Genomic DNA, 72,089 nt, shown 5'->3' with positions numbered 1-72,089 from the left:
ACAGACATAAACATTCAAGATGATGAACTTGGGAGCACTGATATGTAAAAACAAAAAGTGATAGCAAAGGAAATATTAACCATATGCTTTCCCAAAACTGGTCAAAAATATAGAATTGTAAACAAAATAATGGAGAATGTATTGGAGATTATGTGACATTCATTTAAGGATATTTCTAAGAATTATTCAGAAATAGTTCATCCTTTCTTATCTGCTCTTGAGGCTGTTGCATCAGGTTTTGTGCTAGGTCTGCACCCACCCCATTCAAGCTTAGTTAAAACAGATGCATCTAAGTTGGCAGTCAAAGGTATTAAGGAATGGGATGAATATGTCATTTTATAGCATGTCAGAAGAAAAAGAAAAGGGAGAAGTAAATAAAAGTAATAGATTCACAAGTTAAGAAGTTAGAGGTTCACAGGGGGGAAAGGGAAGAAGAACAGGCTAGGGAGCAGGTAGAGGCAATAGGAGAGAACTGGGGAGAGCTATATAAGGCTCTCCATGGGTACACCAAAATCAGTGGATGAATGGCTAGGTCAGACCAGTGGGTCAACACCTTCAAGAGAATCCTAGTTAAACAGCAGGTAAAAGCAATGGATGGGGTGGGGGTTGTCCCTACAGACACCAGCAAAATCAAGATACCCGGTTAGGATGGCAACCTTACTGTAACAGCCAACCTCTGTCCCCACCACCTTTTCAAGCCAGAAGGAGTCATAAAACCCTTTACTTAGAAAGGCTGGGCTGTAAACTTAGAGAGAATCTAAATCACATTATGCAAGCAGATCAAAAAGGATGTTATATAAAACTCAGCTTAAAATAGAAACAATTCTTTTATAAGTTTACATGGGAAAATGGTATTAGTGTTAAGGGTTATATCTAGCACTGAAATTGTAGTATCAAAAGACTGAGTATAGTAGGACGTGACCAAGATGCCAGACTGTTAGCAGCACTGAACATTAGCTCTGCTTATAACATTTTTATTCTGACAGGAAATTTAATCTAATTTTTGGAAATACTAATCCAAAAGTATATCAGAGGATTTGTGAATATAGGTCCTTTATTATTTTTCAAAAATTTGTACTAAAACATAAGTTTTTATTATTTTTTCCTGTCAAAAAGTTTTTCCTCAAGAAATCCAAGTATGAGTAACTCAAAAAACTCTCATCAGGACAGGGTGGTAAAGAAGGAGATGCAAACATTAATAACTACTATTCAAGAACTATCTATAAAAATGGACAAACTAGAGAATAAAATAGATACTATTAAACAAGACGGTAGTAAGCAGCTGGACATTCTTAGTAAAATGGCTAAAAAGCATTCTGAACAAATTGCTTCTATCGAGGAATCTGTAACAGATATGGATGGCAGACTGATGGAATGTGAAAGTCAAAATGAGTTTCTTTTGAAATAGAATACAAAACTAACAGAAAAGCTGGAAGACCTAGAAAGTAGGTCACGGAGAAACAACATTAGAATCTATGGAGTACCAGAAAAGGAAGACGGAACTGATATGATACACTTTCTTAATAACTGGCTTCCAACAGCACTAAATCTTCCTGAAGCCCTTTCCTTCGGTATAGAGAGGGCTCAACGGTCTCTAGCAAAATCTACTTCAACATCAGTTTCTCCTAACCCCAGATCCATCATTGTTAGATTTTTGTCCTCCCAAGATAATGATTTGGTTCTGAAGCCTGCGTGGAATAATTCTCCCATCAAGATAAAGGACAAACTTGTTCGTTTTGACAATGACTATACTTCATCTGTCATATCTAGAAGGAAATAATGTGTTCCCTTGATAAAATCTCTTAAAAAAGTTAACATCAAAGCACAAATTCTCTTTCCCTCCAGGATACAAATATTTTTACCAGAAGGTGAGAAGATCTTTAGCTCTTTGTCAGAGGCTTTGGACTTTATTCACAAGAAAAAAAAAATACTAACTGATATAGAGGACATGGAATGGTCGACACAGAGTCTGAAAAGACATGCAACTAAGAACACTTGGACTGTCAAAGAAAGTGCAAATAAAAAAATAAAAAACAAATAAGATTGTTATCAAATAATTCTAAACACTTTCTTGCAGAACTCTTTACTTAATGTTTTATTGGAATATATACACAAAGCAAAGGTAAAGTGTCTTTATTTTACATAATATTTTATTGGAATACATATACAAAACAAAGGTCATCATTTTGCATAGGCATAGGCATATATCTATGTATGTATACATGCATGTATGTGTGCATGTGTATGTATATATATATATATATATATATATGTAGATAGATATATATGTGTGTGTGTGTGTATATATATATATATATATATATATATATATATATATATATATATGTGTGTGTGTGTGTGTGTGTGTGTGTGTGTGTGTGTATGTGTGTGGGTATGTACATATGTGTGTGTATATATATATATATATATATATATATATATATATATATATATTTTTTTTTTTTTTCTTTCTTTCATACCATATGTTTACTATAACCGGAGCACAGTTAACATCATTATATATTCATTTGGGATACAAAAGTCATGCTATCTTACTATTAATGCATGATTTCCAAAGTAAAGCATTCATGTGTGTTAGTGGGTGGGTAACACTTTAGAGTTTACTATTTAGTCTATTATGATTACACTGTATGGAATCCCCACAACAAAAGTGCGCTTAGGAGATGGTTTACTTAAGATAGTTTTGTTTCCTCTTGACATTTTTGAAAGATGTTTATATCATGATTAATATATATATGTCTTTACTTAAAATCTGCATTTCTTAGTGTAATATATCAACATTCAGTGCTTTACATTAACTAAATGTTCGAATTTTAATTCTTAACATAATTTAGTTTAAGGGATGTAAATTATTGATTTATGGGGAAAATATTACTTTCCCAACATTTTTAGAGAAGGGCTGTTCATGTGTTTTTTTCACTGTGGAGGCAGCCCATGCACTTTTTATGCTTCTTTAGAATGGAGAAAACTTAGTTGTTTGAAATTCCCGCCAAAAATGCATTTTCTAAGCCTCTGTGACTGTTTCTTCACATGCACAAGCATCTACAGGGCACTAGCAGTAAGCTAGAGAAGCTGGAAGCAAGAATACAGTGAGTGATGATATCACACGACCTTAGAACTCATGCATGACTCAGAAACCAGGAAGTAAAGCTGAAAATGAAACTAGAAGAAAAAGTAACAGTTTTTTTTTTTGGTTGTTTTTTTCATCTTTTATGCATCTAAAGGTATGGAATCACTTTAAATATGTATTTTTAACAAGCTAGAACTTTAATGGAGTGATTATTTTGTTAGTCTAATGAGGAAAATTGCATTTTAATGCTACTGTATGTCTGTTGCTTTGAAAGACCGAAGTCTGACAGGATACCGTTCTTTGCTTTGATAGCATGTCCTAAATGATAATATATTAATATTTGACTACTTAAACAACCAATTTCTTTAATATTCTGAATGCAAAGATATATCTATAGGATTGAGTCTCCTTTTCCTTCTGCTGCTTTCATGCTTAAGCAACTTTAATCTATATTAGGTATTCTCACTGATGCAGATTTAAACCAATGCAATCAGACTCAGTTGCAATGATAGTTATGATACTATGATTCAAATCTTTGTATGACCACATACACTGTAGGAATGGATTGTTAAAATGTTCTAGGTAACTCTATTCTGTTCAATTAGTATTAATAGACCAACATACACCCCCCTTTTTTTTCTGTATTGCTATAGTTATAAACACAAGAGACTGCAATACAGGTATAAAATATATAGGTATTAGAAGCTTATGCCGATAAAGCAACTAGGTTAATTGGTGAAACTGACTCCTTATTTTCTAATACCTAGTAGTGATTTAAACAATATTAAATATGAATCCACTGTGATTGCCTGATGGACGTTTTATGTTCATATTTGTTTGAGTTACCATAGAAATGCTTTACTGTTTGTATATACTACATTTAAAGCAGAAGCTATTTATGTATGTTTTTGGTGTGTGAGATGGTGCTAAAGCGTGGTTTAGTTAATTTATTAATTAAATCTGGAACTGTAGGTTCCATGTATGTATGTTTTCTTAGTTATTGGTTTCAGAATTTGTTTCTAAAGATTTCTGACTCATCCATGATACATAACTTCATGAATTACTTCAAGTCATTATACTTGGAAGGTATTTTTGATGCTCTAAATATAACTTTAACAAATGATATATAAATGCTTATCATTAAATATTAATGGCTTAAATAACAATGTCAAAAGAGCTGGTTTAATTAAATTCATTAAAATGCACAGAGCTCAGATAATCTTCTTGCAGGAAACCCACTTGCTGGAGAAGGAGTTGCAAAAATTATCATTTGATGCTTTTACAGTTCTCATGGATTCCTGCTTTAGAGCCAAAAGGAGAGGTATTCCTATACTATGGAATAATACTTATACACTACTTAAAATTTTAAACACCTTTTCAGATAAAGACAGAATGTTAAGCTTAGTAGTGCTAGAAGTTAATAAGAAATGCTTCACACTGGTAAACTCATATTGGATTCCTGGTCTAGGAACTAAATATGTGAAGAAATACTTGGATCTCATTACTTTACATACAAAGGGAGAAATTATTCTGACGGGAGATTTCAATTGCTTGTTATCAGATGAAGACACCTCTAAAAATAGTAAGGTTAAACTAACAACACAAAGCTAAAAAGGTAAACAGTTTTATAGTCTCAATGAATTTACATACATACATACATAATTTAAGAGTTCAAAATTCACTTCAATACACTCATTCTTTCTGATTTGGCACACAAACTAATATTGATAAGATTTTTGTGTCTAACACTCTTTACTCTAAAATAAGTGATGTTGCGATACAGTCATGTCCACTCTCTGACCACAATGCCTTTTTGTTCAGCTTGACTGTGAAAAAAGATGATATGATAATTTTTCAAAGAATCCCAGCCTATGTTACAAAGATAAAAGGTTTTAAGGAGTGGTTATTAAAAGAAATAAATGCATTTATGGAAAACAATAACAATGGTGAAGTAACAGATACCATACTCTGGGATGCATTAAAAGTTCACATCTTTATTGGAGTTAAAGCTTGGTATTTTCAAAGGAGAAATGAATGGGACAAGGAATTTTCTGATTTACAAGCCAAAATAGATAAGTTGAAACTACATTTAAAATCAAATGATAAAGCAGTACTTACTGAAATTTCTAAGCTAAACCAGGTTGCTATAAGCTTAGAAAAGATTAAACTACAGTCCTATTCAGTAAACCCCAAACATTTACATAATCTAGCTATCAGATCCAAACAAATTAAAAACTAAATCACATTAATGAAATTAAATACAAGAATAATAACACAGTAAAAAGAACAACTGATTTAGGAGGTATATTAGAAGCCTTTAGAAATCATTATCGGTCAATCAATGACATGCAATCACCACTAGATTCAGACAATGTAATAGATACATTTTTACAAGAAAATATCAAGACTAAACTATCAAAACAACAAAATAGTACCCTAAATAAACAAACAACCTTAGCAGAAGTGAAAGAACAAGTTAAAAATCTGAAGGATAATAAAGCCCCAGGGTTAGATGGGATAATCCCAGAAGTATATAAAATTCTTCCAGAGCACACAATAAAATTATTATTAAACACATTCTCCATGGTTAAACAAGACTTAATTCCCCTCCCTCATGGAAGTACTCAATAATTTCCCCCATTCTGAAACAAGGTAAGGACCCCCAACTATGTGCATCCTGTAGACCCATATCATTGTTAAATATTGATTATAAAATGGTCATGTATATCCTGGCCAAATGACTAAAGAATATATTACCCAATCTAATATACTTTGATCAAACTGGCTTCATCTTACATAGAAAAGTACACAACAATATTATTAAACTACTATCTCTAATAGACATTGCAAACAAAACCAAGAAACAACTATTATTAGTCTGGATATTGATAAGGCTTTTAATTCCCTTGGTCATACTTACAAAAAAATCTTTAAAGAATTTAACTTTACTTAAGATTTCACTAAACTGATATTAAATATTTATAGTGATTCTAAAGCATTTGTTAAGATTGGTTCATGTCTATCATCCCCAGTAAAAATTCATAGGGGAACTAGACAAGGTTGCCCTCTAACCCCATTATTTTTCACTTTATTAGTGAAACCTTTTGCTTCATTTATTAGAAATAACCCAAATATCAAAGGATTTCAAGTTAATGAGGGATACTATCCAAAAGTTCAGCTTTTTGCTGACGATATTCTACTAACATCCAATGACATAGAAGGCTCTTTACAACATATCATGAATGCCATAACTCTATTTGGAAAAATCTTAGGGCTCAATTTTAATCAAAATAAAGCCAAAACACTTTTAATCGAAAGAAAATAAATAGCAATTTGCAAAAATACAATACATTCAAATGGGAAAATGATAAAATAGATTATCTAGGAATAAGTATTAAGAATAAATGGAATGAAACTATTAAATTTAACTTCACTAAACTGGTAGCTATAATCAGTGACTTGACTAAAAAGTGGAACAAAATGTTTTTCACCATGGAAGACAGACTTACATTAATAAAAATGATTATTTTGCCCAAGATTTTATTTTACATACAATCATTGATTTTACCTCCTCCTAAGAAATTCTTTAAACAAATAGATTCCCAAAGAAAAGAAGAGCCTATAAATGGCATGTTAGAGCCTGGGGCAGTAATGGGATTGGCTTTCCCAACATAGAATTATATTCCAAATCTATTATTATTAACATACTACACTTGATTTCATCCATATACACCTCTAGCTGGAAACAACTGCATGAAATACATATAACTTCCCCTGAGAACTCAGAAACCCAGTTTAAGGAAACCTTTGGAATTAACAAAATATTTTTGATAGTCCGTGAATATTGCTTATATAATAAGACATGTTGCCACTTCTCACATGGTATAAACCAAATATTTTATATTTTCAAAAATATAATCGACAACAATTATAGTCTAAAGAACACCTTTTTCATTACATTTCCCATACCTTATACACCAGATTGCCTAGATACCTTCAATATCAATAAAATGTGGAATCTTAAAGAGAATAATCTGAAGTTTTAGCACCAGTTTATAGACAATAAGAACATCCAACCAATTAACTTTCTCTTAGCCATTTATAATGTCTGTCAAGATAATTAGCTCTGTATTCATTCTTTAAGACAGTTTGTTGAAAATAAAGTGAGAGTGTCAATAAATCTGGAAACTGACATTATACCAAGATTGATGCAACTATTCATATGGTGTTGTTCGAGGAACATTGAACATAAATTAAGCATATCACCTGTATATAAAATCCTATGAGAAGACGATTACTTTTGACCAAGCTTTTTGGAATTACTCCATAAAGATTAATGGTGAACCTTTATCTAATGATAATAAGAAACAGTTATTAAATTCAATAAAAAATACTTCATCATCTTTATATTGGAGACTATATACCTGGAGATTTATTCATAGAAACTTTTACACTCCACACAGAATTGACCTTAAAACAAAGAGTAATGAAAGCAAATGCTGGAGGTGTGGTGATATTCTTGAAGCCAACTGGGTTCATATGTTCATCAAATGGAGAACTCTCACACAATACTGGAGTGATTTTAGACATTTCGCAAAAGTCCTGTGGTCTGATAACTGTCAAATTACTAGCTACCTGTTCTTTGGTTAATTCTAGCTATTGCTCAAAAAATAATTACATTGAACTGGGAAAATAAGCAAGATCTTATGTTTACTGAGTTTATTTCAATAGCAAAATCTGTATGTAAAAATGAAATGCAAACTATTTATCAGAGATCATCAAATGTAACACACAAAAGACTAGCTTGCCAAAAACTGGAGAGATTGTTAGATAAAATTGATTACCTTTATTGGATAAAACAAATGTTTATCATGGATGTGTGTACATAGTGTAAATAGTTATTATGTTTTATATTTATTTTTAATACTTTATGTCCATGTTTATTAACAAAATTTAATAAAAATGTTTTTGGAAAAAAAAGATTGAGTACATGTTGTGGGAATGAGTGACACTAAAGATATATATCTGGTTTCAGAACCTATTCCTGTACCTATTTCACTAGGGCCCACAAAAAGGGAGATCCCTTTCTGTGAAGTACTGTTGCACTAGTAAATTTGATAGGAAGTGATATGCCATGCAGACTGCTGTGCACTGTTTACTGCACACCAGGTGGGTTTTACTTAGACATTCCAACAAATGTCAAAGGACAGGTTACGTCAAACTGAAGATGGAACATCAGAACACCTTCATTCAAATGAGGAGTTGTAGCAGAAGATAATGTCTGAAATATGTACTCACCATTCAACTCAAATAGGGTACTTATAATCAGTAAAAGCTATTATAATTAGGTTAGTTCCTTCTAAACCCTTTTACTTGGTATTGCAGTGTTCATTAAAACCTGAAGCATGCTATGGAATTTGGACCATCACTGAGTCTTTTAAGGATCAATGGATTATAATCTCAATTATTTCTGTCAGGAGTCCCAGGAAAGAGACATACAGATTTATGCAGGTTTCAACAGCTGTAAATCATGCTGCACTGCCTACCTTTTTGGTTGTTCCAAGCCCAGTTACTTTTCTTAGTTGTACATCTCCTCACACTACTTATTTATTAGTAAATGACTTATGTTCAGGTTTCCTTTCTATACCCATACGTCCCAGCAGTAAGTCCTTATTTTTTTCACCTATCAGGGCCAAAAGTACACTAGGAGCAGATTATTGCAGGGTATACTGAATCTCTTGTCTTTGTTTTCACAAATGAATTCAGGTAGGTAATCCTGCACAATAAACATCAGTCTGAGTGATTAGCAGAATCTGATGTTCTTTCCAATGAGGCCAAACTGGATTTCCAGTAAATGAATTGACATAAATATAGTCACCAGGCTTCAGATCATAGCACTAAACCACCTGCTTTTATTTTATTTTAAATATTCTGCTAACCATTCTACCTGCTTGTTGCAAAGGATTATCTATCTGGATTCATGCAGTGTGTTGGATGACCTGTCTAGTGCCACTAGCAGATGATGTGGAGTTATCTTTTGGTTTGGGAAAATAAGGCCTTATAATGATATTGATGCTGTTTGCAACCATCCTCATTCTGACATGGGCATCTGCTTGGCATGCATAGGTTAACACCTTCCTTGGCATCATGCAAATGTATGTAGAGGCAATGAATGTGAGTGACTGCTGCATCAGTACTTAGTTACCAACTGCTTACCATGGGCTTCCTATGATTTCAGTGCTTTTAATTAGATCTTAGCAGCTGTGATTGGATAACACAAAGCCTTGCATCTCATGAAATTGTGAGGAATCTTTGTCTAATTGTGGTACCTAATGATAACCCATTGACGCTATGCATTCAGAGATGGAAAAAAGGAAATTATGTTTAGGTAAAAGTTTAAAAATTTAATTACAATTTTCTTGTTGTTCAGAAAAATACTATAGAAAATTGCAGACCGATTTATAAGCAGTTTATGTGTGATCAGTTATATTCTGCAGATAGAGCATTAAGAATAAAAGTTACAACACCTTCAGTTAGAATGATGGAGGAAAGAGATGCACTGGAGCAGAATAGAGGGCCTGTTGTGAAAAATGTGCTTGTTTACATAGTAACAGTTGTAGCCGTTACAAGTATTTCTGTCTAGCCTTTATAGAGCTGCCCTGCATCTGTCAGTTCTGCCATATTTTAGTGGAGTTAGTATGTCTGTGCAATGTTAGAATTGTGCTTTAGAATGTCACTCGCTATACAGGCAGACAAGTAGCGCAGTATGTTAAGTGTAATCACACAGAGATTATTAGGATTCCCATGGGTTTAATCTCCCAACAACAAAAATATCTTTGTCATGACTGAGTAAATTCATTTTTCTTAACAGAAATATGAATGCACCACTGCAAGATCAATATACTTACTCTCCATTCTTATTATTTTGCTTGGCATTTCACAAAACACAATAGAAGTATCTATCCCTTGCCTATCCTCTGCACTTGACATGTTTAAAATGGTGTGTGTGTGTGTGTGTGTGTGTGCGTGTGTGTGTGTGTGTGTATATATATATATATATATATATATATATATATATATATATATATATATATATTAGTCAAACCTGCAATAGCACCACTGACCAGAACCACAGATGCTCTTTCCTCACAAATAATTCCTACAGTTAGTATCATCGTATGTCAGAGTGCATGTCAGTAAGACCTTTTGCATAGTCCCCCAATTGTAATGGTCAGGACGATGATGTATCTGTATATGTCCTAGTATTAAATGTTTATTTTATTTCACTGTACAATATCAACATAGTTAAGAATGAAATTACATTGTTTATGTATGCCCCTTTCTCCATTCACTTTCTCACTATTCTTTCTATTTTAAACATTTACTTAATTATTTTACTTTCTCAATTTAATTTGCTGCAATATGTAGCAGTACAATGATGTGTGCTCACACCCCTCAACCAGCAGACACTGAAAATAAGAACAATGACCCTTGAAACGTAGGAGCTAAACATCTGGAAACTTAATAAGCACTGCATGCAAATTCCAAATAGCACATAACTCTTCCTAGATTTACTAGGAATGCAGGATACTATTCAGAAAAATGTTTAAAAAACAGAAGGTAACAAAGAGATGTAAAATATCACATTATCAAAGTGACAGTGTACTAATTTCGTTAAATTATTGGTGTGGCTAATATGTTGGTCATGTAAAGTGGTTTTCTGTCTATGGGATAATTTCAAAATTCACAGGTGATGAGCGAGATTCAGAACATTATGAAAAGGGAAAATAGGGATACACCTCCAAAAATGGAGACATCCTATGCAGGGGTAAATCAGGCCTGAAAATACAATATACCTGCAAAAATAGGGACATCCTCAATCAGTCTAAAAATAGAAAAATTCCTGCATAACAGGGACAGTTGAGAGGTCTGCTTCCACTAATCACACTGACGTGGCCTGTCATCCTCCCACAGGTGGCACTGGTAGTATGAACATCACTAGAGACACCCAGCACATCTGAGTCCCAGCCTTCTGCAGTTGTCTCAACACCTCCTCCTGTAACTGCACCATCTGCATCAGGTAGCCCTACACAGAAGTGTGGTACATTGGTACCCACAGATAGCAATGCAAGTGAAGCTGACATATTTGTCACCTGTCATGAGCTGACAGAGCTTAAGGAAGGAATAATAAACAAGTGGTCGGATGCCCGCATTGGCTGTATAAAGACTATGCCGCAGCAGACTGTTGAGTAGCCCCCCCCCACCCAGCACTGCTTTCAGCTTGCAAGATAGGACCCAGTGATCATGGCTCACAGTGTGACAAGTAATGTTCCACTGGGTCTAAGTAGGCAGACAATGTATATCCGAACACCTAGTCTTACCCCCAAACCAAGTGTTCCCCTCCCCTTTGTGGCTATGCCCACCACTGTATATTGTACAATTCTCCCCTCACTGTTATATTTCCTGTTTTCTGATATCTGCTACACAATTGTGTTTCCCCCTCACTCATTACATTACTTAACATACTGTCAGTCATGTTTGTCTTTCCTTATAACCTACACCCCTACCCACCTAATACTTCCCTGACTAGCTTTCTTAACTTTCTCTTCTCAATAAAAAAGGACACCTGGTCCTCAGTCCTCAGAAAAATACTCCTAACCATAACTCTAAACTTTGCAGGTATTTCAGTAATGTAGACATGACTGGATACAATTATACATGTATTTGGTTGAGGAAACATTGATAATTATTGTCAGTAAAGAACTGTAAACAGTTGTAGATCAATAACAGTATTGAGCTAAGAAGTTGAGAGGTATACTCCCATTCCTCCACCCTGCTGCTCATTCCTCATTTGCTCACTTTATGTCCTGTCCTCTGCTTGCTTCTCTTTTTCATCTATGTTCTATACTCACAATTGCAAACCTTAATCTAGTCAAAAATAGATGAAGACACCACACATATGCCCCAAAAGGGCAGATGTGTGTGTGTGTGTGTGTGTGTGTGTGTGTGTGTGTGTGTGTGTGTGTGTGTGTGTGTATTAGTATAATTTTTGGGGTCATATCTTGTGCAATGGTTCTCACAGAGAAATGACACTTCTTGACCTATGACAAAACTGTAGAAAAATCCTTTATAAGTGCAAATGATTTTGCCATCAGTCACACAACTGAGCTGAGTGTAGCTGCACATCGCCAATCAATACTAAAAGACAATAAAGTTAATAATTTCCATGAAACAGCTTCTACGGCTCAATGTATTTATGATGTGATGAGATCAGGCTTCTAATGCCCCAAGGGTGGATTGTTGCTCATTCCTTATTAGCTCACTTTGTGATCTCTTTGCTTGTTCCCTTTTTCACCTCAGATCCACACCCCTATTTCCAACCTTTATCATAGTTAAAAATAAATAACCACAGCACACACTCAGCTAGAAGGGGCTTATAAAACAACTGTTGGCAGAGAGCAACACCCATGATCATATATAATCACAGAGAAATGACATTTCTTGCTATATGGTAAAAATTATGAAAAATCCTTGCAACATGCTATGATCTTGGCATTGGTCATGCAAAAGAGCTTGGCATGGCTGAACATCAGCAGACACCTGCACAATGCAATTAATCTAAGTGCTTCTAGCTGTTCTGATCACTCAGTGTACTCATGGAATGATTTCGATTATATCAATGTACTGGGATGGATGTTCAATATCCATTGGGTTGCTTGCTGTTTTACACTGTTCAGTGTCCACTCTGCAAATGTGTTACATATCCCTGAAACATATCTTCTTAATGACTCTTGCAGTCTGAAACTTACAGAATCTGTTCTTGTTAATAATGTATTGCAATGGAAAACATGACTATGAAATCCTTGATGTCAATCTTTCGAATTCTTTTTTGCTTCTTACTATATTCTGCCATTATGCTACATTTCCTGATGCATGTGTTTTATGATGCTTTATAGTCTACTTGCTTCAGTGATTCACCCTTGATAATGCACTATCTCTCATTTCAATTTGCTAGGAATGGGTTTAAGTACGGTGAGGTCTGTCTGTCTTCTTTACCGACCTCCATCTTTCTCATTCCTTATTTCCTCATCTTGTTTTACCCCCTCTGCCTGCTGCCTTTTTTCATCTCTGTCCTATACTCATTCCAACATTTAATATTACCAAAAATACATTATCACACCACATATATGTCCCAAACTGGCTTACAAAAGAAAAAAAATCATCTTTCTGGAGTCTTACATTACATTAAATTGGCAGAGAGCAACTTTGATGACCATGTATAACCACAGAGAAATGACACTTCTCTTCCTAGTCAAACACTCTGCTTGTACTGTGCTGATGGAGTCATAACAAGGCCAAAATATGCATATCCACAGCTAGTGGGGTTTGGCTTTATTGGCCTGAAATTGTCCGTAGAAATTACTTAAAAAGTAATAAGTCATGGGCATTCAGAATCACCATATAGCTAAAACACCTGATGTTCATAAGGGTCATTTCCATATATCCCATGTGCCTCTGATACCAGAGGTTTGAGAGGTCACTCAGTGGAAGTTTTAGCTTGGCTGGAGTTTTCATTTAGTTTTTACTATGGGAAAAATAGAGAAAAATCCTTTCAAAATGCTAATACCTGCGAACTTGGCATCCATTATGCAACTGAGTTGATCATCAATGTCTATCACCAAATACTGAAATAAGATGAAGACGATTGTTTCATTGTAACAGCTTCTAGTGCTCAACTGGAAGACATAGAAGAACAGAATAAAATCCACATGATGTTAGTGTAATAAAAACTTTTAATCCATGCTTTCGTAAAAAAACTTCTTCAGAACAAGTTTGGTTACGAAAGCATGGATTAAAGGTTTTTATTACGCTAGCATCGTGTGGATTTTACTCTGTTCTTCTGCATCTTCCAGTTTAGTTTTTTGGTTCTTGTGGTCATCCAGGAGTATTTCTACATTTTTGGTGTTGAGCTTCCAGTGCTCACTGTAGTCATTATGTGATCTGTACATTGTGAATATACAATGTGATGGGATTTGATCCTTGACAGTTGCATGCTGTTTGCCAATGGTCATTTTTCTGTTTTCAGTACTGTCCTAACATTCACTTGAAATATGTGTTTTCTGGCAGGTTTTCTGTAAGTTCTATGGCTTCTCTTGACAATGCACTGGTCTGGCGAATATTAATTAGACAGGCAAGGGACTAGCCAAATACATAAGAGTCTTTCTGTATCAGTCTGCAGAAAAATCTGTATCATGCCCTAATCACTTATGCTAATATGGAATAATGGTAAACATAGCACTAATGCAATAGTTTCACAGTGATGCGATATAGTCAATAAAGCAGAGAGAAAGGTTTTTGATCCCCTGATGCTTATATGCTGTTTAACAATGGTCATTTTACAATCTTCAACAATGTTCTAACATTTGCTTGAAATGTGTGTTTTCAGACAACTTTATAATACGTTTTTTTTCTCTGGTTTCACTTTCTGCTGCACAGGTCTACAGACTATTATTTATGCAGGCAGGGGTTCAAATCCACCAAGGTCTACCTGTATCACTTAAAAAATCTGTATCAAGCACTAGTCACCTAGGGTGTTAATACTATGGAAGAGTTTCACAATGAAGTGTACATTGTCACTGCAGTAAGGGAAGAGTTTTAATAACCTGATAGTTTTATCTTGTTTTATAATATGTAGTTTTTAGTCATCAACACTGTTTGGGCTGTTTCCTGAAATTTATTTTTAAGACGACTTTCCTCTCGGTGTTTCTGTGGTATGACATGCTAGTGCACTGCTATAAGGAACATCAGTCATAAGGTCATGTGATCATTTTCAGTTAGATGCATATCTCTTTTCTTGTTATTGTGGGTTGCATTCCCTGTATTTTTCAGAAGCCTCCCTCTGAAGACTTTATGGCATGCCATGCTAGCTTACTGGTCTAGGGAATATCATTCTTAACGGCATAGGTTCAGTTCTATTAAAGTGTATGTCTCATTTATTGTTACAATGACGGTCATTCCCCTGAAATGTGTTCCTCCAGAAACTCTCCCTCTGACTGTGTCCATAGCATGCCATGCTAGTGGACTGCTTTAGCGAATGTCAGTCAAAGGCAAGGACTCACTTCCATTCAAGAATATGTCTTTTTTATATCATGGGTTGCTTTCTCTTAAAACTAAACATTCCTATCATTAGGTTGTAAATTATGTCAGGATTAGAAACTTTGTAAACAAATTTATATATGTTTAGTATACCTTTGTTGAGCTGAGACACTGAAAAATATTGGCTAGACTTAAAATGCTCCTTCACGGCAGTTAGCCTAATATGAACCTCTATGTGCCCATATTCCATTTCCATCCCACTCAGTCATTGGCAGCTCACCTTGTGTGTACCCTCTTCATTCTTCCCCTTTTCTTTCCCATACCCCCATTTGCAAATTACCCTGTCACCTTTAGGCTTTCAAATACTGGCCAAGGCTCTTGCCACCCCCATAGTGCCTTTTTTAGGCAAGGCTCAAAAGACAAACCTACCGCAGTAAATACCACAAGTAACAAAAAACTGAAGGTAATGCTACTCAATGCCAGAAGTCTAAACCTCAAAATGCATGCACTCGAGGCACTCCTCAGTATGGAGAAAATCAATATATGTGCAGTAACAGAAACCTGGTTTAAGGCTCCAGAGAGAACCTCAGCACTACCAGGCTACAACTCATACCATACATTTTGGCCCCAAAACCTGGACTGAAATACAAAAGGTGGGGGAGTATCTATATTCATCAAGGATACCCACACTTCCAGGTTAGTGGCACAGCACGATGCTTCAGAGATCATCCACATGCAACTAACAATGGGCAAAACTGCTATTCAAGTTATAGCTTGCTACAGATCACCCACCATGTCCCAGGACCCCCACTCCAAATTCCTGGAAACACTGGGAAACATAAAGGTCCTAGCAAACACCCTGATATCGGGTGATTTCAATTACTCAAACATTAACTGGGAGAACTACTCAAGTACAAGCTCCCTTGCCCAACATTTCCTAGAATTTATAAACTCAAATGCCCTGGAACAACTGATCAACACCCCCACCAGAGGTGACAACATATTGGACCTGGTCATCACCAACATGGGCGACCAGTGTTCCAAACCGGAGGTCAACCCCTCGCTGGTTAGATCTGACCATAAACTAATCACTCTGGATATCCACATTTTGCCACCACCCCCAGTCAAAGAAACCACCATGAAAAACTTTTCAAAAGCAACCTTCACATTACTTAAGACCGAGGTGGGAAGTTTCAAAGCCCCCATGCTAAAGGATAACGCTGTCCAAGCTGCAAAATCCTTTGCTAATGCACTCTACATGCACCTACAAGAATGCATGGATCGTGCTATCCCAAACAAAACCAAGACTCACTCCTCCAAGAAAAGGAAACCAGTCTGGTGGACCCCTGCCATAAACAAGCTATACAACAGAAGGAGGAAACTAGTGCAGAAAAGAGTAAAATCCCAAGAAGGGAAGACATCTCTGTTCAGTATCAGCAAGAAACTACGTTCCCTCATAAAATCATCCAAGGCTAGCTTAGAAAGAAAAATTGTTTTGGACTCCAAGATAACCACAAGGCATTCTTTAGCTATGTCAAGAATCTAAGTGGCAATTCTCAGATCTGCTTGGAGTTAGTGCAGAATGGCACAAAATACACTGAACCGACTGATATAGTCAACACCCTGGCAGACAGGTTCAGTGCAAACTTCACCCCCCTCTCACCCCAAAAAAGGGCCCATAACTATACCAGAAGAATGTAGTGCCCCTGAAATCACAGACACTCAGTTTAAAACAGCCCTCTCCAAAGCCAAAAACACAGCATCAGTGGGACTGGACAGTGTCCCAGGCTGCATCCTACATGAGCTCAAAGATGAACTAACCCCTCACCTAAACACACTGTTTAACTCAGCCTCTCCACAGGCTACATGCCCACAGAGTGGCGCACAGCAACGGTTATTCTGCTCAACAAAGGTGGAGCCACAACGGACCCCAGGAACTATTGCCCTATAAGACTGACTAGCTTGGTCTGCAAAGCTATGGAGCACATCATCATGGATCTCATTAACAGAGACATTGGGAACCTCCAAACACTGGACCCTACCCAGTTTGGCTTTGTTAAGGGCAGATCATGCTTCCTAATCCTGGTGGACTTCTTTCTGACAGTTAAAAAGGCTATAGACGAGGGAAGGGTGGTCCACACAGCCTACCTAGACCTCACAAAGGCCTTTGACACCATTCCCCACTCAGGTATTATAGACAAGCTCACCAGCCTAAACATAAACCCCTACGTCATGAGATGCATTGCCAACTGGCTCATGGACAGAACCCACATGGTAAGAGCTGCAGGAGCTAGGTCTGACTCTAAACCAGTTACAAGTGGCATTCCCCAGGGCTCAGTCCTAGGACCCCTCCTGTTCGGCATATACTTCTCAGAGGTACAGGAAGCACAGGAGGACTATGGCTGACCAAGTTCGTAGACGACTGCAAACTAGGGGCTATAATTGACTCTCCAGCTGACACAGACATCCTCCAAAAGGGTCTCACTGAGACAGATACCTGGTGTCAAAACCATGGCCTCAAGCTAAATGCCAAAAGGTGCATAGTCATCCCCTTTGGAAAAAACAAAGTACCCACAAACTACCACATAGGTGGTAGCCCCCTAAATACGGAAGATGTAATAAGGGATCTGGGGATCCAAGTAGATAGTAACCTCTCCTTTGATAATCACATTGCCAAAGTGGTTAGAAAATCCTTCTATGTGGCCCACCTAATCACAAAAGGGTTTGCATCCAGATTGAAAGAGGTCATTGGGCCCCTCTACACATCACTCATCAGACCCATCATAGAGTACAATGCCCCATTTGGGATGTACCTTACAATAGACCTGCAACAGCTGGAAAGACCACAGAAGTACTTCACCAAGAGGATCACTGGCCTCAAGCAGATGTCCTATGCAGCTCGACTGAAGAAACTCCAGCTGTACTCGGTTGCATACTGCCTACTCAGAGGTGATCTCTGCCAGACATACAAGGCCATGTCCAACCCAGAATTGATGGACATGCTCCACCTAAAGAAAACCATATTCCCTTGAGCCACATACTCCAGGGATCTAAACCTCACCACAACAATAAATAGGACATGCTGGAGGGATAGATTCCTGTCCCAGAGACTTCCCATGCTCTGGAACAAGATTCCAATCTACATTAGGCAGAGCTTATCGCTAACCCTCTTCAAGAGAAACCTTGACGAGTGGATGGGAAACAGAAGGTTTACCCCAGGGATCACTTCAATGGCTCTGCTGGACAGAGGCACAGGGAGCTAATCTAAGGGGATGGCGAAAGCCAACACATTCTGGCTAGGCTTATAAATGCCTTCGGGCAGATAGCCTAGTATGTACCTATGAACCTATAAACCTATAATATAGACACAATATTGAAACAATGCACACATCCCCATAAAGTGCTTATAAAAACAAAAAGTCATCTTTCTGGGGTTATACATTGCACAACAGTTGGCAGAAACAATGTTGATAGCCATCTATAACTGCATCAGAATGGCATTCAGCATCTTTAGACAACATCAGTCTAACATAACACATAAAAAGTATAGTTTAATGATCAGTGTATTCATACACTTGTTATTGCTCTGTCAGTGCACCATCTGGGTGTTTTGAATTCCCGGGGGCTGTATGCTGTTGTCGTTTTACAGTGTTTCGTTTGCAGGCAACACATGCGGTGAATTTTCTTATATGTGTGTTTTATGAGTGCTTTCACTCTGACTGCTGCTAGGAAACTGGATATACTGGTATGTGGACTGCATTGCTGGGTGGACCCCACCAAAGGCGTCATATTTTACTTATTTAATGACAGGAGCATTACAGTGCAGGTCCACTGTTTACACTTTGATGGTACAGGTTGGTATATCGTATTAATTTATATTACTTTACTGTATTCAACCTTTCCTGTATAGATTTTGCATTATTCTGCATTCACATATTGTCATACCAACTTCGCCATTCTGCTTTTCTGCAGTGCTTTATTGTGCACCTTGCTTTGTTCTTTGTTTCTGTCCATCTCTGTGGAATTTGTTGGTATAGTACAACCTCAACTCCACCCACAGCAATGTAGCTATCTATCTACATAGCTATATATATTATCATCATCATCAACCCCCCTGTTCCCATTTTCTACATGGGGATAGAGTGTTGTGTGAAGATTTGCCATCTCCAGTGCCACTCCATCAGTAGTCATGCCTGATTGTCATGGGTCTTCTCTCACACAGTACGTCTGTCTTTTTACTGGATGTCATCATTTACTCTTGCTTTCCTCTTGTCTATCCCAAATATTCTTTACCAGATTGTCTTATGGTTTTCTGAACATATGCCCAACTCACCATAATCTGTTCTCTTTGACTTTCTCTGCAATTGGAGCTACTTTGGCTTCTGCTCTGATGTCTTCATTTCTTCACCTGTCTAATAGTTTGCTTCCTGACACCCATATCAGGCACTTCATCTCCATCACCTCTAGCTTTATCAACTGTTCTGCCTTTTCTACCCATGTTTCAGTACCATACAGTAGTATTGGTCACACCACTGTTTTGTACACCTTATCTTTCATATTTTTTTGGCATTCTTCAGCCATATAACATCCCTGGCACTCTGTGCCAGTTATCTGCCCCCCTCTGATTCTAGCTTTGACCTTCTAATACAGATTTACCTTCACCTCAACCACCGCTTCCAGATACTTGAAGCTTTTAACCTGTTCCACTATCTTCCCTTCTATCTCACTTCTCAGCTTCTTCTGATTTCTCCCATTTACTGCCATTACAGCTAGCTTATCTGTACTTAGTTTCATTCCATGCGCCTTCATGTTTGCATTCCATTCCCCTATCCTTTGCTGACATTCTTGTTCCTAGTCAGCCTGTAATGCCACATTGTCTGCATACAGCAACTCTGTTGATCTGTCCCCTCTGATCTGTTTGCTAATGTAGTCCATCTGCAGTGGTCTCAGAGCTGACCCTTGATGCCCACACAGTCCCATTAGGAACCCCTCTGTGAGTCTAAACACTCCTCATACTTGAGTGACTGGGTACATAGCCTGCACTACTTCTACTAATGTTTCCAGGGCTAATTCTGATGACATCTTTCACTATCTTCTGAAGACTCCCCCTCACCACAATCCCCACGCCATTTCTAATCTGTCCTCCTCCTGAGTAGTAGCCTCTGGATACCAAGCCAAGTGGCTTTGCCGCACTTCCCTTCCATCTTGGATATTGGATACATAGGATATCCAACCTCCTCTTTATCTTCATGACATCCACTTCCAAGCTGTGTCCTGTCAGTGAACCTATATTAAGTGTTATTAGCATCCTTGGAGTCATTAGTTCATATTTGGCAGGTTGCTTAATTTTACATGAAGTTTTTGCTCAATGAACACTGACTGGCCAGTAGATTATTGACCCAGGACTGCTGGATTTTATGATGGGTACACACTGACAAATAGAGGCATATCCATCTCTCCCAACATTAGCATGGATCCCAGTTATACGTTGAATCCTCAACCCACTTGTCATCAGCAAATACTCAATCCCATTTTTGGTGACATTAGTCAACATGACTGAATCACCTGAATCACCTAAACCAGACATGGCACACAGTATGTGATCCATGTTCTCATATTTAGAGGATACTGTGCATCACAATTGAAAATCAAATTTGTTGGTCTATACAACTCTTCTCCCATAGGGCACCATCTAGTGTCTGTGCTGTTACCCACAGCTCCATTCTTAGGTGAGTTTTGAGGTGAAACATTCAATTGTTTTTTAAGACCTGGGAGAAACACAGGGAGAACATGCAAACTCCATACAGCTATTGGACAGAGGTCAGGACCAAACTTTGTACCTTGTGAATGGGAAGCAAATACCTTAACCATTATGCCAACTGTGAGAATATATATTGGTGTATATTACATAAACATTGCAAACCTGAGCATGTGTATTCACAATGACTACTAAAGGTGCTCATACATCACCAACATTTAACTCTTCTGCTAGTACTTTACTCTGTCTGAGAGGTGAGCTAGCACAATGCAGCTGTGGGTCTCTTCTGTGGCCATGATGGAGATCTGCTCATTGTGCATGCTGGCCTTGCCATATGCATGTATGATTAGCATTGCTGTTCATCGTACACACACATTGTAAATAATGCTGTGTTGGCTACAATTGCTGACATGGCATTGATGAATCCTGGGGACTACTTTAAGCCAACATTTGAACGTCAGCAAGAGCAATGCATGATGTGTAAAAGATTACGATATTTGAATGATATCATACTCAGTAATGTACCAATAGCAGAAATGTATTTACTCAACAGCTAATTTAATTTTTAATTCAGATTTTAGAATCTATTTGCAATGTTATGCCTACCATAGGAGAAACTGACATACCAGAACCATTACTAGGGCATGGAAAATGTTAAAAAGTATAATAAACAAAAGGCCAAAAGAGCAAGAAAAACACACAGAAGAAGAGGAACACTAAGCAAAGTCAGAACAAAAAAGACAACCAAAAGTTAAGGAGTCAGCCAAACATATTATGTGTAATGTCAGTTTGGATGAAAACAGAATAACTCACGAAGAATCATTACAGTATCAAGGAGAGAATAATAGTGAAAATAGTTATGATTGGATTGGATTCTAGGAGTAGAATTGGGGAAACAGAATAGTTTAACATGTGATAAACCCAGAGCATATAAGGAGAAAGGAAAAATCTGCATGAGTGGTAAACGTAGCATATCGAAAAGGAAGTGAGGATCTATGCAAATCTGCAACATGCTTTACTATAATAATATAATGCAAGCAGTGGAACCTAACGTCAAGACAGATTTACGCTTTATAGATTTTACATCTATATTTGATAGGGTGAACTATATACTGTTAATCTGCAAATTAAATAAATTGGAAGCATTAACCTCAACCCACCCACAATCTCATGAAACTGGAGAGTAGGTCAGTAGTAGAACATGGAAAATATCATACAAAGGGACTCAAAGATATGGTCATGGAGGTTTTGTAAGATCCCACAACCTTAGTAGTTTAAATTTATATCTAGTTGATATGAATATACCATCAGATATATTCTATGACCTTTATGGATACAACATAATACAGGTAGCTATATTACAAGTGGTGACAATATAAGTACTCATCACTCATTAGACCTATGATTGAGTACAATGCCCCATTCGGAATGTATCTGACCAGACACCTGCTGCAGCTTGAAAGGCCCCAAAAGTTCCTCACCAAAAGGATAAAGGGTCTCAAAAATATGTCTTATGCTGCCCGACTGAAAGAACTCCAGCTCTATTCAGTCTCATACCGCTTGCTCAGAGGTGACCTGTGCCTGACATATAAGGCCATGTCAAACCCAAATTTGATGAATATGCTTCACCTCAAAAAATCTAGATCCCTCAGAACCACAAGGGTGGGAGACTTAAACCTTGACACGGTTATAAATAGAACGTGCTGGAGGGACAGATTCATCACCCAGAGACTCCCTATGCTGTGGAACAAAATCCCGGTACATGTGAGGCAGAGCACCTCTCTGGCCTTGTTCAAGAGGAATCTTGACCAATGGATGGGAGATTGCAGATATACCCCAGGGATAACTTCAGTGTCACTGCTTGACAGAGGCACAGCAAAATAATAGGCATAGTTTTTATTCAAACTAAAGGGGTGACGAAAGCCACATAACTATGGGCTAGGCTTATAAATGCCCTTGGGCAGATAGCCTAGTATGAACCTATGAACCTATAAGTAAAAGAGAAACCTGCCTACAGAATTTATACTAATAGAGAGCAGGAAATTATATATTATTATAATTAATGCAACAAAAGACAAAACACATGAGATTGGTTCAAGGGAAAATCTACATGACTGTGAACGTGAACAGGTTTATGATAGAAAATGTTAAAAGATAGAAGGACCTTGGCATTCTAGTAAATGAGAAATTAAGTTTTGCTAAGCATATAGATAAAGCATTAAACATTTTTACTTGCCTCTGCTAGTAAAGTCAGTCTGGATTTCTCTCACCTTTGTCTGTATGTACAGGTATTTATGCTACATGGATACTTGAATATCTGCCCAAACTCTCTTTTATTATGGGTGTAGCTTCACAGTTTATACACTGCCATCTCTCTCCCAACAGTCATTGGTCTGTGTGCTATTAACAGCATCTGCCTATCCAAGTCTGCTGCTGTCATCCATCTCCTGATAGTGCACCAATAATACTTTGCCTGGGGTGTTACTTAGAAAAGTTGATACTGGCAACACTGCTAAGTCTATTTAGCCTATTGACAGAATATTTTTAATCCTCCCTTTTAGATCATTGAGAAGTTTAGCATCTTTTGTGAAGTAATTTATTGCTCCAGGTATGAGTATGTCAAACCTGAACAAACCTGAACAACACACCCCTTCCAAACCTGTCAGTAGAATGCATTAATACGTTTGCTTATTTGTCTTATCATTTATTTATTATTTTATTGCAAATGGATGGATTGTAAACATGGCTGGCACAACTGTGCCTTTTTTGTCTTGTTTTTAATAGCTATGATTGTCAATGTTTATCAAGAAAGTATGTCTCTAGGTTTTGGAATTTTCCTGTTCTAGTTTATTTCAACTACCTGTGTATATATCTAGTTTGTGACTTTGGACCTGCCTGAAAATAGCCCATTTAAATCAGTGCTGTATGCAATTAGCAGATTTAAATAAATAAATTAAGTAAAAACTTGTTTTCTTACTTGGATTGTTATATTGTTGCCTCAGCCTTAGCATATGCTTATTTAGCAGAATATAAAAAAATATGCCATTTCTTCACAATACATTGTATTTGATATTGTCCATTGCAATTGATACTCTCTGATATAGGTTTGTTTTCTTGTTGTGGCTATTATGTTGTTTTTGTTTTATATATATATATATATATATATAGCATTCATTATGTAATCTATTTTATAAGATTCATACAGATGTAAAATACTGACGTCTGAGTTCAAAAGGTTACTGCATAGTAACCGTTCCGTAAACAGAGAAAGCCCTACCATGATGCTGCAATAAATAATTCATATTTTGCACTAAACAGATCAGCTGTGATACTGGACTCTTTGGAATGATATTTCACTAGGCTTACAGAAGTTATTGACATATAACAGAGCATTTGATTTTGTAATAATAACATAATGAATTATTTGATGCACACTCCATTATATTATATGTAGAAGTGGGTGCAGGATATCTCTGAGATCCATTCTAAACATAAAGTGAATTTATATCTCTGAAAGTCTTCCATAGACAACACTGTCGGATTATCAGTTTACCATAGCTATGTTATTCAACAGGTGACTGTATACATTTTGTAATGCTAAATATTTGTATATTATTAGGGTATAGCATCACTTTTACATGAGAAGACAATCATTTGATAAAGACATATTTCATTTGAGTTTTCATGTGCAAATGTTGCTGAGTGAAAAAATATTTAGATGTTGTAAAGCATTTTTTAGATTTCAGTGCTAAATGTGGAAATAGGAAAGAAGGTATAAGGCACCTCTTAAGTATATATATATATATATATATATATATATATATATATATATATATATATAATATGAGGAGTTTCACTTGATCTCTGTTGAAAATGAATATGATGTGACAGTGATTACAGATTGAAGTAACTGTAAGGTGTGAATTTGCTGGGGTATAAGTTAAGTGATTCTTTAGGAATAAGTAGAAAAGAAGGTGGTGGTGTGACAATATTTGTATCCAAGAAAATACCTGATAGAATCTGCTTGAGGTAGATCATATTTCTGATGCCATATCAATGGAATTCCTGAGTAATTGTCATATAAATACTTTACATATTTTCAATTTCTATAAAAGTCCAACTTTATCTATTCTAGATCAATATTCATTCATTGAAGATTTGGATAAGTTTATGTTTACCAATAATATTATTATATTGGTTGATTTCAACTTTCCCAATAACACCAGAGTAACAGAACACATGCAACTGCATTAGAAGAATTATATGATTTATTTTTGATTAATAATTTAGTGCAGATTATCAGTTTTTGAACAACAGGGAATAATAATTTATTAATTATTGGGAAAATCAGATCATACTGCTTCTGAATTTTCATTTCTGAATTAATTATACAGAGTCCTATCAAGACTATATTTGATAAGTTCAAAATTTTCATTACAGATATACAGAAACTGATTAATCTAAGATTGATTTAGCAGATATATCTCCTACTTAAAATAATCTTGAAAATATATGCTGTAAACATTCCATTATGTGTAGAAAATGGGTTACCTAGTGTAATAAAGAAGTTTTTCCTACCCTTGGTGTAAAATGTTGATAGCATCATTAAGGACAGTTGAACGCAAATGTGAAAATAACCTATTGCTTAAATTTTCAGTCAATAAATTTATTTTATCAAATTAGAGGAAGACAGATTTTTTTTATCCAGTTGTGGTAGATGGCACTGTGTTACATTCAGGGCAAAAATTAGCTAATGAGTTTAACAGGTACTTTATAATTTCTGATTTCAACAAGGAAAATATACACTATGAGGACATTCCTCCAATAACAGAAATTAATCAATGTCGTCTTTTCACTGAAGACCTGGTGTTTAATTCTTTAGCACAAATAAAAGACAATAGCTGTCCTGGCACTAATAACATACTAGGCTGTGTTTGGGCTTCATCTTATAAATTTATATCAGCAATTATGATATCTGTTTTAGTAACATTGTAATGGGTCTATATTAGATCAGTGAACGCTTAAACAAGCGAACGCTGATTGATCGATATTATTTTAGCGAAAGTGAAAAATATCGAAGCAGCAGAAACCCGATTTTTTTCCTAGGGAAAGAATTTGGTTGTCCGTTTCTGTTGCTTCGGTATTTTCAGTGCTGTGGTGGAAAGTTATGGGTCGGATTCAGGTAAGTGTGTGATTCTGTGGATGTGAGTGTTAGGGTGGTTTAGGTGAGTTAGGGTTAGGGCTCAGGTTAGGTATGTGTGCGATTGTGTGGACATGAGGGTTAGGGTGGATTTAGGTGAGTTAGGGTTAGGGAGTGGGTGAGGTGACTGTGTGATAGTGACGGACCTTAGGGTTAGGGTTTGGGTTAAGGTAAGTGGATAGTTAGTGGTGTGTGCATAGTTTAGTGTAGGGTTAGGTGTCAGATTTTAAGTGTATGTGTGTGGATTTCTGTTTGTTTGGTGTGCTTGTGTTGTGTGTATGTGTTTTGGATCAGTGATTTTTTTCCCTAGGAAAAAAATCGCTGATCTGACAGTTCGAGATTGTAAGCTTTCGCTTACATAAGGTCAATCAATCAGCGTTCGCTTTTTTAAGCGTTCGCTGATATAATATAGACCCCATTGTAATCTGGTTATGTTCCTCCAAGTTGGAAATATGTTGATGTTGTGACATTTCATAAAGAAGGTCCAAAGGATAATGTAACCAATTATAGACCAGTTAGTCTGGCTCCTTTGGCTGGCAAAAGTTTTGAAAGATGTCTTTTATCATTTCCAAAAAAATGATTTAATGAATACTTTATGTGACACCTCGGAACTTGGGTTTATAAAGAATAGATTGCCGCTTACTAATTTTGGTAATTTTTATGAACCTGTTAATTTGGCTTTGGATGTGGGTTTATGTGTAGTCTAGGTCTATTTAGATCTATCTAAGTCCTTTGATAGGATTCTACACAAAGTTATTATTAATGCAATGTGTCAATATTCAGTTAACCCATACAGTATATAATTTGCTGGGTGCCAAACTGGTTTCAGGACAGAAAACAGAGAATCAGAATTAATTCATGTCTCAAGTTGGGATGAGGTGTTTATGGGAGTTCTGCAGGGTTCAGTGTTAGGACCTATTTTTTTAATATTGTTTTTATTGTGGTGCCAACATCCACTTTTATGTGGTCAGCAATGTCTGATTATTACATTAAATTTGGACCTCTTGTAACTTCTCCTGACAACATTGCACAACTTAACATCTATATGAGTGCCATTGCTTCTTGGCATGAGCTTATTATTAATAAGAACAAATGTGGGGTCTTATATTTTGAAAAGCACAGTACTGGTCCTATTGTGAGACTAGGTCAGCTGATCTTACATTTAAGGCTGAGTAGAAATTCTTTGAGATTACTGTGTGCAATAATTTATAACACAGACTCAAATTTTAAAAGCTGAATTTTTGAAAGTGATATGGTTGATTTTATAGAATGTTATTCTGAATGGTGCTGACTTTATGAAGAAGTAATTTATAATATAAGTGCATCCCATTATTGAATACGATGTGTTGTTTTGTATATATAATAGGGATGGTTAACTTATTCTTGAGGATATTCAGTGAAAGTATACAAAACAATAAGGTTAAAAGCCTTAATTATGACCAGAGATGGCCTTTGGGCAACCAGTGCCCTAGGCAAAAATGGCTCCACAGCACCACCTCACACCACCTAGTGCCCCCATCCTGGTCTACCTACACCATCCATATTACTGGATAAGTGTCCCTGTTAGAGCGGCGCCCTAGGCGACCACTTAGTTGGCCTGTGCCTAAGGCCGGCTATGGTTATGACTCTAGATTAGAGCAGCTTGAATTATATTTTATCAGCTATATATATTTAAGAGCAAATTATGGCTGGCATTTAAGGCATTAACAAATTAGTAACTTTGTCACTTAATATAGATTTGCTAAATTCAACATATCCTACTAGAGGTGGGAGTTTTACATTTAAAATAAATAAATGCATGACTTCATTAAGATCCAAATTTTAATGCATTCCATGGTTTGTATGTGGAACAAAACACCTCTGCATATATGCCAAAGTGTGACTCTGCAAATATCTAAATAAAACACCTTGACATTTGACTGGGTTCTTACAGTAATTCACTTAATCCAGACTTTGGATTTGAATATGAACTTGGCTCTAATATAGTTATTTCATGAATTATGAGATATGAAAAATGATCTCTTTCTGTAAGCCTTAGTCCTTGTATTTTACCTACAGTTACCCTAGCCACTTAAAACATATTCAGCTTTCTTACAAACCTCAAAAGGTGAATCCTCCTTCCTTCCTTAGTCCCCTCCAAAAAGCTACTTCAAACTTCTGCATTCCTACCTAGGAAGTATAGACATCTCACATGAATTTCTCTCCGCATTATACTCTGTCCTTACTGGGATTTCTGTATTATACTCATGACTCAATAAACAATTTGTTCACATTGTTCCCTATACCTATCAATGTACTGTATGCATGCCTTTGTAAACTTTCTCCTATCCTCTTTGGGCTTCCAAAACATAACTACTGCCATCATTCTCCACCCATCTTTCCCACATGTCCACCACCCACCTGCCCTCACTTTCCTTGTCTAATTATTTTCTTTCCCCACTTACTTTCCCCATTACCCAAATACCCCACTCCTCTCTTCATACCCCCTTTACTACACTCTTACTTAACCAAACATATCCATTTTGTCTAGATTCTGTAATTCTGCCCTTGTTGATTTCAATTTCTGTAAAAGGGTAACTTCTTCTCCTTTCCTTGCTAATCTGCATTCAACTCACTTTTTCATTGGATTCTTTATATTTCCCACATGCTAGTTGCCAATGCAAATAACACTGACCCCCACCCTTCTGCGTCTTGCCACCACTCTTATAAAGCAAATCTCAAAGCCTTCACCTATTCCCCCTCCTGATCAAGAAGAATGCCTGTCCCTGCTGGCCATCTCTTGAGGTGAACTATCCTAAAAATCTTTTGGCTAGCATTACTCCAATCTTATCTACTCCCTTATCTTCCCCTACTCTTGTACATCTTTTTATATTTTAATTGTTTTGTATTCATATCTTTATATAATCTCATCTGTTATATATTTTATTTCTGTTTGTTTTACAGATTGGTTAATTCATCCAAATATCCTTTACAGGTATAGCCTACATCACTCAGACACTTAAACTACAAAATAACAGTTAACAATCAGATAATTAACAAGCAAATTATACATTTTGTGAATAAATGGGACAGTTATGACATAGTTAAGAAAACATAATATAGCACAGAAAGAATTGTGCTAAATTTAAACTGGCCATAATGAATATAGGCTTAGCATACAAAAACATTCCAAGTAACGTAAATCCACTATGTCTTAGTTTAACAGAGATTTCATAGGGCTCATTTGCTTATTAGAAATTTTAATTAAATATGTGCATATACATTCATAAAAATTACTATTTTTAGTTGACTATTTACATATGTACACAGTCATCCTTTAATATGGACAATTGTCTCTTCACTAGACAAGTTAGTTATGATAAGCAATGCCATCCTAATGTAGTTTCTGTAATTATATTCTGCTACTTATCTATGTTTTATAAATCAATCCCATGTTTTCTTCCAAAAAATGCTATTTTAGTAATTTCTTGAACTTATTGAGTAAATTTATACTTCTTTGTTGCGCTGGAAGTCCATTTCATGCTGCAGGAGCAATTTTAAAGAAGGACTTTTCCCAGCATGCTACTATATAAGGTGGGCTGTGTAAGGTTGTACTTGAAGGATTTCTAAGGGAATATATGCTATTAAACTACTATAAGACAGTTTCTGAATGGTAGATAGTAATTGCCATGTAAGAGTATGATAGTAAAGAGTTCAAATTGAATGAGGATCTAATAGTAACTGATAGCCACTTATTCTTATTAATGGCTCTAGAATGATATTCATTATTTGAGCTGAAATAAATGAACCTTAGAATTTTGTTTTCAAAGTTCACCACAAGAAGAAAAAGCCAATGATTACCTTTTCAAATTTTTAATAAAAGACAAATATCCGAAGCAGTCACAGTCTCCACATCATAAACAGCTGTACCAATTTGGCTGGAACAAACAGCTGAATGTTCTTTCAAAATTTTCAAAACAAACAGCATCACACAGTAAAATTCGAATATACACTCTCCAAGCAACACAAATAAATATCTCCTCTAGCTCCTCGGTTTTTCATCCTTTACAGAGTATACTTGTTCTCTCTACTCTCTCCCCCATATATACTGCAATTTAAAAGTAATTATTCAATTAAATATATGAATTATATATTTTTATATATTTTGTTTTCAGTTTTTTCAGAGAATCATGGTGTTATGCACAGAGAAAAATGTGGTTATTGGTAGTGCATGTCTCATGATCTGAGGTATTGCCATCTGTGCCAGGCAGAATAGGGCAGTGCATGTGTAACATATGCCAGCATAGCTGGCTGGAGTTTTGTAGAGAATTTTGTGTCATTTAACTATCACACAGATGCTTGTGTTAAAAAAATGTATCAACTGTGTTATTATAACTTATTCAATGTTATATGTTTAAGAATTCTGGAAGGGAAGAGTAGAAGTTTTTGAAATTGTTCTATAACTTTCAGATACCGCAACAGATCTTAGCAAAGCTCTGAATGTGTATTGTACCAGAGTCAGGTGATCAAATGTGATGTCATTTTAGAACAAGCAATGAGAGGATGGAACTCACATAGCAGTTTGTTTTCTTTTCTTTGAAACCTGATATACAGATCTATGACAGTTATCACAGTCAGTTTGTTGAGTTACCACAGTTCAGTTCAGTTTAGTTTTGAAGCTCATCACCTTGCCTCGCAGAAGTAAGCATCTCAGCATCTAATCTTGCCTTGCTGTATTAATTAACTTAGCTAGGGAACATTTATTCTTTAGACAGTCAAGAAATACAATAAGATTAGTTAAGTATTGTTTTCTGCATCTGTATGAATCTGTTCAACTGTGTTTATTATATTAAAATATTTAGTATTTTCATATTTTCTATTTTTATTATTTATTACTAAATATTTTTATACCTTTCATTGTGGCTGGCCTTTCACAAAATACTTTTAACATCTTGAGAGTACTTGTGCTTACTTTAGTGATGCCATGGCCATTCCAAAAATCCTTGCTGCTTTGATTACACTGTACCATTTATTTATATTAGTATTGATTTTACTCAGCATAATTGGATTCCCTTGTAAGAGCCTGAGAGTGGATGACTGGTGGCAGCATGGTTATCTTATAGTCTGGGCAGAATGGGTACAGCTAGTAAATCTGTACCAGCCTTTCCCAGGAGTATGTGTGTGAAAACAAATACCCAGTGGTGGGGACTGAGGCTCCTTGATTACTGGCCCAGGGTAGAGAGACCATTACGGAATCTTGCAGCCTAGTTTGAAGGTCAATATTCACTAAAGCTTGTTTGGTTTTAATAGTTAGCAAACAAGAGACCATGTATGCTACTTTTAGTTGACTCAGCACCTATGTGTGATTGAGATTCCTCGTGTTTGGAATGAAAGATTCTAATCAATAATGGAAGCTAGATAATTCTTTTTCTCTAACACAGATAAATATTGACCTCTAGGGCAGTACTTAAGACTGGGAAGCTTTTGCTAGCCTATGGGGTGTACCTGAAAGCATTATTGAGGATGCACGTAGATTTAAGCATAGCTTATTTGTACTTAACCATTTCCATAATAATACAAGTTTGTTTTGTAGAGAGGTGTTATTCCCCTTCGAATAGTTTTCTGCTGTAGTAATTATGATATTATCAATGTACAGAAGACAGCTTAAAGTAAGCTTTTTCAAGATGATATCACAGAAGAGATCCTAGCATTGTGCCTTGAAGTATGCCTGTATTTAATCAGTTAGTGTATGTGTTTTATTTAAGCCTGCAACAAAAGACATAGTAGGCAGGTAATATTTGAATCAAATACATACTTTAGCAGATAAATTGCATTGTTCTAATTAATGTAGTAGCCTAGAATGTTTTAAAGATCCATTTCAAATCAGCAAGTGTAGAACCAGAGAGAAGGTCTTTCTCTATCCTGTTGAAGAAATCATTAGTGAGACAGGAAATCACTCTTATAGCAGTTATATTGCTATATTTTGGTTGCTAGCCATGTTGATTGTGCAAAAAAAAATCACATTTCTGATTGTATTCTAGGACTTGTTCGTAAATTACCTTTCTGAGAGCTTTTGCTAGTTGGTCATTCTTTGTTATTAGTCTATAGTCAGAAGCATTCAAGAATGCAGAATGATTTGGCAGTGGATGAATTACTGCATGTTTAAAATGTTGTGGTCAGTTTTTTGCCATAGAGAACATGTTAGGAATGTGTGTGATTGGTTTACAAAACAACTTGCCTTCCTATTTTAAGTAGTTGTGCATGGATTTTGTGAATGTTAGCATTATAATTTGTTTTTATGTTATAACATAATTTATTCACATGTATTTTATATATGTATAGTTTTTGAAGTAAAATGGAAGGTAAATAATTAAGGGTTTTATTTGGTGCTGACAGCCAGGTATTTATGAATATTTTATTTGGTGGCTCAAGGGTGTGTGATTATTATATTGGGCAGCTCTGGAGGATAGTTATACTGAGCATTAAGATTGAGAGTGTCTATATTCATTTTGTCACTGATCGTATCTTTGTTGGGATCTATATTAGTTTGTCACAATGCAATGCAGTGAACACCAGATCATCGACCCGCATTCAGCGAAAATTGTTTCAGTGATTCACTGAATTTACTGAGGGCAAGTACTTGCTTCACAGCACAATGGACTGACAGCTATGCAAATCAAACCCACCCAAGTGGGGGCTTTGCACCCCACCCCCACCCCTCATGTGGGGGGCTATGCCACCCACAGCCCTCAATGTGGGGGGCTATGCCCCCCACCCCCTAACTATATATACCAACTCCGAGATCGCACTAAAGTGGAGAAAAAGGCAAAGTTCTGTTACTTGCCCTCTGTAAATTCAACAAATCACTGAAATGATTTTTGCTGAATGAAGGTTGACGATCCAGTATTTGTTGCAATTGCATTGCGATGAACTGATATAGATCCCTTTGTTGAACATGTATGTTAAAGCAAGTTTGTAAATGGAGCTCTAGAATTATTTTCATTTCTGATGTATGTAATTGTCTGCAGTACAGGACTTCTTGTTTGTATTTATTCTAGGTGATTTTATTTCAGGCTTGGTAGCCAGTAAATTGATCTGGGTTTGGTATGTTTTTTTTTCCAGTCTGCTCAGGCTGCATTTCTGTTTTTAATTTTTTGGCATAGCTGTGGAGATAGCCAAAGGGTGGTTACCCCTGAGCCTCTTTGTTTGTAGAGGATATAATTTGTCTGTCAGATATGGTAGTATATTATAGAATAAGTCATGGGCCAGGGAAGGATCAGAGACATTCCGCAGTGTTGACCAGAATACAGAGTTTAGTTCATTGATTAGTATTTTTTAGAGGATATAGAGATATTTCTTACACATATGTATACTGGTGGAAGTCTAGTTGTTTTGAGTGACTATGTAGAAAATGAAGCCTTATGATCACTTTCAGAGTTAGGTAGGGTGAGTGATTATATATGCTCTGGCATGTTTGTTATCAATACATCTAGTGCTGAGACTTTGCTGTTGTTTTGATCTTTCGTCATGTACTAGTTGTGTTAAATCAAAGTCATTAAGAGGTCTATTAAGTTTATTTATTAGATAGCTGTTATAGTCCAGATTGATAGCACTCATTACAATTACTTTGTGATGTTTTATTACTAATGAGATTTTGCTACTGTTTTAGTATAGCTACTGAGCTTGGAGGGAATGTAGCTTATTGCAATCATTACATTTGTTTGGCATTCACAACTTTATTTGAATAAGACGCCAGTACTGGTGTGTGCCAGTGCAAAAATAATTATTGGCAATACGGGCTGGTGAGAGAGATAGCTATGATATCATAGAACACAGAAATAGACTACTAAATAGAATAGTAGGTAGAGTAATAATAGAGTATTAAACAGAGTACTAAATAGAATAATAAATGCAGTAATAAACAGAGTAATAAATGAAGTACTGTGATGTAGTAGGTGGTGAAGTTCAAACATCCTGCTTCAGCTATGACTCCATAAATGTTCATAATCCTAAAGTGATGTTAGGATAGCTAGGTTTTTAAGTTGTATTAATTTATTGCTAAGACTATCTACATTTAGACAAAGATAAGACTGATGTTTGTATTTTATCATATTGTGTGAGAAATTCTGGGTGGTAATGCCATCTGCTAATTGAGTTGGTTCTGGCTTAATTTGAATATTGCAGCAAAGATGATTATTACCAAAACAGAGAGCATCATTATTTTCTTAATTTTGAATAAGAAGACTGGGGGTGAGAATTACTGTTGAAGATAGGAACAGTAACCAGGAGTGCAGCTAAAAGTAGTGCTATTTTGATATCTTAACTAAATTCTTCTATTTGCCCTTCCCCTAATTTTTCTATTTTTTTAAGCAGCACAGAAGTCTTTTTTTATTTAATGTTTCCAGTCACATAACTAAATCTTCTTAACCTTCTTAAACAACTGAGACTGCATAAATACCTTCAGTACAGCTTAACTATTTCAACTCAAAATTTAGGTGCATCTGTTGTGAAATCCTCTCCACAAAAACTTGAGTTTAGTCATCAATAAATAGGGCCAAGAGAAGTGATCAATCAGACTGATATGAGCCTAGCACTGAGTAACATTTTACCTTCCCCAAGGATAATGCCACAATGCAAACAAAAAATGACTTACTTTAATAATTGACTTAGTTTCTAGTGTCATTCTAAGGGGGGTTGCAATATTTGTCGGCATGGAAGGAAATGGTCAACAGACCACACTGCTTTGCCAGGGATGGTCTACACCTCACTCATCTAGGCTTTTAAATATTATTTAAAATATTGCCCTACCCATAGTGCCTTTTTAAGGCAATGTCAAACTGAAAGTACTTCTGACATAGCAAAAAAGTCTAAAAATGAACCTCTACTCCTTTCAAGCTCTAATGCTGCCATCTGTGCAGTCACTGAGACAGGGGTTAAAGCCATGGAGAGCTCACTGGTAGGGCAAGGCTATAATTCCTTACACACATTTAGACCAGCCACTACATAGACTAAAGGTGAAGATGTCTCAATTTACATCAGAAATAAATATACATCAAGGCTGGTAAAACAGGATGATGCACTTGAGCTTCTCAACACTCAAATCACCCTAGGAAAAAACCTATACCACTTCACTGCAAGCTATATGTCCCTAATGTGACCCAGGAAATGCATAACATGCATGTAAGCTTATTGGAACACTCACCATACAACCCAATATCATATTAGTGGGCAACTTTAATTAAACTAGTATTAATTGGGAATCATATACAACACCAAATGTGCAGGCACAGACATTCCTGGATTTTATAACACAACCCCCCGGAACAGATTATCAATACACCAACCAGAGGCACAAACATACTGGATCTGGTCCGCAGAGAGTATTGGACACCCCCTAGTGTAATGTCTTCACTAGTAAGGTCCGACCACAAAACAGGCTCCTTCGAAATAAAAATAAAACCCAGAACTACTATAAGGCTAACTTCCTACTATTAAATGATAACCTGGCAAACTTACAAGTCCCTATAAACCATAAGAACACACAACTTATGTGGAACTGTTCACAGAAGCCCTATACAAGAATGTTAATAGCTGCATAGATGCAAGTGACCCCACCAGGAAGAAGTACAGAACTAACTCAAAAAACAAGCCATCCTGGAGGAACTACAACATCACTAGGCTGCATAATAGAAAGAAAAAATTATGGCAAAAATTAGGAGGTGTAGCACCCAGCAGGATAAAATCTCTCTCTCCTCAAACTGAACAAACAACTCAGAAGACAAAGCCTACCAAAGCTAAATTATTATTTGGCTTCCCATGCCAGGGACAACCACAAATCATTCTTTAGTTATGTCTGCAGCCTGAAAGAAAATACACAGTTGAGTGCAAAGCTCAATGTTAATGGAAACACCTATACTGAGCAGGAAAATGTAGCAAACCTACTGGTAGACAAATTAATCTCTAACGTTATGCCTCTCCCTCAAACTCCCTTCAGGAAATACCATCAAATACAACTCCCCCTTCTGTCACTAGGGAACAGATCCTTAATGCTCTCTCTAAGGCCAAGAACACTGCATTGATGGGCCCAGACAATATCCAAGAATTTATTTTAAATAGAGTGAAATATGACCTATAAGGGCCTCTGGAATTGCTATTTAACTGTAGCCTCCAAACAGGCTTCTTGCCTCATGAATGGAGAACAGCAACAGTCATCCCTCTGCACAAAGGTGGGTCATCTACAACCCCTGGAAACTACACACCCATAAGTTCCACTAGTCTCATATACAAAGCCATGGAAAGAATTATTATGGAAATGAACAATAATGATATAGGAAACCTGAAAACACTGGACCCAACCCACTTTGGTTTCATCAAGGGCTGGTCATGCCTGCTCAACCTATTGAACTTCTTTGGGAAGGTCACCAAGCAATAGATGAGGGCAAAATATTTCACACTGCTGACCTTGACCTGGTCACAGCATTTGACACAATACCCCACTTAGGCATTGTTGATAAACTCAAGACGTTACGTAGAACATATAAACCTTTATGTCACCTAATGAATAGGTAGCTGGCTCACAGACAGGACTGAGGAAGTTAGAATTGTGAAGTCCACCTCTACAAAGAGGTCAGTCACAAGCAGAGTCCCTCAGAAATTGGTCCTGAGACGGATCCTTTTTGGCATTTACTCCTCTGAGGTCCAGGCCAATGTCAAATTATTGCAAATCAGGAGCTGTCATAGAATCCCCTACTGATACTAATGTTCTCCAGGAAGAGCTGACACAGCCAAATAACTTGTGTCAGAACCATGTACTAAACCTACATGCCAAGAAATGCATAATAGTATCATCTGGGAATTCATCCACCTCTGGAAATTATCATATTGACAACATTCACCCTAGTCAGGGATGTGGGAACAAACATAGACAGTAATCTAGCCTTTAATCATTATGTCTCTATAGTAGTGAGAAAATCATTCAATGTTGGGCAATAATACAGGTGGTTTAGTGTTAGAACCTTTGCCTTTCATGCAGGAGGTATTAATATATTCAATAATATATATTTTTATAATATATATTTTTTTTTTTTTTTTTTTTTTTTTTATATTATTTTTTTATTGCTTGTTCTAGATATTTATTTTTGTTTTTTTTTTGCCTTTATTACTTTTTTTACTGTATTTTATTATATTATCAACTAATCTGCTGTCTCTATAATAAACTGTATATAAAATGTCTTCCCTGATAATAAAGTTTTTACTAGAAATTGTACTGTGTTGTGTAAATTTATTAACTATTTTTTTTTTTGATTGTATTCTGTTTTTTGTGTTGTGTCTGTTCTGTCACTGATTGTTTGCAGTTTGTGAACCATTTCATTTTTGCAACCATTCTTGCTCATCTGTCAAAACCTTTATTTGTTTTTTACTAAAACGCACATTCTTTGGCTGGCTCTGCTCTGTCTGCTGTGACCTTTCTTCCCTATTGGTCCCTTCCCTATTGGTATATTGTTATTGTTTTTTTATACTTGGACTTTGCCCCTCCCATAATCTAAATTTAATTTGGGACACTCCTCTCCCAGTAGTATCATCATTAGCTCATTCTACAGAGAGAGCATTTGAGAAGGCCAACCCACTTAGTTTCTTAACCTTGAATTATCTTCTGTTCCTCCTTTCTCCAAAACACTTTGCTAAAATTGCCTTGTGTTCTGACTGAGTGTGCTTCTCAAACAATCTGGAAATATAGAGCTGATAAGTATATTTTTTGGCACTTTTTAACTGTTCAGAGTTGAATAAAACAATAACTGAATTCAGTTAAGAATACAGTTTAAATAAACTGCATTTATTTAAACCATATTTGCTTTAACATTGCTACAACTCAAGTGTTCTAGCTTGCACTGCATTTGAATTGTTTTACTGTTGTTTTAGCTGCTTTTCTATAAAAAAAGTTCTAAGCTTGTTTCCTGCCTTTCCTATAACTAGTCTAGTCCAAATTGGCTGTATATAGGACTGTTTGTAAGCTTCTGAGTCACCCCAAGCCTTTCTGTGTTGGAGGGAAGCCTTCTAGCTTATCAGTGGGAGTGGTAAGCACTAGGTAACCTATCTACCAGAAGAGGAGTGGTTTCTGGCCCAGAAATTGTAGTTTATTGTCCGTTTGGGGAGTTTTTCCATCTCTATCAACTTTCTGGTTTAAAAGCCCACATTTGCACTTGTTTCCCACCTTTCATGGGTTCATAAGTTCATAGGTTGGCACTAGGCTATTGGCTCTAGGGCCTATACCAGCCTAGCCATAACAATTCCCTCGCTATTTCTTCCCACAATATTTACTTCCCTGGACCCCTGTCTAGCAGGGTGACTAATGGGATCCCGGGGTAAATTTCCTATCTCCCATCCAGTCATCAAGGTTCCTTTTGAAGAGGGTCAAGGAAGTGCTCTGCTTGACATGTATGGGCAGTCTATTCCAGAGTATGGGGAGTCTCTGGGTCAGGAACCTATCCCTCCAGCATGTTTTGTTCATTGTGATGACAAGGTTTAGGTCCCTGGAGAGTGTGGCTCTGATGCATTGGGATTTCTGTAAGTGTAGTGTGTCCAACAGCTCTGGGTTTGACATGGCCTTGTATGTTAAGCAGAGATCGCCTCTGAGTAGACGATATGTGACAGAGTATAGCTGGAATTTTTTTAGTTGGTCAGCATAAGGCATCTGCTTTAGGCCTGTGATTCTTTTAATGAGGTGTTTCTGTGGCCTTTCCACTTGTTGCAGATGTCTTGTGAGGTACATACCAAATGGGGCATTGTACTCTATGATGGGTCTAATGAGGGACAATGACCTCCTTTTTTCTGGATGAAAAGCCCTTAGTGATGAAGTGTGCCACATAGAAGGATTTTCTGACTGTTGTGTCTGCTCTTTAATTTTTCCCAAACATCTGCTAGTTCTCTCCTCTCCTGGATGTTTACTAGCTTATTAGTCTAGCACTTTACCAGACTTCTTGTAGCAATTATTGTAGCACACAAAAGTGCTACCAGCACTAAAAGTCCAACAAGGAAACAGCTCCGGTACTTATTATTAATGCCCACCCCTCCAGGCATGTCTAAAAGTCAGTTCCCTGTGCTTTATCCTATTAACCCAGTGAACTTGGGCATCCTGAGACAATGTAGCAACTGCCTCATGTACACTGGCAACCCTCTCCTCTTACCTCCCAACACTCAGACTTGTGAGAGATGCACTTATATATCCAAAATGAAAGCCACTCACTCTCCAGCCAAGACTGGAACAGCTGGTCAAAAGGAGAAGTTAAACACTTGCACCACACCACATGAAACACATAGCCCTCCAGAACACACACCAGCACTGCCTTCACATAAAAACACAAACCACACACCCAAATTCACAGAGGCTCTCAATAAAAATGTAACCAAACAGCAGAGGCCTCCAAGGCAGAAACCACTTGACCACCACAACACAACATTAATCACAAGATACATAACTCTTCTAAACAGTGTACCACTCAACCTAAGCCCCTAAGGCAAAGCAGCATGCCCAACACACTAGTCATACTTGACTCGATAGTGAGGCACTCTGATGTCCAACTCACTAGGTGGAATAAGAAAAAAGTAACAGTAGCTGCCTGTCAGGTGCCAAGATCCACCACATAATGCATGCACTGAGGTCCCTCAACAACAGGTACAAATATGACTCTGTCATTGTACATATGGGTGTAAATGACCTGAGACATACCTCCCTGGACTACATGAAAAGAGACATGGAGGAGCTCTTGGATTATGTAGCTCAGGTGGGTATGACCCTAGCCCTGAGCAGCATCCTACCATCACGCAGAATGATACCACAGTACAAGCAGAAAATGACTGATTTCAACAATTGGCTAAGTTTCTGGTGCCATTCCAAAGGGATCCAGTATCTGTCTGCCTAGGTTGACATGATTGACAGACCTCGATGCTTTGCCAGAGATGGCCTGCATCTGTCACCCCTGGACGACAGGATACTGGCCAAGGCTCTTGCCATCCCTATAGTGCCCTTTTTAGGCTTTGTTCCAAAGACCAAATTACCACTGTAACAACTACAAACAAATGCAATCTGAGGGTCATGCAGCTCAATACTAGAAGTCTAAATCTCAAAATACACTCACTCAAAGCACTCCTTAAAATGGAGAACATCGACATTTGTGCTGTAACAGAGCCTGGTTCAAAGCAGCAGAAAGCACCCCTGCACTACCAGGCTATAACTCACACCACATCTTTCAGCCCAGAACTTGGACTGAAGCTCCAAAGGCAGTGGTGTTTCCATATTCATAAAGGATGTGCAGACCTCCAGTCTGGTAGCCCAACATAATGCATCAGAGATACTTCAGGTGCAGCTAACATTGGGTAAGACAGCGATTCAGATTGTAGCCTGCTATAGGTAACCAACCATGTCCCAAGACTCACACTCCATGTTCCTAAGCACCCTGGAGAATCTTAGGGTCCAACCTCACGCTCTCATACTGGGTGACTTCATCTACCCCTCCATTAACTGGGAAAACTACAAATGTACCAATACACTTGCCCAACATTTCCTGAAATTCAGTAATTCCAATGCCCTGGACCAGCTCATTCTTACCTCCACTAGAGGTAGCAGCATCCTTGACCTGGTCATTACTAACATGGGTGACCATTGCTCTACACCAATAGTCAACACCTCCCTGGTTAGAGCCAACCACAAACTAATCACCTTGGAAACCCACATCCCTCCCACCCCCCACCCCACCCATGCAAAGGTAACCACCATGAAAAACTTCTCCACAGCTAACTTTGGGCTTCTAAAAACAGAGGTGGCTAACTTCACAGCACCCATGCAAATGGAGAAAAGTTGCATGACTGCTGAATCCTACATCAATGCACTGTACGAACACGTATACAAATGCATGGATCTCGCCATACCCAATAGAACCAAGATGCTCTCCTCCAAAAAAAGGAAGCCAATCTGGTGGTCTCCCACCATGAACAAACTCTACAACAGAAGGAAGAAACTGATGCAAAATAAGGTGAAGTCCCAAGACTGGAAAAACTCCCTTATCAGCCTCAACAAAAAGTTGAGATCCCTCATCAAATCTTCTAAAGCTAGCTATGAAAACAGAATTGCAGCAGATAGTAAAGACAACCACAAGGCCTTCTATAGTTATGTAAAGAATCTCCACAGCAATACCCAGATTTGCTCTGAGCAACTGCACAATGGTACCTCCTATACCGAGCCAACAGATATTGCCAATATACTGGCCAACAGATTCAGTGCCAACTTTACCCCCCCAAAGGACCAATCACAATACCAGTAGATTGCCAAGCACCCAGTATTACTACTACACAGGTTAAAACAGCACTGTCCAAGGCCAAGACTACAGCTTCTATGGGACCTGACAATATCCCTGGCTGTGTTCTACATGAACTACAGAGTGAACTGGCACCACACCTTTGTGCCCTGTTCAGTCACAGCCTCACCTCAGGCTTTGTCCCTACCAAATGGTGCACTGCTACAGTCATCCCTCTCCACAAAGGAGGAGCAACTACAGATCCCAGGAAATATAGCCCCATTAGCCTGATGAGTCTGATATGCAAAGCTATGGAACACATCATCATGGACCTAATAAACAAGAATATAGAGAATCTCCAAACTCTGGATCCCACACAGTTTGATTTTGTGAAGGGTAGATCATGCCTGCTCAACCTGGTCGACTTCTTGGAGTCAGTCACCAGAGATGTGGATGGAGGCAAGGTGGTTCATACAGCCTACCTTGATCTAGCCAAGGCCTTTGATATCATTCCCCACTCAGGAATCATAGAAAACTCACTAAGCTAGGCATCAACCCCTATATCACTAGGTGGGTTGCAAACTGGCTCACAGATGGAACCCACAGTGTGAAAGTAGCTGACTTCAAGTCAGACTGCCGACCAGCCATGAATAGAGTCCCACAGGGTTCGGTACTAGGTCCTCTCCTGTTTGGTATCTACTTCTCTGAAGTTCAGGCCAACATGATGGGACTCTGGCTGACAAAGTTTGCAGATGATTGCAAGTTGGGAGCTATTATTAACTCCCCAAGTGATGTTGACATCCTGCAGAAAGGCCTCACTGAGACCAACAACTGGTGTCAGAACCATGGCCTTAAGCTCAATGCCAAAAAATGTGTCGTCATCCCCTTTGGGAAAAACTCGGTTCCCATGAATTACCACATCGATGGTAGTCCACTGAACACAGAAGGCATTATAAGAGATCTGGGAACACAGGTTGACAGCAACCTCTCTTTTGAACACCACATTGCCACTGTGGTCAGAAAGCCCTTCTATGTGGCATATCTCATTACTAAGGGTTTTGCATCCAGGAAGAAAGAGGTCATTGTCTCCCTCTACTCTTTCCTCATTGGGCCAGTCATCAAGTACAATGCCCCATTTGGCATGTACCTCACTAGACACCTGCAACAACTGGAGAGGCCACAAAAGTACCTCACAAAGATGATCCTAAGCCTTAAACACTTGTCCTATATGGACAGACTCAAAAAACTCCAACTATTCTGTCTCACATCACCTACTTAGAGGTGATCTCTGCTTGACTTGCAAAGCCATGCCTGACCAAGCTCTGTTAGAAATGCTATATCTAAATCAATCCCAATCCCTCTGCACCACACACTCCAGAGACTTCAACCTCATTACCACAATCAACAGAACATGCTGGAGGGACAGGTTCATAACCCAGAGACTGCCCATGCTATGGAATAGACTTCCCATACATGTCAAACGAAGCACCTCACTGGCCCTCTTCAAAATAAATCTTGATGAGTGGATGAGAAACAGAAAATTCACCCTGAGGATCACTCCAGTGGCTCTACTCAACAGAGTCACTGGGAACTAATGTCAGGTGGCACGATGCCAGGTTAATCCTATGGTTTAGGCTTGTAAAGGTTCCAGGGCCATTAGCTAGTACACGCATATAAACCTATGAACATATAAACAAAAGTATGGCATCTAAGTCCAAGGAGTTCATTATTCCAATGTATTCAGCATTCACCAGACCTATCACTGAGTACAATGCCCCCTTTTATATATACCAGTCCATGCACATCCAACATTTGGAGTATCCAATTAGATTTCTCAGTAAAGACTGCAGGGTATAAGCAACATATCCTAAGCAGACTGCCTCATAGCCCTATTTATGCATTCTGTCTCCTATAAGCTGCTGAGGAGAGATCTATGCCTGGCATACAAGGCCTTTTCAGACCCCACTCTGATGGATCTCCTGCATATCCACAAAACAAACAACATCATTATTACCATTTCTAAAGGCTTAAACCTTGTCTGTTGTGTAAATATGACCTGTAGGTGTGACAGGTGTATATCCCAAAGACTATCCCCTCTCTGGAACAGGATCCCATCCATGCAAACCAGAGTTCTTCCCTAACAAAATTCAAGTGTAACTTGGGCAACCTGATGTGGATCAGGAAATTCATCCCTAGTTTGGCAGCTGTGTCTCTAATGGATACAGACGACTTGTAAATAATTCATCTGCCAGGACCCTGCTTGTAAATGTTTCATCCCCCAAAGCACCTGCTTACACTTATCAAGAGTACCAGAATTTGTAAGAGATTTGGGATGCGTGGAAAGGCTTAAAAAGGCCCTCGGGGTCATTAGCCAAGGAAACAGCTATAAATGTATGAAACTACAGTATGATTAGATAGTTAAAGGGAGCAGAAGAACACAAAAGTATAAAACAATGGCCAGAATTCAGAAGTTACTGTGAGTGGTAATAATTTTCCATGAGTGGTCAGCACCTCACTGGAGCCCTTTCTACTTCAAAGACAGACCCACCAAATAGGTTTTCTGTCGTCAGAAGAATCGTGATGGTTAGCTGTCCTGCCAGCCTCACTATAGGATAATGAGGCATTCTGGTGGAGAAACTAATGCAAGTTAGCCACATATTGTTCCCACGAAATGGCTGCACTAAGTGATTTATTCAGCTGAATGATTCTGATAATTGCTTAGCTGCATAAATTTGTATGGCTGCCATTGATAATTAATATGTCCAAAATTATATGGCTCCCCTATTCAAGCCAGTGGGGGAGGCCATCTTGCAGTTAATGTTTGCGAAATTCAGTGGAAAGCGAGTGGTGGAGGGTATAAAATTGTGAGTTTGTGTGTGGCAGTGTGTGTCTGCCTGCAGGGGTATGAATGCACTGGGTTGATGGTAAGTGTGTGTTTGTGTGTGTGTGTGTGTGTGTGTGTGTGTGTGTGTGTGTGTGTGTGTGTGTGTGTGTGTGTGTAGGGAAGGGGCTGAATACATGAGTGCACCAGTGAGTATTTGAGTGTGGGGGATGCTTGTGGCTCAGTGGATGTGTGTATGAGGTGAGCATGACTGTTTGCATGTGTGCATGGGTGAGTGCATGTAGTGTGCATGTTTGTGTGTGTGTGTGTGTGTGTGTGTGTGTGTGTGTGTGTGTGTGTGTGTGTGTGTGTGTGTGTGTGTGTGTGTGTGTGTGTGTGTGTGTGTTTCTCTGTCTAAATATATGTTTGAGAGTACATGAGGGAGATTGCCTGTCCCAGTGTGATACTTATGGGTCTGCAGAGTTAATTACCACAGAAGGTGCTTTTAGGACTGTTGGTAATTAGGGGTAATTTGGACACATGCAAATTAGGCAATAATGATATCTTCCTTATTTATTACTTATCTATTTATTGACATTTGATTCCTGGAAAAGCTGAAATGTGCAGGTGCCCATTTTTAGCAGAGGTCCAGCATGAAAAGCTCTGAGGTACTACAAAATTATTTTAAGAAATATCATTTTGCAATATTCAAAAATAATATGATAAAATAAAATCTACAGTTTAATTAATTATTCCAAATTATACATAATGTAAAATATTGTTTAAGAACAGATACATTTATATGACAAAGATTTAATATTTAGAGAAATTTTAGCCAGTTTAGAGAAATGAAAAGTATGTTAGTAACACAAATTGCAGTATGAAGTGGGAGGAAAAAAACAGGTTATGGCATATTAGATACAGAGACAGGGGAGAGAGACTGATTGAAGCAAGGAAGTAAGTGAAAAAGGGGGACTAAAAAGGTACAAGGTATGAGTAGATACTAAATTATTGCAGCTAAACATGTCTCTGAATAGTATTTCTTTGGTCATGTTAATTGTCTTATTTGTGGTGGAGACATTATGCAGCCAAAGAGTCATATTTCTAATCCCAGCTAATAGCACAGCCATTTAATATAAGGAAAGTAACTTAAAGTATAATCAGTGGGAATCAACATCACTGCAGGATATGCCTAGACAGCTCACAACATTGTCCTGTTTTATAAGGAGGATAAAACAGTTTGGCACTTCTGTGTTTTTTATTACTAGTAAAACTTAAGTGTTTAAATGCCTTTCTTTCTTTTATTTCTTTTGTTTTGTTTTATAAAGGTGCTATGTCCACATTAAATGTCTCAGAGTGGGGGCTGGACCTTTCAGCCATTGCTATGTGTCTCCTCTTATAGTGCCCCACTAAATGTCAAGTATATCTACTTTACTTAGGAGGAAGCAGGTAAGGAGACTTATTACACTAAAATCTAACTGATCTCCTTATTATACTTGCAAGCCAACGAAAAATAAAAGAAAAAAAAGGACATTCATAGCAGACAAGCAAGTGACCACACTGAACATTACAATTCTGACAAACTTAATTAAACCTAATCCTGTAATGCATATTAGCATTCTAACAGTTACAATGTCATAATTTATATGAGTCTGTAGATCATATGAAAACATTTGCAGGGCTGTATGTATTATATTATACAATATGCTATAATACAATATACAGCAAAGAAATTTAGAACTCTACATGGAAGTAGAGGAAAACTGTTATAGGCTTTTGAGGAGCAAGCTAGCAATTACAACTTATTCAAGCAGTATAATTAATATGGGTCACTCTCCTTCCCTAGACCCTCCCATGCAGGACTCCAGACGACCATTACCTAGACAAAACAAAAGCAACTAGAGACCAAACGGTAAAAGTGAGAATTTACTCATTTTAACAAAGAAATCACCCCACAATGTTTTACAGAAGGAATGTGACTAACATACTGCCAGTGAGTAGCTGTATGACTCAATCAGTTAGAATATGCCTAGTTCAGTCTTTGGAACAGCAGTTGGGCTACAGGATTGCATGTAAAAGTAGTGCTGCTATGCTATGCTATGATATCTTAAACAAATTCTTCTATTTGTCATTATCTGAAAAGATTTCCAGCCTGCATAAACTAAAGCACTGCCAGGGATTCCCTGCTGGGCAAGGAAAGTAAACCTATAGTTCCTTGTCTTTGACTGATAGAGCTGCTTTCTATTTTACCTGCTCCATTTTGTTTTCTGTTTTAAGAAATCTATATGGCCTGGTGTTTTTGTTCTATGTGAGAGACAGACAATTAAATTGCTAGGCTGCACATTTCACATGTTTTTTCATTGGTTAAATTGTCTGAGTGATACTTAAATACAGAATGAATTTCTTGGCCTTTGTCTTTGAACAGATTTCATGACTGCATGAACTAAGTCATTGCCGGTGATTCCCCACCCACCCTCTTGTTTGTTGATGGTGATTCCCCACCCACCCTCTTGTTCGTTGATCTGGTTTTTAAACTTTGTGATTTCAAGCTGCCCACTCCTACTGCAAATTGAGCTTAATAATCTCTTCCTTTTCTACACTGCTGCTGATATCTTTAATTATTTATTTGCTTTTCCTTGTGCATATATTGAAAAAGTGCATTTTGCCTCTAATTGTCTGTTCTACTGATTTACTTGCTCTGAATTCATTATCTAGCTATCTTCTGGATAAAGTAGTGTGTTCTTACAATCTAGCTAGCACTTGTTTTTACATGAGGAAGTCAGTGGATTTTCCATCTAGTGCACTGGGAGGTAACCTGAACTTTTAGGCTGGGGAAACACTTCAGATTTCTGATTGTAGCTTTATTGGCTGGAGGACTTATTAATCAGCTTGTCTCATTTTTAGCATCTTTATAAATTCTGTACAACTGAGAGCCTCTTGGCTCATTTATACAAAGTAAAGACTTTTATTGAATAATCACACATTTATAAGCTGTTTAAATTACACTGCTGTACCTGTATCTTTAAGTTTGTTTGTTGTAGCATTTTGTATCTTTCAAGTTTGTTTGTCATAGTATTTCAAACTCTGGACACTCCTTTACTGTGCTTTTTCATTAGGAGGACTGGGGATTATTTATCTAGTGGCAGTAGGCATTTACCTGGTCTATCTGAGCTGGGAAACACACAAAAGGCATCTAAGCATGTTTTTGCACTTCTCTTATATACTGTGACTGTACTTTAGCAGTTTATAAAAAACTGTATTGTCTGCTGCTGCTTTAAGTAGCTAATTGTACTGTATTACATTGTATCTGTTAGTTGTAGGGCTGTTGTAGGTAGTTTGTGTGGTCTTGTTACAGTTGGGCTCCAAACCAGATTTTCTACATTAAGAAAGTGTTTTTCTGCACCCCTGTAGCAAAAGTGTGCTGCTCTAACCTATCTTTTGAGTTGGGGATTGCTGATGGAAGGCTTATTGTTTACTTTCCTGACTGGTAGTTAGCTTAAAACTTATTGTTGCTTTCTTGTATTTAAGCCATGCATTTGAGTGGTGCAGATCTTCATGCAGCAGCATTTAGCAGTGCCCTTGTATAGATGCAAAAGCCTAGAAGCTCAGTTTTTCCCTAAAAAGTCATCAGTGAAACTTTTCCAAGCTTTTATGTTGCTCTAGGAGCAACTCAGTTGCACATTGAGCATTGTTACCTTATTGATCAACCTAGGCCTACACACATATAGGTCCCTTTTGTAGTCTTGGCGCTACCAGCACAGTCCTGTCAAATTAACCCATTTCCTTCCCTAATAAAACATACAGTAAGAACCTGCTTTCATGGATGGACTGTTTCCCATCATCTCTCTGGCCAGCCTGATAGACATGAGTATCCTGAGGCAACGTAGCAATTTTCTCATGTATACTAACAACCACTTACTCCAGAAACAAACAAATACTTTATGTGAGAGGTGTAGTTGTACTATGAAATTGGAGGCAAAACTCTCACATAAGGACCAGCTGAATGCCAACCAGGTTGTCAGCAGACACACACTTCACATGTTAAATAAGGACATGACACATAAAGCCACATATGCAGAGGTACTCACTAGTAAATTACCAAAAGATCAGAGACCTTCCAGATGGAAACTACTTACACACATAACAATGCCAACAACTACAAAACATAATAGCACATACACCAGTGTGTCAACAAATATGCCCATATGGTGTAACACCACCAAACATAATGTTTTGATCATAGGTGATTCCATTGTGAGACACATGGAAGTTCCCCTCACCAGGCTGGATAAGGAGTGGTTTATGGTTAGCTGCCTGTCAGGTGCCAAGATTTGTCAAGTCATCCAAGCACTCGAATCACTCATCCACAAGTATGACAACCACTCCGTCATAGTCCATGTTGGGGTGAATGATTTGAGATGTACCTCACTGGACCATGTGAAGAGAGATATGACTGAGTTCTCAGATTATGTGTCACAGGCAGGTACAAACTTAGCCTTAAGTAGCATTATACCTTCTCCAAGGATGATGCCACAATACAAACAAAAAATGATTGATTTTAACAAATGAGTTAACTTGTGGTATCAGTCCAAGGGGATTCAACATCTGTCAGCCTTGGAAGACATGGTCAACACACCACACTGCTTTGCCAGTGATGCTCTGCACCTGTTTCTTCTAGGCTTTCAGATACAGGCAAAGGCATTAGCCACCCCTATGGTGCCATTTTTAGGCAGTGCCAAAATAACCAACCTCCCAACATAACGAAATCCTCTCAGATAAACTCAAGGTGCTGCTGCTTAATGTCTGGAGTCTAAACAAGAAATTGCACTCCCTGGAGGCACTCATCACTTTGGAAGATGCTGACATCTCTGCAATCACCGAGATGTGATTCAAAGGTGTGGAAAGCACCCTGGCTATACAGGGCTATAATATCTTCCATACATTCAGACCACAAACTGAGTGTGAAAGAACCAAAGAAGGAGGTGTATCCATCTTCATTAACGATAATTACACCTTGAGAACGGTCAAACAGTATGACTCTCTTGAGCTACTCCATGTCCAATTAACTACAGGCAAAGCCCTCTACCACATCATAGCTTGCTATAGGTCCTCCACCATGAAACAGAAAAAGCATACCACATACCTGGACTTACTGAGTCACTTGCCATACAGCCCAACACCTTACTCATGGGTAACTTTAATTATCCTGCCATGACTGGGAAACACACATGACCACAAACAAGCTGGCTCAGATGTTCTTGGATTTTATCTGTGCAAATACCCTGGAACAGCTAGTCAGCACACCGACAAGAGGCTAAAATGTCTTGGACATAATACTTACTAAATGAGAGAGCATTGCAACACCCCCATGTGATGTATTCCCTGGTAAGATTGGACCATAAATAAGTCTTTCTGAATGTAATTATAAGACCAGGTACCTCATCAAGCTGAAAATTACTTAAGAGTTTTTCTAAGACAAATTACCTGCTACTAAGTGATGGTATAAGAATTTTGAAAGCCCCCTCAAATGCAGATAACATGGACTCCTATGCAGAAGTGCACACCAATGCCCTGTAAGAATCGGTTGTACCTGACCAGATTAAACCCATGTCTTGCTGAAAAAAAAGCCACCCTGGGTGATCCCAGGATAAACAAGCTATACACCAAGAGAGAGAAACTAATGTCCAAGAACAAGACGTAACTGGTTAAGTGGAGGAAGAAATCCCTCCCTAGCTTAAACAAACAAATTAGAGATCTTCTGAAGTCCTCCAAAGCAAATTACAAAGCAGAAATAGCCTTCCTAGCTAAGGATAATCACAAGACATTATTTAACTAAGTCAAAAATCTAAAAGGGAATTCTCATCTATGCATCAAACTGGTAGTGGAAGGCACCACCCATATTCAGTCAGAGGTAAAAGCCAATGTGCTAGCTCACAGAATTGGAAAAGCTTTACTACCTTGTCCCATCCAGTCACCCCCAAAGTATACCTGACACCACTCCTCAGCCTATTATATCAAGAGAGCAGGTCATCTTGGCGCTCTCCAAGGCCAAAAACATGGCATCAATGGGACCAGACAACATCCCAAGTTGCCTTTTAAATAACTTAAAACCTGACGTAGCAGACCCATTGGATCCCCGTTTAACCACAGCCTGAGATGTGACTATGTTTTGGCAGAATGGAGGACAGAAACAGTAGTCCTTCTGCACAAAGGGGGACCACGCCTGACCCTGAGAATTATAGGCTCATAAGCTTGAATAGCCTCATCTGCAAGGCCATGGAAAGAATTATTATGAACCTTACTAACAAGGACATAGGGAATCTCGATACTCTGGACCCAACCCATTTCAGATTTGTTAAAGATAGATTATGCCTGTTAAACATGGTTGACTTCTTTGAGAAAGTCAACAAGGCCCTGGACAAGGGAAAGACAGTGCATACCACCTATCTAGACCTAGCCACTGCATTTGACACAATCCTCCATTCAGATATTATAGAGAAACTCTCCAAATTGGGAATTAAACCCTACATTACCAGATGGGTAGCCAACTGGCTCACAGACAGGACATATTCTGTCAAAGTGAGTGACTTCACCTCTAGCGAAAGACCAGTTACCAGTAACATACCACAAATTTCTGTGCTGGGCCCCTTGCTGTTTGGAATTTATTTCTCAGAAGTCAAAGTAAATCTGGACATCCTGTAGCTGAAAAAGTTCACTGACAATTGCAAATTAAGTGCAATCACGGAGTCCTTCAGCAATGTTAATATACTGCAGGCAGGGTCAATGCAGACAAATAATTGGTGCCAAAGCCAAGGATGAAAGCTGAATGCAAAAAAAAAAAAAAAAAAAAAAACATTATTATTCCTCTTGGGAAAGCTGACATCCATGTTAATTACATTATAGACAGCACCCCTAAGTGTAGAGCCAGTGTACTCATGCTGATAGCAATTTGAACTTTGGCCACCATGTATCCACAGTAGTAAGGAAATATTTCTGTGTGGCACATCTTAATTAGTAAAGGCATCACACCTAGATCTAAGAATGCTATAATTCCATTATACTCAGGACTCATCACAGTACAATGCTCCCTTATGCATGTACCCACCAGACACCTGCAACAATTGGAGAAACCACAGAGTTTTCTCACCAGGAAATTACACTGTACACTAAATAAGTCTTACGCAGAAAGACTGAAAGTCCTGTCTCTGCATTCTGTCCCCTACAGATTGCTAAAGGGTGACCTGTGCCTGGATTACAGGTCAGTCTCTGACCTGGCCTTAATGGAAATGCTACACATTCATAAATTAAACGGCAGGAGGGTCACTTGCTCCAGAGATTGTAACCTAGCCTTTGACATGAACAGGTCATGCTGGAGAGATTGATACACCTCCCAGAGACTGCCACTTCTCTGGAACAAGCTTCCAATTCATGTGAAACAGAGCCCCTCCCAACCTTCTTCAAACACAGCCCCAGATCAATGGATGGGTGACCACAAATTCACTCCTGGGATGGTGCCCATGTTCATCCAAGACAGAGGAAGTCAGTATTAACTACCCTACTCACCTAACCACTGACAACTGGGGAAAATCAGAATAAATATGGCTAGGCTTGTAAGAACACTAGAGCTGTTAGCCTGGTAACTTCTGATGAAACTATGAACCCCACTTAATTAAGTAAACAGTCCAGTGGTTCCATTTTATTTCATGTTTGCAATCACATTACCTTCTTTTTAAAAGACAGATTGCTCCAATACCTTTGTATGAGCTTAAATATTACATTTAAGTACAGTAACCTCTCAACAAGAATTCAGTTTTTGTAATTACTAAATTGGCCATGTAAAGAGTGCAACAGAAATCAAATTCCACCTAGCATGATTTTCTTTTAACCTTTTTAAATAGTTTCCTTGTCACTCATCTCCAATGTCCTTTTTAAAATTAGGAAACTCATCTTCCCTTTCATTTCTTCCATTTTTCTAGCCCCACATACAAAAGGTAACAATTATCTTTCTTTTATGCATTAATAAACATTGTCATTGACTATTCTGACACAGGATGACATTCTTCAAACACCAAGGAAACAAGGATAACATACTTTTGTAACATTATGAATATAAAACATAATATAGTTCTTCTACTTTTTCTTAGCATTTCTAGCAGTCTGCATATTAATTCACACAGTTGTTAAATCACTAATATTTTATGCTTTGACTTTCAATTTTGAGTCAAATTATATTACTAAAACCTTATTAGATTCCTACAGCTAACATTTTTGTTAAAATGAAAGAACTATATCATTAAGTCTTATATAGCCCTACCCTAATCCAAGCAGATAACTAAAATAACACAAATACACATATTATTACCCTACCCTTATAATTTGTCAATGTACAACTCCCCAGAAGCATATTCCTAAACCCATCCATTAAAAGTTTTCCTTCCTCTTGGACTAGTCCATTCATTATGAATCAGTCCATACAGGCAACAGATACCCCTTTAATTAGCTCAGATATATATACATAATATATATATATATATATATATATATATATATATATATATATATGGATCTAGGACATTTCACCAAAAGCACATTTCACCGAAAGTCAAATTAGTGTGCACTTTTCACCGAAAGCTCAATTCACCATAAACACAATTCACCAAAACACATTTCACCAAAAGATGCATATGGCCTTGTCCCCACTGTAGTGTTACCATGGAGTTAGTATATATATAGTAGGGGGGTATGGGGGGCGTAGCCCCCCACATATTTTAAATGTTTTGAACTATATACATGCATACTTGCAATTGCAAAGTATTACTCTTATCACACGTCCCTACTATATATACTAACTCCAGGGTCGCACTACAGTGGGGACAAGGCCATATACAACTTTCGGTGAAATGTGTTTCGGTGAATTGTGTTTTTGTTGAATTGTTCTTTCAGAGATTTGTGTTCGGTCATTTGAGTTTTGGTGAAATGTGCTTTCGGTGAAATGTCCTAGATCCATATATATATATATATATATATATATGTGTGTGTGTGTGTGTGTGTGTGTGTGTGTGTGTGTGTGTCTGTCTGTCTGTGTCTGTGTGTGTATATATGTATATAAAAGGAGCATGCACTACATTACATTGTTGTGCATGGAGAACAATGACTATGCTCCAGTGTTAGGAAAAAGACAACATAGTTTAGCATTACTCTACATACTAAGTGTTGTTGAAATCAGTTTCTCTTTTAATTAAGTGATTAATTAGCTTCTATTTTTTCCAAATATTGAAGCATAATCACTTAATACTGACAGTGCTTGCTAAGACCTTTACTGGCTATCAAAGCCAGTAAAACACTTAGCATTTTTTCTAAAACTAACAGTACATGGAGCAGATAAAGCTCTATGCACTACAAAGAGTTATGTGTTCTTGATATGGATGCCAAGATTCACCTCTCATGCTCCACTCTTGAGGGAAACATCTTCTCAAGCACTAATAAGGAGGTTATAATCAGAGACCTGATTATAATCCTCTGTGTGGAGCATGCATTACATCACATTGAGGAATATGTACTACATTGCATTTCAGAGCATGCACTACGCAACACTACACTACATAATCCTGAATGTAATGTAATACATGCATTACATTACATTGAGGAACTTTCACAACATTATATTGAGCAGCATGGACAACATTACACTGAGGAACATTTGTTACATTACATTATATTGTGGAGCATGCATTACATTACAGAGCATACACTACATTGTATTCAGGATCATGCATTCCATTATATTATGAAGCATGCACTATATTATATAGAACACCATACCTTACATTATGTGGATAAGCACGTGTTACATTACATTTAGCGTCATGCACTAAATTATACTGAGGATCATGCATTGCATTATACCAAGGAGTATACACAATATTGCATTAAGGATCAAGCATTACATTTCATTGAGGAACACGTACTACATAACATTGAGGAGTATGCATTACATTACATTGAGGATCATGTGTTCCATTACAATGAGTATCATGCAAAACATTACATTTAGGATAATGTATTACATTATATAGATGAACATGTACTACATTTCATTAAGGATCATGTATTACATTGCATTAAGGATTGGGCACTACATTTCATTAAGGATCATGTACTACATTTCATTGAGGATCATGTATTACATGATACTGAGGATCATACATTACATTACATAGAAGAGTGTGTGTTACATTACATTACACTGAGGATCATGCATTGCATTACAATGAGGAACATGTGTTACATTACACTGAATATCATGCACTGTATTACATTGTGGGTCATATATTACATTATATAGAGGAACATGCACTGCATTGTGTTGAGCATCATGGAATATATTACATTGATGAGTATGTGTTACATTCTAGTGAGAAGCATGCACTACAATACATTGAAGATCATGCATTGCATTGCATAGAACCATATCTATTACATTATGTTGAGAATCATGCACTACATCACATAGAGGATCATGCATTGCATTTAGGAGTATGCACTAGATTACATTACACTGAGATGTGTGTACTACATTACATTGATGAGGGTGTGTTATATTACATTGGAGATAATGCACTACATTACATTGAGGATCATGCATTACATTACATAGAAGATTTCATTGAGGAACATGCACTACATTACATTGATGATCATGAATTGCACTACTTTGAGGATCATGCAGTACATTACGCGGAGGACCATGCATTACACTACATTACATTACTTTGAGGTGTGTGTACTACTTTACACTGATGAACATTCAGTACATTACATTGACAAGCATACACTACATTACACTGAGGATCATGCATTACATAAAGGAGCATGTGTTAAATTACATTGAGAAGTATGCACTACATTACCCTGAGGGTCATGCATTACATTGCATTGAGGAGCATGCTTTAGATTACATTGAGGAGCATGTGCCAAATTACACTGATGTGCATGCATACATTACAAGGTTTACTGGGCATGTCATAGACTGTTTATATCAAAACTGACTTTTTATAGGTTTAATTTTCAGTAGTCAGAATCATGTTGAATTCCAGAACAGTCTACTTATGAATAGATCTTCTTCTGTGGTCTATCATATCAGAGAATTTAACAGGGCAGTTTAATACAGGACTTCTTTTCTTGCTTTTATGACAGATCTTTGGTGCATAATAGCTTCATTTAGAGACTGAGATTCAAATGTACATCTCTCTGTCTGTCTCTGCAGATCTTGATTATCACAGTTTTTACAATACTCCCTTCTTGCAAAAGGACTGGCTGTGACAATTCCATTTCCTCACCTTTCCACAATTTTAATTTCACCATGCTTGTGTTGTGAAAATGTTTATGATTTATTCTATGCAATTTAACTTCTCCTTCATAAACTATATAGGATATGGGTTTAGCTGCTTTACCAGCTCCTTCTTCTTCCACCTCAAACTTTGTATCAAACTTGTAAACATCGTTTTCTCAGCTCATTTCATGATAGCTCCTTTGCAGATTTATTTCCAGCATTTTCTTTTCCTTACATTGGCTTTCGGGCATTAACTTGTAAACGAGGAAGGTAATCTACTTTTCAACCTTCTAACCCCCAGCAGTTGAAAAGGTACCAGACTGAGTCCCAGCAGTAGAGTATTCCTATATTCCAAAATTGCAAGAAGGCAATCCTCGTAATACATCTTACTATAGCTCTTTCTCATGAGAATCATCATAGTTAAGGTAATTCTTTTCATTTGTCCATTGCACAAATCATAGTGTGGTCTTGACATGATATGAATGAACTCCCATTCATTTTCAGACCTTCTGAATTATCGATTTGTATATTGTTGACATTGTCAGATATGATAATGCCTGGTCCCACTGTCCTGAGAATGTGGACTTTAGGCACTAATCAGCTTTGCATATGTTGTATCACACAGATTGTTCCATGGCACTTGAAATAATAATCTACATATAAAATATTTATCGTCTCATGGAAATGGAACAAATCTGTGCTCCGTGTATAACCTGTAAATGGGAATTTCAAACCTCTTTAAACATTTGTTTAGTAGAAGAAATATTTGGTGATATTTTACCCAAGCAGTACTGGCATATGGCCAGTTGTGATCAGCGCACTACCGCAGTAAACAAATGTAAAAAAGGTAAATAAAAAGTAGAATAAATCATTATTGCCATCATCATTGTTTCTGTATTTGCTCTCTGTCTCAGCGAAGGTATTTTGTATTCTTCAAATATATTAGGTATTTTACTGTTCCTGGATATAACTCATGCATTCTCCTATTTTCTTTTTCAGCTGAATGAGAACTGTTATTTTTCAGCTACAAGTATCAAACTCTTGACATAATATATTTCTTCCCCAAAAGAAAACTAAAGCTGAATTACATTCCTTATTGATGACTGTTCCTTACAACATCCTTCCATTGTAATATCTTTGAGTGTCTGCATTTCTAACTCAGTTTCTATCAGCACACTTCTGATATCTGCTTATTTTTTCTTCTGTTTTTGCCAAACAATCTTATTTCTTTTTAGTGGTAATTGATACATCCTTGGTAAATCTGTTCTACTCAGTGGAACTTCTTTATGTTCCTTGCTTGGTATGTATGCCACGTTTAGGTTATACTTATTTATATTAAATAACGTTCTTTGTCATCTTTGAGATACATTATGCAAAGTAATTTTGAATATGATTTGCAAGGGTCTGTAGTCTGTTTTTCACATTTCTGAAGTTTACCATGTCTATGCACTAATGATAAAAGGTATTTTTTTTAATTTAGGTGCCTCCTTTAAGCATCTATAAATGTTTGTTCTTGCCATCCAACTGCAAAACACTTGCTTATTTGTATTGCATTGCCTTAATGGTATAGTGTCATTAGCTAGTTTCTTGAGTACATTGAAACATATACTCTACTCATATTTCTATTTCCAGATGACATTTTGATCTGGCAACCTTTTGAAAAGCATGGATGTCTCAGATATATTATGCAAAACTTTGCAAAATATTGCAGTATTCCTAGAAATTTCTGTAACACCTTCTTGGTTTCAGGATTTGGCATTTTCATAAAAACTCTAAGCTTTGGTTGTTTAAAAAAAGCTTTAAGTTTGGGATCTGATTTCAGGTCATGTTGTGTTAGAATATCATCCATGTGTTTCAGAGTTTTCACTCTGATTTTACATTTGCCCATATTTTGCTTGAAATGATGTTTTGCAGTTACATCTGTCTCTTGTCATTCCCAAGTTGCGCCTCACCTACAGCAAAAGATATTCAGTCATGTTTACAGTACTTTTGAATGTTTAAACTACCTGGACATCACCACACTGGAACACTTCTGGTACTTAATCCTCTGGCAGTAAATGTAAAGGCTTAAGACTATGAGCTGATAAAGAGCTGCTTCCTGTAGGTCAGGGTTTGATTCTTAAACACCCGATTGTGCAATGTGACTGTCACCATTCATGTCAAGTCACTAAACATAAGTTTAAGGAGCTTGTTCTTTCCCTGTGACATATTAAATGGATACAATATAGACTGTTATTCATCTTGCCTTGTCTCCAAGAAACTCTTGTTTGCATCTGGTACTTAATATCTAATTTCCTTGAGAACACTTCTTCATTTGTAAGCTATGGGATATATTCTGCATTTATCTCTTTAATCAGACCTTGTGGTGCAATATAACACACATCTTTTCTTTCTTCACAACAGTAACCATTCCATTCACCCATTCTGTTGTAATTCATTGTTTGTTAACAGCACTTAGGCTTTTTTTCCCCTTTTTTCCAATTTCTGAGCTGTGTCTGCATTTGTGACAGTATGAATGGATATCTGCACCTGCTGTCTTTGGTTTTGAACTGTGACTTCATATCATTTCTATTTTCTCACATACGGCATGACATAAAATAATAAAAGTGACCTCTTTCAGTACATCTCTTTGAGAAATAACATTGAAAAGACTGAAATTTTAGATGTGTATTCACATGTTAGCAGTTTCCAACTCAGCACTACCGGATAATGGCCAAAATAGGTTAATAACCATACACACATCTTTCTCTGTCTCTCTGAAGTGCCAAGTAAGTCTACACTGTAGGAATGTCTTCCAGCCAACCATTGTTCTCTGCAACAGTACCTAGTTTAAACTCCATACTCTGTCCTCTAATTCTCAGGATTCCAACACTCTGCTTTGCACATCTATCTGGCTGACTCTGATTTATATTCAGACACCATAGTATCAGGGCTTTCAACTTATCATCACCAAAAAATAGCTAATTTTCATATTTTGCATACATGCAGTATTTTTTTTAAAAGTCTTGCTTGTATCATTTATATATTTCAGAAAAAAAATGTCTGAATAATTACTTAAAAGCTAAGCTCTTGCTGAAATTGGGTTTGGTTCTCTACATGATGTTTGGTTCCATTTGATGAGCTGTCTGGTTTGGTGTATGGTCTGAGCATTTTAGATGAATGTTAAATATTGGGGTGTGCACAAACCACCCAGCTGTCCATAATTGTGTAGAATATCCAGATTTTTCCCTCATTTCTGATCTATTCCTTAAAAAGTTTGGGATTTTTCTAGCAAATTTTTGAGAGCTGAAGTCACTAAATAATGACAAACATTTGAGTGTCAGACTTTAATTCATGCTAATACAAAACATGTTGTATATATATATATATATATATATATATATATATATATATATATATATATATATATATATATATATATATTCTACGTTTGTAGAAGTAATATTTAATATCTGCCTCTGATCTTTGGCCTTGACACTCCATTAATCTTGGCTTTGTCAGAATTCTTATGCTGAAGAGTCTGGGAGGTATAGTTGTGTATGCTGCTTTAGCATTTGTCAATAATTATAGGGTAGCGTAAGTTTGGTACTTGGATTTGAGGGACTTTGGTTTGGATTTTTATTCTGGTGGGGATTAATTAATTTATCAATTCAGTCTTGAGTTTGATTATTATTTAGTTTTGGTTGACAAAACTGCCACTATTGGAAGTGACAAGTAGTTTTAAAATATGGAAGCAGCTATAATACTTTATTGACATTAATTTTTGGCTAGACAGAGGGACCGAGCTAGTAAAGATGTGCAGCAGGTATGGGTAATAAAGGCTAATGAGGAAAACATACTCACAAGTGAGGAGACTGTGTTGAGCAGATGGAAAGAGTACTTTGAGGGGCTGATGAATGAAGAGAATGAGAGGGAGAGAAGGTTGGATGATGTGTGGATAGTGAATCATGAAGTGCAGTGGATTAGCAAGGAGGAAGTAAGGATAGCTATGAAGAGGGTGAAGAATGGAAAGGCTGTTGGTCCAGATGACATACCTGTGGAAGCATGGAGGTGTTTAGGTGAAATGGCAGTGGAATTTTTAACTAGATTGTTTAATGAAATCTTGGAAAGTGAGAGGATGCCTGAGGAATGGAGAAAAAGTGTTTTGGTACAGATTTTTAAGAATAAGGTTGATGTGCAGAGCTGTAGTAACTACAGAGGGATTAAATTGATCAGTCACAGCATGAAGTTATGGGAAAGAGTAGTGGAAGCTAGGTTAAGAAGAGAGGTGATAATTAGTGATCAGCAGTATGGTTTCATGTCAGGAAAGAGAACTACAGATGCAATGTTTGCTCTGAGAGTGTTGATGGAGAAGTGCAGAGTAGGTCAGAAGGAGTTGCATTGTGTCTTTGTGGACTTAGAGAAAGCATATGACAGGGTGCCTAGAGAGGAGTTGTGGTACTGTATGAGGAAGTCCGGAGTGTCAGAGAAGTATGTAAGAGTGGTACAGGATATGTACGAGGGTAGTGTGACAGTGGTGAGGTCTGCGGTGGGAGTGACGGATGCATTTAAGTGTAGGTAGGATTACATCAAGGATCAGCTCTGAGCCCTTCCTTATTTGCAATGGTGATGGACAGGTTGACAGACAAGATTAGATAGGAGTCCCCATGGACTATGATGTTTGCAGATGACATTGTGATCTGTAGTGAGAGTAGGAAACAGGTGGATGAGACCCTTGAAAGGTGGAGATATGCTCTAGAGATAAGAGGAATGAAGGTCAGCAGGACTAAGACTGAATATATGTGTGTGAATGAGAGGGAGGATAGAGGAATGGTGAGGATGCAGGGAGTAGAGCTGGCGAGGGTGGATGAGTTTAAATACTTGGGATCAACAGTTCAAGGTAATGGTGAGTGTGGAAGAGAGGTGAAGAAGAGAGTACAGGCAGGATGGAGTGGGTGGAGAAGAGTGTCAGGAGTGATCTGTGACAGACGAGTACCAGTAAGAGTGAAAGGGAAGGTCTACAAGAGGGTAATGAGACCAGCTATGTTATATGGGTTAGAGACAGTGGCATTGACAAAAAGGCAGGAGTCAGAGCTGGACATGGCAGAGTTAAAGATATTAAGATTTGCACTGGGTGTGACAAGGGTGGACAGGATTAGGAATATGTATATTAGAGGGTCAGCCCAGGTTGGAAGGTTTGGAAACAAAGCCAGATAGGCAAGATTACGTTGGTTTGGACAAGTGCTGAGGAGGAATGCAGAATATATTGGGAAAAATATGCTAAGGATGAAGCTGCCAGGTAACAGGAAAAGAGGAAGACCTAAGGTAAGGTTTATGGATGCGGTGAGAGAGGACATGCAGGTGGTTGGTGTGACAGAGCAAGATGCAGAGAACAGGTAGAAATGGAAACAGATGATCCACTGTGGTGACCCCTAATGGGAGCAGCCAAAAGAAGAAGAAGAAGAATTTTCAATTAATTCACAGTTTTTTCATGAACAAATAAAAAGAATAAACAGAAAATGAATGCTTCACACAAAGCACTACAGAGGGTTAGCATTTCAGTTGTAAAGATTTTTAGTTAGTGGACTATTTGTAAAGATATCCATACATAAAATAAACAGTTTAATATTAATATCTGAATTAGATTTATTTTAGTTTAGGCTGGGTTACACATCTCAAATGAGTAACAGTTTGTTGCTTATGTTTAATGCAACTTATGTAAGACAATGGTTGCATATTTTCCTTTGATGTTGAAGATCAAAGGTTGGCCCCAAAAGGAGTAAGTGTCTTTTTCTCTGTTTTCCATATTTATGTTAGTGAGGATGTATTTAATTGGGCAGTCTTATTGTGGACACATTTGCTTCATGTCCTTTGTTAGAATGGACCTGTACAGTTATTATTATCCCTTACTTCCCCTATCCTGCAATTATTTTATGTCATGTTAATCAGGTATATCGACTATCCAGAACTTTTGTGATAAATGTTTGTGCATCTCTACTGAGGTGCAGGCATTTTTTCATGAACTGCCCTCTACAAGTCCTGAGCAGTCTGAACAAGTTGGTGTGAAGAGGACTTTTAATAAATTTCTGATTTGTCAGCCCCATAGAAAGGGCCAGTCTGCAAGAATGCTAAACAACTGACTAGAAAGGATACATCATCAGTACTGGAGGACCGGGTCTATTTCAGAACATTGAAGTATTAAAACTTTGAATGTTCTGATATTGAACACTATTCAGCGAACGCTAAGAATAGCAAAGCTGCAGAACAGTGAATTCTTTCCTTGGGAAAGAATTTGGTTGGCTGTTTCTGTGGCTTCGCTATTCTTAGCGCTGTGGTGGAAAGTTACGGGTTGGGTTCAGGTAAGTGTGCGATTGTTTGTAAGTTAGGGTTAGGGGCGGGTTAAAAGAGTTAGGGTTAGGGCGTGGGTTAGGCATGTGTATGATAGTGACAGACTTTAGGGTTAGGGGCGGTTTAAGTGAGTTTGAGTTAGGGAGCGGGTTAGGTGAGTGTGCGACAGTGACGGACCTTAGGGTTAGGGTTTGGGTTAAGGTAAATGGGTAGATAGTAGTGTATGTTTAGTTTAGTTTAGCATTAGATGTAGGAATTTAAGTGTATGTGTGTGGTTGCTGTTTGTTGGATGTGCTTGTGTTGTGTGTATGTGTTGAGCAAATTTTTCCATGGGAAAAAATTTGCTGTTCTGAATGTTCGATATTTTCATGTTTAGATGTTTTGGGGCCGATGAAATAGCATTCGCTATTTTCATCTTTTGATAATGTGATATAAATACGGAGGACCTCCCTGCTTCAGTGTTGACAAGCACAGAGGCTCATTTAAATCTATCTAGCATGACTGGGTGTCAACGCCAGTAAACCGATAAATATTTAGAAGGCTTTATTGAAGCAATTAATCAGAGATGTTGATCTAGTCTATACAAAATTGTTTTGGACAGATATTTTCTAAATTTGTAGGAACAATATTTAATATCTGCCTCTGATTTTCAGCCTGCCAGCCAGTCCCGATGATAATACCGAGGTCAGGCTGGGCAATGTGGATGGTGCCATGTTCTTATCAACTCCTCTGTCTCAAAGTTAACATTGTTAGCTGATTCTATTAACAACAGCATTATCAAGTTTACAGAGCCCCTTAGATTCCTTCAACTCACTGTCAGATTTGCAAGGAACCTCAATCAGTACCCATATACTGTCTTCAATTAAACAAAAGACATGGAGAGGAGATTACATGGATATCTTTGATGTGATTGATTCAGATGTCATCCAGTGTACTTTGGATGCTGAAGTTCTGGGGGCTAAAGATCTGTTGGCTGTTATAGCAGCTTTTGGCAAGTACCAGTCTAAGAAAAGTAAAGTGAAATTATGGAATAATTGGGTATTGGGATTTGCACATTTTAAATGACTTGATGATGAAAGAAGCACATTCGCCTAGAGGGGACTAGCTTGGTACTGGAATGAACAGAAATTCAGGAAACTTAAGGGTATGAATAACTATTTGAAATAGGAAGAACACCATACTTATTCTTGACTTCAAGGCATGACTGATATGCCAAAGTTTGTACAAAGAGATAAAGATGAACTGCCTCCATGGCTAAAACTTGTTTGACTTTCAACACAGGTAATAGCCCATTGCCATGGCACCGATTTGTCCACTGCTACTCTCACCATGTGGGAGGACACCCAGTGATCAGATGATGGCTCCAGGGCAGTTTTTGTTACAGACAAGCCCACTGATACTTCTGATGTCAAAAAGAAAAACATACCCACAATTCTATTTTCCTTTTGTAACTTCAACTAACAACCTCAGGGTCCAGTCACCTATCAGATCCTCATGCTTACATAAGTTTTGCAAAATATCTCAATTACCAAGCCACCTTTGATCTGGTTCCGAGTTTCACTTATGACTTTCCCATCAAGTCTACTTCGGATTCCAGGCCTACATTCTGCAAGAATCTAAAGTGTCCCCCAGATTAAGCAAGCAGCAGTGCAGGAATAAGTTATTCCTGCACTGCAGGGACCATTCCTGTTCAGCATGGCAGCGTGCCATGCATATGTAAGAAGGCGCGCTGCCATGCTGTAAAATGGACATGGTTCCATGTACTTGCGCAGGGGGTGTGTTTGAGAGTAGAGCTCTCACAATATACATGCTCCCTGCACTCCAGAAATGCCTTTCGGAAATTTAAAATGAGCGAGAATGCTCATAACACTCCAACCCATTAGGATAACAAATCTGATCAAAGCCATAAGGGACAATTGTCCATACCAAGATAAAAGGTTTTAGAATAACACATTTAGCATAAGCACATAGCACACACCTCCAAACCTGTCAAAGTAAGGAATGTTGACAAAGCCAAAATGGACAATCGTCCCACAAAGCAAAAAGTTGATAGAATAACAGGTTCAGCATTAGCATGAAATTCTGAAGGGTACAAATAAAAAAAACACGAGTATTTTTTTTTAAACATGTAATAAAATTTAAGCATAGTTGCGCGGGTGTGCCTGTTGCTTAGCTATGCTTAGTCCAGCTTAAACAGCACAAGAAGTTAAATAGCAAGAGACATCCAGCGTAAGGAGTACTGTAATAGTGTAGTGGTTAGAGCATATGGGTTGCAAATAGCCATTCCTGGTTTGATCCCTACTGTAACCCTTTTACATGTGAAACCAGTACATAAACATTTTTTTAATTATTAGCTACTAAAGAACATATATTTGTTAACCAGTGTACTGTAGTAGGTCCAGATGTGAGGTGTCAGTTTAATAAAGATGTGAAACCCCCATATAAACACAAGTGCCCCATACAGTATAGTCACACATTAATAAATGTAATGAAAGCACATTGGGGGGGTGTCAGGGACAGTAAACAAATGTATAATATGTAATGAATAATTAATCGATTCCATACAGCAGATAGTTTATAAAATAAAAAAATAACTGACTGGGTGTAAGCATTGTGTAAATATGAATACTAAGCAATGAATAGCCCACCTAAGTGAATTTGCCCATTGGTAAGCAATGCTGAACCTGCCCCTTTAAGCACGGCCAATCTTAGCTAAATATATTTGCCCTTAGCTTAGCTTAGCTCAGCATATTCAAAACTGTCTAATCATGGCAAAGAATGGGAAATTGGTCATATTTAAACCCCACAGGTGGGAATATATCTCATAACTAGTTGCAGCTTCCCACTGTAGGCAGTATGGCAGGAGTTGGTGAGGGCATGCGCTTTCGGGCACAGTGCTGGGGCATACAGGAGTCCAAGGTCATGGTAGGACTCCTGGTACAAAACCATGATGAGAGACTGCAGCAGGGCCAGTACCAGGGCTCCCAATATAAAGCAGAAACCAGGGATCATCTCGCCCATGATCTTACCAGTGCCACTGGTATCCCTTGGACTGGTGAGCAGGTCCTGCACCACTATGCTGACTTGAAGCGGTGGAAGGGGGAGCTCTTGGATGAGTGGGTTCAAGAAGCAAAGCAGAGGGGTGACGTCCCCACATTGTGTAAGTAGTCTTACTAATAACTGTTTACTAATGTCCAGCCTGTGTATGTGATGGATAGGTATGCCTAAATATTTCTCTATTTCCCTCACAGCTGCAGCTGAACTGGCTGTGAATCAGGAAGCCCATGCTAGTAGGTTGCAAAGGCTGCGTCATGAGGCTGGTGAGTGACAATCCTGCTTGTAGTAGTCATACCAAATAAATATAAAGTAGTAGAAAGTCACCTGGCAGTATAAAAAGTGTGTATAGGTTGTACTGAATAAACCAGACAATATGACAGTAATAGTTCCATATAGGTCATATTTAAATAACTACATGGCAATAAAGTTCTAAATCCTGGACTAGTTGTGCTTACTCTGGTATTGTATGGCATTTAGTGTTGCATTCTCTGAATAGTAATGTTGTGTTAACCACTGCTAACCACACTGTGCTACATAAAAAAAGAAATGTCTGTATAAGACTGTTGTAAGTACAAGATCAGATTGTACAACCAAGAGAGACTTAGACAGAAACCACCAACAAAATAGACAGCAATATCCAAATAGCACACTCTGATGAAACTTAAATTGTTGTATTTTTAGCAGACATAGCCATGGTTCGAATCCTGGGAGTGATAGTAAGCTGTATGCATAATCATACTTCTCAACTGAACAGATTTTTGCAGAATGTCCAGATAATTGGCTCATATTTTCTGTCTGTTCCTCTGTCCCCATAGTAAATCAGTGGGATGATCTCAGAATTGTAGTCACTAAATAATGATATACATTTGATTTTCAGACCACAAAACCTTCAGAAAATGTATACTAAAACAAATCCTGTTACTCTAGCAACTTTCCAAATTTATGAGAGCAAGAGTCAAAATATGTCCCTGTTTGTACCCTCATGTTGTCAAGCTTTGTCCAGAGTGTGTGCAATAAGAGATTGAGAGGTACATGCATAAGATTAACTCGGAATCTGGAAATATGTGTCGAAACAGTCAGGTAGTGTTAACAAACATTCCCTCCACAGGTTTACCAGGTAAGATATGTAGAATTTAGCTATAAGACAGTTGAAGTATACACTGTGTACAAACATACCACTGCCCAAACCAAGGGCATAGGGTATTGTAATAATACCTGTAGAGTAATGATTAGAGCAATGATCATTAAAGTTGTGAGTGCTGCAAGGATATACATGTTGTTAATTGACATCTCTCTCTCCCCCACCATATCTACAACAATAATCTGAACACACAAATCAATGGGTATGTTTACACCAAACTTACTGTTGGGACATATGTCCTATTGTTCAACAAATATTGAAATGTGTTTCTATTAATGTTCCATGTTGAAATACTATCATTGGTGGCCTGTTGCTATCAATGTAACCTGCATGCCGTTGTAATGACCACTGTTTTTCCATATATGCATGTATTCTGTTTGCTATGCAACTGTTCCAAATCTGGTGTTTTGGGTTAATGGGAATATCTATGCATGCTGTTATAACTAATCCTGCATTGTGTTGACTATTACCAACCCACACATTTTCTAAAACTACAACACCATAGCACATTTGGGAAGGCTGGTCCCAGCGGACCCACCTCTCCAACCTCATCTGGCCATGGCACCAGGCCCCAGCATGTCTGGGACCCACCCCGGGACCTCCTCGTCTGCTGGTCCTGCAGCACCTTTGAGTGCAACCACCTTAGTGGATGGGGCTTGTTCCCCCCCCCTGGAGTGGGGGTAGACAGGATTGTGTCACCCGAAGTCAGGTCTGGGGATTGGTGTGTAGCGAGCTCTGAAGGGAGTTTTAAGATCTGCTATGCCAGCTTGAGGGCCGCATGGCACATTTAGAGGGTCAGCCTGCCCCTCCTGTTCATCCCCCAGCACAGCCACCTTCAGGGCCGTGAAGGTGCAGTGGTGACTGCCCATGGGTGGTGACCTCAGTCCCACTGTTTCCATTTTGGGGCTCATGGGCTTCCGATTTCCGAACACCCCTCCCCGTCCAAGGTTTTTACCCCACACATGTGTCATATACCACCCCTGTATGTGGTCTTGTCTGTCTTCCTACCCAAACTACCTCCTCAAATGTACCTACTATCCTTCCCCAACATCCCACTCTCATCTTTAAAAATAAAAGCAATCTGTTCCCCCCCAAAATTTTGCCCCATACATAGCTGTCCATTTTGCACATGTGTCCACTGGACACATGTAATCCGGTCTAACTGGATTCACAACACATTATTGTTGTCCTCACCCCTCTCCCAGGGGTTTAAGTGTCCAAATCTACCTCCAAATTCAGTATATCTGCACAGCTGTTGTCGTAGAAGAAATGGGCAGCTATGGACCTTCCCTACACCCATCCTGCACATCCCTGGCTAATTTCCCTACTGTCTTTCCCTCTTTGTGACCCAGTTTTCACCACTTTCCTATCACCCCTTTTTTCTTTTCTTTTAAAAAAATTAGTGTGAGGGTAAGCGTAAGTAAGCACTTTTAAGCAGTAGTAAGCAGGTTTAAGCCTGTTTGCATGGCGTTAAGCAGTCCCTACACAGATTAAGCACTTTCAGGCTCACTGTCTGTAAGCATATTTAACCGGAAGTTAGCATTGCTTACCGCCACACAAAACCCAACAGTAGGGAAAATGTATTTATAGATGTATATATATATATATATATATATATATATATATATATATATATATATATATATACATATATATATATATATATATATATATATATATATACAGGGAGACATACATGTATATATATATATATATATATATATATATGTGTGTGTGTGTGTGTGTGTGTGTGTGTGTGTGTGTGTGTGTGTGTGCATTGCATTTAGGCATCGGGTCCACACTCTGAACCTCTCACTGCAAGACATCTGACCAAAGGCACTGTAAATGGGGGTGAAGGGGCCCAAAATATGGATCTCTTGTAATTATTGCCATTATCCTTTCCTTCACAGCTGAACTGATCGGCTTTGCAACAAAATAACCAGCACTTGAAAGTGTTGAACCCAAAATTCTGCACAGCATAGCCACGACAAGTTACCAGTAAGCCATCTCAGCTATAAGATGTTGGGATGATTTCTCTAACATATCATGCAGAACAGTCAATCTACCATAGGGAATGTACAATATGGAAGCACTAAACATTCCATTCTAATGATACACACACACACACACACACACACACACACACACACACACACACACACACACACACACACACACACACACACACATATATATATATATATATATAAAGAGAGTTTATACAGAGGGTGCACAGCATATCAAACAGCCATTATTCCTACACTTGCCACCTTTTCAAATGGCCAGTGTCTGATTCTTTCCTGCAAATGAAAATTATTGCATGAAACATGTACAATTGGAAAGACAAGAGACATTATGGCAAATAAGAACAAATGCCACAAAGTGGCCAGGAATTAATGATGCCCTGTCCTTACCTTGTTTTCTGAAACTGAAGGTATTAAATAGATAAAATAACATAAAATATTGTTATGATTATTATTATTTGAATACAGTCTTTTAGGATTTATTTAGCAATTATATTATATTGCTTTCTAATTCTGTTTGTTATGAAGTATTCTGTTACTGCATTTAGGTGTATGCAAAGCCGTTTTGAAAGTTTTTAATATGTATGAAGTATTTTAATATGTATGAAATTTGTGTGTAATGGTACGAGAACTTTTTTGATTGGTGTCATGTTAATAAGGGGGTGGATCTTCACTTTTAAAATTAACTTTTTGACAGCATTTTTTATTCTTGAAAAAGTCTCTGAATACGCAGAGACGAAAGCGCTTGGATTATTGTTGCCAGAAGTTATTATTTTATGTGAATAAAGTGCAGTCTTAATCGGAAATTTGGCTTTGTATTCCTGAACTTGCTGCTGTTGATTTTGTTTTTTTGTTATGTTCCCTATTGAAGTGAGCAGGCTATAGGACACATCACAGGTGGGGATTGTGTTGACATGTGCTTTTGTGAGGTCATGTTCCAATTGCACAAGTACCATGCATTATAACAGGGGTGTGTACACTTCATATTCACTGTAGCTATTTGGAATCAGCAGTACCTTACCTGTACAACAATCCTCCACCAATGATAGAGTAATCCCCCTTGGTGGACACCACCAAGACACAAAGCACATAATAGGTTGCTATAGTGGCTGTAAAGGGACATGTAGGTGCAGACCACAACTTGGAAGCAAGTGCACCTCTATCTGAGCAAGCATGTAGGTTCACAGGTGACCTCCTGTAAGGTTGACTATGACTAGAAATCAGACAAATGCAAACAACCAAGGCCAGTTGCAACCATGTCTACACATATGTACTCATTCTCTGTGCCAGTAACACAAGTCAACCTGTACTGGGGGTAAAGGACACCTCATACACACACATGCCATGGATGCAGGCAACCTGCATCAGACAGGATAGGTGGGAACAGTGGCACCCTGTCCACAGCAGTAGTACAGGGGGATATGCACATCACCCACACTCCTGCCCACATCAGTGGTGAGCATGGATATAATGCCAACTGATGGCAACAACAGCAAGTCTCCATGGGGCATGAGAACATCACATTTTGCCTCTTACATTAACACAGGCATGTGCTCACATTCCCATCACACACTACAGTCAACCACACTCATGCCACCATCCACACACCATCCACATGGAAGATGGCCACTGTCATCCCTCTACACAGAAATGAATGGTGTGTAGTGGATTATGCCATTAAGTGTCCAACAGTGGGGGAACTGGACAGGTCAGGGCCAGGAGTGTAATGCAAGATGTACAAGCCATGATAGCTTACAGTGTTATGGTATAGTCTGGATTATTTGCAAGTAATACCCACTGTTGATGTGCACGTTGACAACTGTATGATGTCTCCTGACCTTTTTTCCTGTTTACGTCTTCCAGGTACAATGTCCTGGGAATGCCTGCCTGCATACACACCCCTGGAAAATGATGCTATTATCTAGTTCCTCATAGTCCATCATGCCATCCTCTTTGGCCACAGGGCCCAGGATCTGCAGGAGAGGACCGACCTGTGGAACAAGCTCATCCACAGGGTAAATGATGTTGGCCTGCACAACTGCAATTGTGAGCAGGTGTGGCATTGCTGCACAGATCTGATCCATCATGCCCATCAGCATGCTGCTGCAATTAGGAGGGACCAGCTAGCCACAGATGGGGGTCATGCCATCCAGCCCCCACTGACACATGCTGAAGAGCTCCTTGCCAGCCTTGAGGCACCCACCCACCAGCCAAGCCAGCAAGCTGAACACAGCATTGTGGAAGTGGGTGCCACCCACACAATGGATGAGGAAGGTGCAGGTCAGTCCCCAGGGCACATTAGTAGACCACTGTTGCTTATCCATTTTCATCTGTAAAGTATCAACATGCATATGTCAGATAAGAGAGTCTGTTGCTGCAGTGTAGTAATGAACAGATGTGCATAATCTCTAGTATTGTGGGTTTGAACTGTTGATGTGCTGAAATGCTGCTCCCACCCTGTACCAATGCCACAGGTGTGGCTACTGACATTACAGCAATACTGTGCACACGGGTGCAGTGTGTTCCAGGGGAAGGGGCATCACCTACTAACACGACTCATGCATCACACAGCTGTATAATGTTGGTAACAAGGATTGAATATGGCTGCTGTGCATGCTGTTGAGTGCCATATGTCATGCATGTTGACTGTTGGGTAATGAGAGGCCTGTATAATATCTTTGTGCAACCTCCCCTGTAAATGTGTGTGTGTGTGTGTGTGTGTGTGTGTGTGTGTGTGTGTGTGTGTGTATGTGTGTGAGTGAGTGTCTGCAGAGGTAAGCCATAACATACAGGTCTTAAATTACATTTTTTGTTTTACCCTCACAGGTGGGGAGGTGGGTCAAGGTCCCTCCTGCAGACAAACTGATATTAGTGTCCATACAGACTCTGACAATGATAATAGGCATGGTGTGGCATAGGCAGTGTTGTCAGGGGCTGAAGCTGTGCCATCGGTTGACATCCCACATTTATCCACCCCATCGATGCACACAGTCTCAATGCCCATAAATACCCCATCACCATTGGCCATAGATGAGGAAGAGTTGGCGGGTGGTGGCATGGGACAGGACAGTGTGGGGACTATGGCAAGTGTGTCTATACACAGCAGTCATAGTCAGATGACCAGTGAGGTACCACACAGGCAGATGTACAGGGGTTCTCATAGGAGGGCTGCTGGCCATCATGCCCCTGGCAGTAGTTCCACAGCAGGTGTCACCAGACGCATGTTTTGGGCCATCATGGAGGCACAGGCATGTATGGAATGTTACACCAGACAGAGTCTGAGGCTCCAGAGGGCTAGTCATTCTGCTGTACTTGACAACATCCGTGATCTTGCAGGTGCCCACCATTATTTTGCAAATGTCCTGGATAGACAGTTGGGTGACATGGTGGGAATCCTCTACCATTTGATGTCTGTGGTAGAGCATGTGGTGGGAGCAGAGCGGTGGACATGTGGACATAGGTAAGCAACACCAACAGGTGGAGGTCTACGTGGATGTGCAACAACTCACGGCCGCTCTCATAGTGGCAGTACCAGCAACAGCACTGTGGGGGGTGCTGTCAACACCACAACACAGCAGCCCACGTGCACGTGGTACTGGCCAGTCCCAACAGGGATGCAGATGCAGTGGACAATTATCATCAGGTGGGAGAGTAACATATCTGAGCTTCTGCCTGGTAGTGGCCCTGAAACCCCTGGCAGGCACAACTCCAGTGTCCATGGCTGGAGACAGTGAACACTACACCCTGCCATGTACAGTCTGCAGCTGTCCAACAAACCCCTGTATAGGGCAGCCACATGGCAGACATGTGTGCATACATACACACATACTTCACCAACACAGCTACATACACCAGATCTGCACAGCCCATTTAATAAAGAACCCCCTAACCCACACACATGATGTCAACCAAATGGCTGAGCCTAGGCCTCTGGCAAACCTGTTAAAACACTCTGTGCATATGATGATACCTG

This window comes from Protopterus annectens, chromosome 1.part2 (assembly GCF_019279795.1).
Source record: "Protopterus annectens isolate FY-2018-M chromosome 1.part2, PAN1.0, whole genome shotgun sequence".
NCBI classification, from domain to species: domain Eukaryota; kingdom Metazoa; phylum Chordata; order Ceratodontiformes; family Protopteridae; genus Protopterus; species Protopterus annectens.
This window is presented reverse-complemented; position numbering follows the sequence as displayed.